This window comes from Dermacentor albipictus, chromosome 7 (genome assembly GCF_038994185.2).
Source record: "Dermacentor albipictus isolate Rhodes 1998 colony chromosome 7, USDA_Dalb.pri_finalv2, whole genome shotgun sequence".
Taxonomy (NCBI): Eukaryota; Metazoa; Arthropoda; class Arachnida; order Ixodida; family Ixodidae; genus Dermacentor; species Dermacentor albipictus.
The window spans coordinates 12,268,491-12,340,579 of record NC_091827.1 but is presented as its reverse complement, the minus strand read 5'-3'; the positions used below and the strand labels follow the sequence as shown (position 1 = coordinate 12,340,579).

The 72,089-nt window shown below is 46.1% G+C and overlaps 2 protein-coding genes and 2 long non-coding RNA genes across 6 annotated transcripts in view; 3 read left to right on the top strand and 1 right to left on the bottom strand.

Annotated features, from left to right (window-relative positions):
- Positions 1–8,855, top strand: part of LOC135904463 (kunitz-type serine protease inhibitor A-like) — a 15,200-nt gene extending 6,345 nt beyond the window's left edge. Inside the window, exons 2-4 of one of the 2 annotated variants that reach the window (XM_065435278.1) lie at positions 3,657–3,701; positions 5,099–5,338; positions 8,474–8,855. In XM_065435278.1, the coding sequence (XP_065291350.1) occupies positions 3,657–3,701; positions 5,099–5,338; positions 8,474–8,655 (467 nt within the window). In that variant the 3' untranslated portion in view covers positions 8,656–8,855. The remainder of the gene's footprint in view (positions 1–3,656; positions 3,702–5,098; positions 5,339–8,473) is intronic. The other variant, XM_065435279.1, reaches the window with a different exon arrangement.
- A 3,959-nt stretch (positions 8,856–12,814) lies between these two features.
- Positions 12,815–16,775, top strand: LOC135904462 (uncharacterized). Its single transcript, XR_010565123.1, has 2 exons — positions 12,815–13,331; positions 16,663–16,775. It is a non-coding gene; the product is annotated as an uncharacterized lncRNA (long non-coding RNA).
- Positions 16,776–27,487: 10,712 nt separating this feature from the next.
- LOC135904421 (uncharacterized) lies at positions 27,488–34,200 on the top strand. The gene is made up of 3 exons (XR_010565114.1): positions 27,488–27,772; positions 32,895–32,979; positions 34,060–34,200. It is a non-coding gene; the product is annotated as an uncharacterized lncRNA (long non-coding RNA).
- A 672-nt stretch (positions 34,201–34,872) lies between these two features.
- On the bottom strand, positions 34,873–70,760 carry LOC135904420 (mucin-5AC-like). Of its 2 annotated transcripts, XM_065435218.2 has the most exons (12): positions 70,400–70,760; positions 62,842–64,016; positions 59,158–59,377; positions 52,552–52,682; positions 51,554–51,753; positions 49,560–49,656; positions 44,240–44,400; positions 43,433–43,751; positions 40,341–40,556; positions 38,207–38,329; positions 36,329–36,535; positions 34,873–35,278 (listed from the first exon to the last, which is right to left on the bottom strand). In XM_065435218.2, the coding sequence occupies exons 1-12, from the start codon at positions 70,647–70,649 to the stop codon at positions 35,087–35,089; spliced, it is 3,291 nt and encodes a 1,096-aa protein (XP_065291290.1). In that variant the 5' UTR covers positions 70,650–70,760; the 3' UTR covers positions 34,873–35,086. The 2 variants fall into 2 exon arrangements, with proteins under 2 accessions (XP_065291290.1, XP_065291291.1); XM_065435219.1 differs by lacking the exon at positions 62,842–64,016 and having other exon boundaries at positions 70,400–70,480.
- Positions 70,761–72,089: the final 1,329 nt, after the last annotated feature.

Genomic DNA, 72,089 nt, shown 5'->3' with positions numbered 1-72,089 from the left:
GCGTGCGAAATTCCGTCGCCGTAGCACAATAGGTAGTGCAACGCGCGCATAATGCGGATGTTGTGAGTTCGGCTCTCACCGTCAGCAATTTCTTTTTTCCCTCCATGTCCCTTTTGTATATTATTTTAGCACTTCCGATAAAAACTACAAATAAGTTCTCCTATGCTTTCCTTTTCTTCATTATATGTTGGTTTCGTATGGTCCTGATCAACTAATATGTGCAAGTGGTCTTACGAAAACGGTGTCCTCACAAAACCGGGCCCCTCGTTTCCTCTTCTCTTCGTCCAACACATGACAACCGGCTATTTTTTTGCGTCTGGCCTGCCAATCCGTCTTTGTTGCAGTCTGTTCATGTAGCAGTTTTGCATTTTACGTTGCAATCAGCAATGTTTTCCTTGTCCTTGTCCAATATTGTGTCTAGGGCACACAAATACCTCATTAGTTTTTCCCTAACTTCTGATATTTTTTAACTGTTTATTTTTAGTTTTTGTAAAGTTGTAAAGTTCTAAACAAGCCATTCCTGGAAAGCTTGTTTGCCACCGGGCTCTAAAGGTGTCAAGTGGCTATTCGTGCAGTTCTTTTCATGATGGCTGCAGTGATGTTGTGTTTAAAGGGATCTTAATTGTGCGTGATATTTGACTGTCCATACAGTGCGAGCGTGTTTTCGATTGTACTGAAACAAATATTCCTGATGTAAATAAGTGCGTTCGCGTTTGTCTTTCCGATATTCGATAATTACTATTCATACTCAATTCATATTCGAAAAAGTAGATGTTTGATCGCCTACTTCTATTATTTACATAATGGATTATGACAGCTTAAATCTTTCATTACCTTAAGATGGGAAGGTTAGAAATACAGCGCAATTCATAAGTACACAAGCAACCTAGTCTTCCTAGCATAAAAGTGCACTTAGTCTACACATAAATGATCCCTAAATTTCTTGTGCGTCTCGACTTTCGTGGTAGCAGAACTAAATTCTGCGGAACGCGCTTGGTCGCATGTTGTTAACTCGGCGATGACGATCACCTAAGCTTTGCACAAGCCACAGTTACACATTTTCGCCCTTGATCTACCTGGAAGCCGCCGTGAAGTACTGATTGGTCTGAAAGCCGTGAGAAAATGAGGCAATTTGGTCAGTCGCGCGTGAACAAGCTCAGCCCTTCGGATATTTACGGCTTTTTCACGCAGTCGATGTCTTATTCACCTGCTCTGTTCTAAATCTGAACACAAAATTTATTCTGTTCGGCTTTGATAAATTAGCTCTCTGACGGGCTTGCGCACGTCTATCAATATAATGGATTTATTGACACCAACGTAGCCCGCAGCACTTAAACTCATCCTAATAGGTTTTGCAAATAATAAAGAGACATACATTTTATGAATACAATGTGAAGGCTATCAATGTGAAGGCAACCGTTGGTTCATCATGGCCAACATCATTGCCGCGGAGCCTATACATATTACCGGACACTTCCATGTAGCTTTTGAATATTAGTGCACGTTCGAGAAAGCAATTCTAACACGATAGCGTTAAGGGCCGCGTGTCACAGAAAATCCGGCGCCGGCGTCAGCGTCGGCGTCCTGCGTCTGACGTCGTTTCGGCAAAAAGATTTGCGAATCACCCATACCCAGACCCTCCCTGTGATGGAAGGAAGTTACTGAATTAGTTGTATTTCTCAAGCCAAAATATGTAGAAAAAACTTAAAGTAAGACTTACACAGAACCTACAGACATGACAGCGTCGGATTGTGATTTTAATATACGAGAAAACATAATTCTGTAACGCAAAAATTCAAACCCCTTTCCCAGCGTTTCTACCATCCATAGACCTGCCACAGCGTCCGCCATTTGTGCGCGCCGCCGCGTGAATATCTCGAAGTCCACGTAGCGGAGCACTGGTTTCCTTGAAACACTTCCAGATAGCGTTCGCCTCCACCACACAGCGGCCCACGCTAGAGGCCGAGTTTCTACCAGAAAGCCGATCTTCGTGCATATCGTTCGCCGCGAGCGTTTCCCGGTAAACATTGCGGTCACATACGCTGCACTTGCCGGGAAGCGTGCGAAGCAGTCAGGGATCTTTGAATGCTATCACATTCCACTCTTAAAGGCGAAGCTTAAGCGTCCTCCAAATTTTTGAAGCAACCTCTGTGCCTTTTAAGCCGTTAAAACATTGCCAATTGTGCATGCAAATCACTAAAAAAGGTCGCTGATTGCTAAAACATTTTGGCGTAAACGTACGAAAAAGTAACTAAATCTAGCGAAAAAATCGCTAAAATGGTATCACTGATTAAATACCGGTAAATTATAAGAAGCAAATCTCTTTTGTTATCAAAGATGCTTAGGTTATACAACACCAAGACACACGGGATAATGCGAGGCATGGTAGAATATTTTTATTTTGGATAGCCCAGCGACAGCTTTCTCAGCAATACAGGCTTGCAAGGCACGTCCCGCAGGCGTCCCGCACCTCAAAGTACGGCAACCCTTAACTGCTTAGTGCGGCCTACAAGTGGCCAACTTTGCCCCCAGTTCTGAGAGTCTCGGGGCAATTGCCCCACTTGGCTCCCGTAGATAAGCCTATGACAGTGACGCGTTGTTTCTACAAACGTTGACACCCTCCAGGACAAGTATGTCTAGCACTCGTGAAAAGCTAATATTTTTCATGCCACGTTTGTGACATTGTTGCGCGAAATCTCTTAGGTTACAGCGGTTGTCGATGAGGGGGACGTATGTTTGGGTAATGTGAAAAACAAACAGCATCTGAAACGGTGACCTTGCCCTGTAAAAGGGCACTGTGAACGACAAAGTAAGATTGTCGGTAATAAAATTAGTTTATGGCGCAGATGACTCCGGCTTCCAATTTTCCTATTCAAATGCATGTAAAACGCACAAATGCTCTCACTTGACAACTGATGAACTGAAACGTATAAAATTTGTTGCATCTGCGAAAGACAGATGGGTTCTAGCAACTGTAGAAAGAAGGTATTAGTTTATATCTTCAAATTTTTTTTCACACATTGCTAAGTTCTGCATTAAAAATTGAAGTAAAGATATTTGCATATTTGTTCCTTTGCATTCAATACAGATATTCTGGTTAAGTAAATTTCATTTTAGAGGAACTAACATGGACAAAGTGATCTATAAAATTAAACTTTACGTGAAATATTTACAATGCTCACAAGGTAACTGCAAATGCCCTGCGCACAAGTTAGCGTTGTCTTTCAAAGTGATGTTTGATGCATCGACTATGTCCGCTTTCGATGTCTCAATAGGTCCACTTCACAGAATTGTGACATTTTTTTTTCTTCTATGGATAGTGTCATCAAGTAGTTGCTTCAGTTACATTGTTTAGTTTCATTTCGTGATCTTAAGATATTTGACCGAAGACATAATCAGCTTAAATCAAAATATCACGTGCAGTGAGTTTATTCTAACTTCTACATGTAAATACAGGAAACCTCACCAATAGTGGGGCAGCATTTACCGAGAAAAACAATTTCACAGTTTCTATGTATTAAGAATTGAGGTGTTGAGCTTAAGCTTTCTCTAATACTTAATGGCCGCTCAATTCTTGATGAAATCTACTTGTAAGCCATTAGGGCTTACAGGCCTATATCTAACATACCTCACTCTAAATACAATGATTCCCACAGGCACACACTTCTTGGCCGGAATACTGGTGTTATTAGCATGTACCGGTAAGTGGAATGCATGAAGCATGCTCATATTTTCGCACTCTTAAGTATTCAAATGCATGACGTTCATGATCACTTATTTCTTTGCCTCTAATGTTCAAGAAAAAGGGAGGCAAAAACTCCCTCTCGAGAATGCCTAAGAAAGGATCAAAGTGTTTTTCCACAGTTCGTTCCAGGGTATATATACTATGGTTCATTCATTCATCAACCATTTTTCCCAGGTGCGTTCATTAAGGCCCCAATTCAACAATATTTCATGGCGTAACACTTACAGGTTTCTAAAGACGCCGTAGGGGCAAGCTGTGGAATTATTTGATTTTTATTTTTATTTTTGCCTGAATTTGTTGAATGCGAATTGTCACAGAGCACGGGTGGTGCCGGGTACATCCGCTTTGCAATATCGCTGTGCACAGTCACCGTGAAAAGCTTATTGTCCGCGGGGTCCGCGAAAACATTAAAAACCTTGGAACGACGTGAACTTACGCAAGGGCTACCGCGAACCACAGCTAATGATACAAGTGAATAGTTGAAGCTGTTGGTCAAGCGGTGTAAACGATGAAAAGTACGAGAGTTGAAAAGGCACCGATATGCGTCGTTCGGCGTCCTTGGGCGCATTAAGGAGGACACCGTAAATAAGGAAGCGTAATTAATGAAAAAGGTCAACTTCCGTAATTCTATGGTGGTGTATTGTATTAAGTGCCACACACAGTTTAATCCGAGTGATGCCTTCCTGAGCACTGCACGCAGGCGTGACAAAACGTCTACGTGCAGTACAAAAAGCCAGAGAATGGGAAAGGGAAGCGGTTTTGTACCGGTTGCCTGGTGCAGAACAATTGAATAACAAATAAGCTCGTACACTCCCTAAACTAAACACGGTAATAATGTCCAAAGGGGTCACCATGGCGGTGCTGTATGAATGGTTCCTCCTTGCCCTGATTGGCGGCTTCCCGGTATATTGGCCCTCCCGGGATAACCAAGGCTGCGCCATCGCCTTAGCTGTACACATGAACACGGATGGTGTCTCAGTTAGGAAAGGAGCCGGTCCCGTGTCATAGCAAAACAAATTCACATTTAGACCACAAGTAACCAAATAAACAGATCATCTGGTACCCGCAATCTTGTGCACTCTTGAATTTTGTGACGTGTGCCCAAGACTACTTAAGAACGTTCTGCTGAGCTGCAGCTTCCAGTTGTGAACAAGGGATCCGTATGGATCTCGAAAAGTCATTTTTCTTTTACTATTGTCAGTCACCCATTTCTTTTCTAACAGTGGTCTAGCCCGACCAGCAGATATTCCGCCAAGCTTTCGGCAAAGGCAAAGTCTGTATATGACGCTATTGCTAATGCGCGTTAGTTTGCGATGTTTAACTGCCGCATTCTTTTCACTTCATTTCCAACAGCCACGACAAGAGCTCAAGGAGGGATAGACAACACGGCCGATGTTTCAGTCAATACCACTGCTGCGAGTAACCAAACAAACTGCTTCGTGGCGCCGGAGGTTGGCCCCTGCAATGGAAGGCTCTTCCGGTACTACTTTCACTGGGGAGTGGGGCAGTGTTTTCGGTACGAGTACAGCGGATGTGGAGGCACCGGAAACAACTTCAAAAGCCGACAAAAGTGCATGAGGACCTGCTGGCCATGTGAGTCTTCCATTACCTTTTCCGGGAGCAGGGGGTGTGCTCTACAGGAAGGAGTGGAGGGTGTCTCAGCTATGTACATGCTATATTTCCGATTTTAACCGTGAATGCACTTCGTCTTGCGGAATAGCTCTGCCCCACGCTAGTTATTTGTTAGCTTACCGGAATTTTAGGTATGTGCTCACGATGCACATTTAAGTTTCGTTTGTGCTATTTTTATTTGCGATCTTTCGTATATTGAGGAAAGTAACCTTGGGTTCGATTCCGAGGTCACGTTGTTATTTTTTTTCAACACCAAGCATTACTTGTGGAAAGCACGTGCCGCTTTTCTGTGTAAATTTAAGCTGGCTCTCAAGTGGATGGGAATATTCTCCTTTCATTAAAGGTTCACCAACCTTGCGGATTTCCAGCAGACTGATGCGCCATTTCTGAATTGTACAACTTAAAGCATGGTCTAACCTCCTTAGAACTCTACTTCAATTTTCAAATGCATCAGAGCAATCTTAATGTCAGCGAAATATTATTTCCTCACATACACATGAACGCACACTTCTGTTGCCACAGATAGCATATTACGCAGTTAAACGACACTCGCGTTTTGCAGGTCACAGTTTTCAGCGATGACGTGTCTGAATCATACAAATATCTCGTGAGATGTTACCGCATCCAACCCTTAAGAGGTTCGCCTTTCAGAGATAATTGCTGCATTAATTGTTTTCACAAGTGACGGCTTTTCCTTTTGTATGTGATACCACACGATACCGCATCGCTTGAAGCGTGGTATAAAAGGAGGACGTCCGCTTTTATTTTCCTTCGCGCAATATCGTCCCAAATAAACTGGAAAATCCTCATTTGATTACTCATACGTACAGCAAGCAACGAAACTTCTCGACTAAGTCATGAAGGCGTACGGAAGGTGAATCCATTAAAAAGGCACTAAAACCACCATAGGATTGCTTCAAATCGGAAAGCGTTTTCTTTCGGAGTTCTGTTTTCATTATTTGGCGCACAGCGTCGACCAATCGCAAAAAAAAACTCGAGGCTAACGTTCACCCTTTTGAAAATTGCACGCTGCGATGGTTGGGGTCGGGCATGAAATAGATAGTAGCTGGCCAATGTCGTCATCAAACTTATCCACGCTGAGGACGTTGTTGAAGGGAGAGACTTGTTCCCATCGAGAACGAGGAATGGGGGATTTATTTACAGTATTTACATGAGAACGTTACAGTTCATCAGTCTAACATGACTGAAAGAGGAACGCACCCCGAAGAGCTGACAACGGCTGCTTATAAACACTCTGTCCTCCCTAGATCCCTAGGTGAGTGGAAAAGGCCGTTTGACCAAACGGAGCGTTCAAAGTCATCGTCGTCGACCCGCCTTTGAGGGGGAGGGTTTACACAATCACTTCCGCACAGGTTTCACTGAACACACCGAGGTGAGAGGGTTTCTTAGACAGGGGTCTTGACCCGAGCAGGCGCCTCTTGATCCAAGAACTGACCCAGTAATGAGTGGCCGCCGCGTCTGTCCATTGACCGACGACTTGTGGTGCCCGTGAGACAGCAGCTGAAAAACATATCTTTCCAGGAATTCCCCCGCTCTAAGCAACCCGTGGCGGCCACGGCGAATCCACTAACAATACTTGGTCCACTCACCGCGTGTAGTCATAGCGGCGCCGAGGGGGTATTGATGCGGCACATCGTCGTCCCTACAAAACGAGTCCTCGTAGCAGGTGGGGAAGAGTTCCAAGGTCGCTTCTGGAAAGCTCGCAGCTGCGGCTGGCTGGGTAAATTTTGTAGGTCGGTACCCTTGCAGGCCATTCATAACAACGCGAACATCAGCGCACACACGTCAGTGTTATGTCAGGCATTTACGAAGTATTTTTTGTATGCTTGGGCCGTTTCTATGCGCTCAATGTTCCCAAGGTATTGTGGGTTGAGCAGTTCGTTCATGTGAAATACAACGTCCTTCTTCATCAACAAAATTACAATTAGTGCGGCGCGTCTACTGTTTATATTCGTCTTCTGGGCAAGCTGATGTAGTAATTTCAATCAAGGTGCCGTCGACAACTGTCTTGTTTTTGCGTCCTCTACTATATCACTAGGCCTACACGGGACAAGATTACGCATCTCTTTTTCCCAGATATGCACTCTACGAATTCGGGTTAGCTTCGTGTACCCTTTTAGTGCCTCCTATGTCATTTGGTATAGCGCGATAATGAAAACTGTAAGTTCCAATAAAGGTGAACATCTGGTAATGGGAACAATGACAAAGGTGCATGTGATAAATGAATAAAACGCTGGAAGAGTGCATCGATCTAAAGCAACACATCCCACAGAATAGCTGCACTCCTTACGTCGTGATATCACGCGTAAAGGCCGATTGTCCATGTACGTTTAATTGGTGATACGGGAGTCGCTTGCCGCGTGCGTCTTTCTCCCTAACCGCCATGTTTAACAACCCTATTGATGTCGATAAGCAACCTCAATATCACGTTCCACCAGCTTTTCTGTCACCTGGCCGGTGCTCTCTCCAAACTAAGAATCCAGCATCAGCCATGAAGCACCGGTACTCATTGCAAGAGGCACGTATAACACTGGTGCAGAAAAGGGGAATTTTCCAGCCGAAAGTAGTTCAGCAGGTGCTTGGAGTAACGGCTAGCAAAGTCACACAGGAAAGAGACAACTGGATAATAACTTGCGCTTCTGCGGAAAAGCAACAAAATTATACCTTGTACCGTAAACAAAATATTTTTCTGAAGGAATTTTATACCTTACGTGCGGAAAAGCGTGCTATTCCGGGCATCTTTCTCCAATCAATATTGCACTAGTGAGATTATGACATGCTACAATACCGGTAATCAATAATTCGATTATTATACCTGACGCAGGTTAGTTGTACCGGAAATCGCAACCACACAACCTATCATTGACCATTGTCAAACGTCGAAGCGCTAGCTTTCTTCGATGGTCAGTGAGAATTTATTCTTTTCAAATTTCTTTTCTTGAGACGTCGTGGGTGCGAGGGTGCTAAGGGGGTAATTTTCCATGCTCAGCTGCTGCCTTACAATGATAAGTGATTGAGCTTACTGAACTGTGGTCGGTGGACGATAAGTTATTCTCGATATTTCATTCTTTCCAGTGAACTATCAGATGTACTGCCGTACAGGCGTGGACCAGGGCCCATGCCAGTCGTGGTCGGTGCGGTACTACTACAGCACCGAGAAGAACCACTGCTTCCCCTTCTACTACTCGGGCTGCGGGGGAAACTTGAACAACTTCCGCTCCGAACAGGAGTGCCGGGCCATCTGCATCGCCGAGTGAAAGTGCCAAGCGCGGTGTGCGGGCAGTCGCGAACACTTGTCGAGTGTTTGGCTGCCCCGTCTACGAAAAAAGGAACCCCCAATAATCCTCAGCACTCGCCCTTGCGGCCTGCAGGAGTTTTGTTTTCCAAACACGCAGGGCGAGCGCACATTTGCTCCTGTGCGCTGATGGTGAACACAATAAAATGAGGACAACGGGAATATCCAGATGGCGCTGCACAAGCGGGCAGTCTAGTGTTCCTGTATATGCTCCCGCAGGGAGCAGAGTTGCGCATAGGTCCGCCGTCGTGATCCAGCTCTGCAGCGAAGCCCCTCCTCGCGCGCGCAGGAGCCAAATGCCGCGCGGTGTTCCGCCTTTTTCTCTAGTCGTCGCGAGCTACAAGCGCCAATTGTTCGCAGGCGCTTAGCAAAGGGCACTTCTTAATACAGGCTACGCTCGAATGAGTCATTCGTGCAGTCGGAGGGGGTGGGCTTCCAACCAACCGAAACTTTGTATGTACCAATGTAAACACGCATGTACAAACACACACATGAACGTACAAATAGGGGGTAGGACCGCCTTCGATTCCCCAAAATAAAATACTCCCGTGGCGCGAACAGCTCCAAAGTTCGCTCGCAAACGCGCAATACGTTGCCACAAAAGGCGGTGCAATGATTTTCAGCATGCATATGAAGTTGTCTTATCAGTGTCAGAAAGCAAGAAGTGTTTTAAAGAGTGTTTAAAACTTCACACACGTAAGCTGGACACATAGCGCATTTTGGCTGCCGAAACCAGCCGAATAATGACCGTCGCCAAGAGAGCTATCGTGCCTGCAGTTATGTCAGTGACCGTTAACAGAGCGTAATTTATCACTGACCATCGTTCACAACAGCTGCACGTTTTCGATACATGCGGTGCAGACACAGATTTAAGCGCATTTCAAATGTTCACATGCGCACATTTTAAGCAAAGTTTACTGTTACGATTCATTCATACCGCAGACTAATGAGCTATATAGTAGCAGCAAATCAGCAAGTAGAAAAAGATTCAAGATACAAGAGCTTCTAGATCAAATTTATTTCATACAAGGGAATACATGAACGGCTGCTGGCAGCAGGCCAAGTGTGCTGGTTCTTGGAACCTTGGGGGCCGAATTCAAGGAAAATGGAAAAGCAACAAGCTATTAAGAGTAACAACAGGTTATTTTTATTGCACTAATCACATCAAGATGGCAAACTTGCAGAGTAATTATTCACACAGTGCAGACTGTAATCTGACAACACATTTTTGGCATCGTACTGGCACAATACAAGCGCCAGTATGATGTGTTTCGTATCACTTCACCAAGGTCCTTCACTTTATATCGTCGAATAGCGTGCCTGAAATCCGCAGGTGCTCCTCTCAACGCACGATCAACGGTCCGCTGATTGCAATGGCGATGGCACTGACGGAAACGACGAGTTCGCATGAGTCGGCGATGCACCCGTAAAGTTGGCTTCGCAGCGGCGCGGATCATTTGACGTCATTTTTCGCGCTCGGCCAATAGCTGTGCGAGCGGCGCCGGAAAGGGTATGCGCAACTCTGCTCCCTGCGGGAGCATATACAGGAACACTAGGGCAGTCCTGAGGACGCGCGGCTTGCGCCATACTTACATGTGACTGACCCGCACTCGGTTCCATCAAGAATATTTTGAGATATTTTTCTCGTTCGCCGACGTTCTGACGTCATTCGTGAGTCAAATAAACTTAGGGAAAAACCTCTTCTTAAACATGGTTAAAACTCCAACTGCACGCCTCGCGGTTGTCGTGAAGGTCACTCCAATGTAACATGTGCGAAAGAAGACAACGCACAATACCTATTGTCGCAGGTCGCATATAGTATCTGCAGTAAGAGACATCTCTCGAAACAGAAATAACGCTCTCCTGTGTTTTACGTACTAGAACAGCTGCAGAAACGGCGCCTAAAAGCTTGAGAAAGGTGGCTCTAAAACGTAGGCGACAGTGTTTTAACAGACTATATTGTACCAGTAAGCCCGGATTCACAATTCTGCTGTTCATCCAAGTAAGCGACACGAGAAACTAACTGATAGCTTTAAAACGTTCTTACAGAAAGCCAGCTTCAAATATTATTTGGGAGAACGAAGGTCAACGCCAGTCGCTCTCTACTGCAAAAAGGAAAGCAATAACACAAGGGTTATCCTCACTCTACCAGGTGGTGAGGTTACACAAGAACTGTTCACGCAAATCGCTGTGACGCAATACCTAATTTCAGGGTAAGAAAAGGCGTACGCAATCAGGACTGATTTCGTACGCCTAGGCAGTATATTGCACCTCGAGATTTTCGTTACTACAGTTGCTATTGCATACAACACCACCTTCAGATACGCCGAAAGGTTTTAATGAAGCGCAAGCCCCCCCCCTCCCTCCTCTCTCCTAAGCAGTGATCGTTCTTTTTACAATTCTAACAGACAGACGATATCGTTTGTGCTGACACCTATTAGAGCCAACGCGCTGTGATAAGATGCCGCAGATTTTAATCGCACCCAGGTGTGATCTAGCGGCAAGTTGTCCGCGTGCATGGGTACGTGGTCATGGAGACGGATAAATAACGCGGAAAAGGACATATAATACGTAGAAGAAAGACGGACGGGACAAGTGCTGTACGTCCATTTCTTTTCCAAGTCCACGTCTTTCTTTTGGATGTTAATTCCTCACCATGCATGTTTGGTCACTGAAGTACAAGACTGCAACTTGTGGGACAAAGTGGCACAAACACCAGTGACTACAGCAAAGTGAAATACGCAAGACGAGAGGCTAAGCAATCTAAGTGCACAATATTCTGACGTAGAAGCGACAGAGGAGACGCTGTTCGATAATTTCCTGGCGATTCAGCTCCTCATTATGCATCTGCTTGAGTCGCATAGTCCCTCCGCTTCACAGGGGCACATGCAGCCTACGTACTGTTCACGCAATGAGCTTTTTCGTTTGGAAGACATGCCACCAAATTGAGGGTGTTTGCCGCAGCAAGTTTTCTCTCTCATCTCTTGGTGTTTGCAGAGAGCAACAACTTATGTTCTCTGTGAAGTGTAACTGAAGAATCTACAGGAAATGAGTCAAAAGAACGCAGTTGGCACCCGACATCGGCCGAACTTCACATCCGTGTTTTCTTTTTTCTTTTTAGTTGAAATGTTTATGTGTGCGCATACAAAGGCATCTTATACGCAGGAAAATAAGTAATTCGTCTAGCTTAACCCAACTATGCCCAACATGTCACTTTAACACGCTTAGTTTGGTATATAAACATGGTCACTGAAGTGCGAACAGCACGAAGCCCATAACAAGGTTTCCTTTATATCCTGCAGTGACGCGTCAGTTCTGTATACTTCGCGATAATCTATTCCCTAACAATTACCTGCAATAATAATGATATCACTCAAATAACGTTTCATTTTCTTTTTGTACGAAGGAACTGCCCATGACAAAAAATAAAGCTAAATAAGCTGTTCAAATGTTCTTTCGTGTAGAATGGTGTACGGGCTTTGTGCGGTTACCAAGTGGTTACCGTTATAGATGGGGCGCTCGCGATTTAGCCAAACATTGGAGGCGAGAGTGTTGTATATTTTACAAGCATGATACCCTTGCATTAGAAGCGAACCACCGTCAGAATTATGACAGGAGACGTCGAATTAATGTCCAAACTTATGCCATAACTAGCCGCAGTGGAGTCAACAGTGGTTGCGGGACTCTTTTGCTAGTGATCACAAGATTTTGGATTGAATTTCCCGCAGGGGATGGCGCATGCCAATGGAAGCGAATGAGAAAAAGGGTCGTGTTCTGTACTACGTGCGCACGTTCAAGAATCCCAAACGGTCAAAATTAATCCGCGGTCCCACGCCACAGCGTCACTTATTTGGTTGTTTTGGAAAATTAAGCCGGAAAGGTTAATATAACTTGCACGAAACATTCAAGCATATTCTAAATTCTGCTTATTACGCTTCTATATGGCAGCTACAGTCATCGTGAGCAATCCTTCCTTAAAAGCAAACTGCTAGGTCTCTTGTTATTCGCGCCTGCAAAAAGATGTTGCCTCATTGTCTTCTTCATAGGAGAGCTTTTACAGGCACTTTCTCAAGCGAGATGAGTGCGCCGCGTTTGAGAAAAGGACATCACGATTGTTGTTTATCTGTTATCCTCAGAAAGAATTGCTACAAAAGAGAGTTCCAACCAGCTGGACCAATTTAAATGGACATCCGTCTGCACTAGAATGGTTTACACCTCATTTCATCTGTGAAGTTATGTTTCTATCTCCTTCATTCTATAACTCCCGACAGTCTACAGAAGTAAAGTATTCAAGGAGAAAACGATCAAGAAAAACAGGCGAGGAACTCCAGTGTTGATATATGATCACTAACAAAGGCAAGCAATATGGTCACGTCATTTGTAACAGCGTTTGCTTAGCGCTAAGATAAATGTGCGGCTGCTGTAATCTGTGGAAAACTGATGCTGTCCAGGCAACTAGTTCTTGCATACATCCTGCGGATGGGCTTATGGTGCACGGTTCTCTCGACAAAAGATGTTCGCCAGGCACCATGGGATAGCAAGCTTGCAAAATATTTCAGTTCGCTCTTTGTGCGTGTTTCAGAAAGAAAGCAGTCTGATATAATGAAGAGGAATTACATGATTTATTGCCAGCACTACGTGAGTACTTTCGCTTTCTCGTGACATCATGTTTCCACAATCATGTGAGTTACGAACCATCTCACGTCTTAGTAATAATGCGAATGATACAAGTCAAGTAGGTTGACGACGTAAGGTAATCGTAGAAACAGGAACTGAAATGACCTGCCCTCACCACAGTCCTATAGTAGGGGACAAGATTGCGAAGCGCGCCCACCGAGAAGACGTTGAATTTCGCCGTCCTTAGTGCGCACGAACCAGAAACTAAGCGATTCACGATATGGTTCTTTAGCGCTGAAATTTAGATGGAAATACTCAAATAAAAGTTGGATATATGTTCACGGAGAAATTCAGCATTTTCTCTCTGGCTTAGGTCCACAAACATTTGTCCCCATTTTCACATGAGTCAGAATTTTTTCTCTGCTCGTCACAAACAGACCCATGTCAAAACAGTACATCTCTACTGTGCTCTGATTAGAGATCTAAATACTTCAGGTTAGTCTTCTTCAACCCGCGCTACTAGAACCAACCGCCCTACCCATTTTTGCCATCGTAACTCTTTTCTGATTTTACTGTGAGGAAGAGCCATCTCACTCATCAATTTCAGCTAAAGTCATGATCTTATCCATTCTGTGAATGTAGTGACAACGAACTTCATCTTACTGCAGACGTAAATTGCAGCTCTCTCATTCCAGCCAGTGGACTCTTAAATATTCTACTCACTGGCCAAAATTATATAGATTTCATACGGCATTTCTGCCGAAAGCAAGCCGATGCTACTACCATACTTATAGTAGACCGCATTGCTCATGTGCCATTAGAAAAGCCTCTAAAACAGCGAGTCCCCAGGTGTTTTTGGTTTACGAGCACAAAGTAACCACAAAAATGCGCATTCTTTGAAACTGTAGATCAAACACTGCTGCCCGTAGCATCGTCCACTTGCGAGAAAGAATTGAAGCTATTCACTTCAACTCTGCGAGAAATACAGACGTAGACCATGCATTGTAGCAATTCTTTTGCCGTCCTACCATTGTGCATCTGTTCCTTCCGTTATCGAAGCTCAATTTCCTTTTCGATGTTTCAAGGCACGTGCAAATCACAGAATATTTTTGCAAACAGAAAACTCGGGTACACGTTTTTTCCTTATTTATTAGCTTTTTTAATACAAAGGAGCGTGCTAGCTTTTGTCAAACGCAATGAAAAGATAGCATCTTAATCTGTGATGGGTCTTGGAGTAAAGAACGAAATCGCGGCACGCTGTCGACATACGTGCAGGACGCTTAAGCCTTAAAAAGTATATGCTCAAATACAAGGAGTTTCCATACAATGCGAAGTCCCCAGAAATAAAGTGGAAACATAATGCACCGGCACAGGGCACAAAAATAGATACGAATAAATGCAGGCGCGCCTAAGAACTCAGTTATATTGAAGGCTGAAGACCTTTGCTGAACAGCCGAGCAAGCACAGTCATCCGCGATGCATGAACAAGGCCTCCATGAAGAAGGGCTTAATGGCCTTTCCCTGTGTATTCTCAGCTCTGTATCAGTATAACAAGGTGAATTTCCCATCGTTGAAGGAATCTTGTAGGTCCCCTATAGCATGCACCACTCTTCAAATTCCTGAGCTGCACTATACTAGACGGCAGTCGTTGCTCGTTATAGAAATCAAAATGCATATTCAAAAACTAGTTAACATTTTGCCTGATTATTTAGAGGAATATATTGCAATTTACAAACTGCAGCACGCGATTAAGGGAGTCGCATCTGTTTTAAACGATTTATAAGATGATGACACCAAATTCGCGATGTGTGTTCCCAAAAAGTGGAACAAATTGCATTGCTGTTCTACTTAGCTTTCCGGCTTCAATGCATACAAAAACATTTTGTAACAAAAGAAAGAACAACACTGCGTTTCTACGGCAAATTTCACGGCGTATATCTCAAAATGTCATCACAATTCAATCCAAGGATATGCCTTGCAATCTCGTCAGCAACAATTAGTGAATTAATCAAACATGATTTTATCCTTGACGAACCCAACTTTATTTCCTGGTTTCCGAACATTGACGCGCTGTCCCAAATATTCATTCTGATTTGCTCAATGGAAGCCGGCAAATCCTCTGACATAGAAATGTTCTTTCCTTTCACACTAAGATAATTCTTTAGCGCGCTTACTTTTTCCCTGCGGTCATATGCCATAGTCTCTTTTCCATAAAAAATATCCGAAGAACAAGGCGTTAAAACATGCACAGGAACGAGAACTAAAAAGCTGGAATTTTTTTTTTTGCTACTCGGAAAATAATCGGGAGATGACTCATGACCAAGCAGCAAAAGTACTGAAACAATCACGACTGAAGAAATGTGAACAAGTTGATATCATTGTTCTTTCCACCTTCGCACTATAAACACAGCGTCCTTGATTTCTTCGCTTTGTAAAAAGCAGTTTTCATCTATGTAAATGCCAAATCATGTGAGCAGGTATAATATTCAATAGCTGAGTTGCCTACGCTTTTATGTTGGGGAGAGGGAAGCTGGGCCTTAGCGACCGGATAGTCGATCACGTTACGCCTCAATGAGAAAAAAAAAGTGTCGTACTCCAGAAGAATGACGTCGCTCTTTTTGTTTGAACTTATGCACCGGCTCTCCTTCCAACAAGCGATTAGGCTCATCGTAAGCTTACGCTGACAATACGTACGCTTGTGCCTGTCTCGCTTCTGCGATTACTTGTCCAATTCCTGAAGTACGGATGTGTGTGCTTTCGCCCCCTCAAATAAAAGTAAAATAACACAAATTGTGTTTAGCGGCTGCGTAGTGTCGTGTTTTCATACTGCATACTCGCGCTACATGTTCTCAGTGTGCTACAAACACTGACGGCATCACAAGTCAATTTATACTGTTTCATCCGCCGAAGTGAAATTCAGTGACTAGGTTATTCTGTTGCTGAACCCCCCATCACGTGGTCGGTTCAATTCCCGGTCGCTTAATTCTGATGACAACTCAATGAAAAATTGTTGGTTAGATTTGGGTGCACATAAAGAAATCCCAGATGATCAGCCCTAACCCTCAACCCATTATAACCAGCTGCGCATTTTATTAACATTAAACGCCACAATCATTGTTAGCGTGATCCATTTCGTCATTAGCAAACATCCATTCCTAAAGCTATCAGCCATCTGCCGAAGGTACTATCGACAGATGTGGTAAGCACAACACAACCGGTGGAAGGCAAAGAACAAACACCTTATTTATTTCGATGCGTTGTCGTCCACATGACCCTTTTAGTACATAACAAGTGATTTCGAAGAAGTCAGTTGAAAAGCTGTTCACGAGCCTCATAATTTGCTCCTTTCCAGCGTTGCTACAAAGGTGGCAACGAGTGTCCAGACCGGTGCAAGTGCCCGACCTGGTGGCAGCAAGTACTCGGAGAACGAAATGCCTGCATCCTCAACAAATAAACAAAAGAAAACGAATCTTCTGCATGGTGGTATTGCAGTACAGTGTGCTTGTATTGATTTTTAGATGCGCCCACATCTACTTCTCGTCTGGTTTCCCGGGAACAGACTCTGATCTCGTAAACCTCTTGATCGGGCAATATCTTAATAAAGAACGGGACCCGGGTGCATATATAGAGTACGGAGGAGACGAAAACACATTAGACGAAGATATCGCCGAGGCCGAAGTACGCGCCGCTCTCAGCTGCTACGCACGACATCATCTGCCGGTAAATATAAGATCACCAACAAAATGCTCAGGAATCTAGATGACCCTATCATAACAATGATCACCAAGCTTTTTAATCAGCATTGGAAACCGTGTACTCCCGCTAGAGTGGAAGCACGCTAGCATGGTCTTGATTCCTAAACCGGGCAAGTTACTCAGTCTAGGGAACCTCAGACCCATATCCCTTACCTCTTGTCTTGGTAGGGCTATGGAGCATGTGGTTCTCAATAGGCTGGTTGACTATGCCGAAACCAACCAGCCCTTCCCAGAGACGATTGGCTTTCAACCCAAACTGTGCACCCAAGACATACTGTGGCAAGTACAAAATGATATCCTTAACCCAGAGCCTATACGCGCAACTCGAACAGTGTTAGCATTACACATAGACAAAGCGTTTGACAATGTCTCACGTGGCGCCAATCTAGCAAACGTATCCAACAGGAACGTAGGTAAGAGAACATACACCTATATTACCACATTCCTCAAGGGGCGTACTGCCATCGTAAACATAGGCGATATTGAAAGCAAAACCACAGAACTCGGCACTAGAAATACACCACAGGGAGCAGTACTTTCTCCTTTCCTCTTTAATACCACCATGAGTGGCTTATCCCGACAGCTCAAAGAGATTCCTCATATCAGGCACGCCATCTACGCTGATGACGTAACGATCTGGACGTGCACTGGGTCGGATGGAGAAATTTCAGAATCACTGCAGGCAGCGGCTGACGCAGTGCAGAAACACGCTCGCAACCATGGCCTCAGCTGTTCGCCAAAAAAAAACAGAATTGCTTATAGTCCGGAACAAAAATCCCGCAAATCCGGCTGCCAGTATGCCCGCACACATTCAGGTGCATGTAGTGGACAACCGGTCCCACCCGTTTCTAAAATCAGAGTGTTGGGATTGTGTATCCAGCAAAACGCGCACAACGAAGAAGCCGTAGCACGACTCCAAACTACAGCTGGGCAATTACAGAACATTCTCAGGAGGGTCTCCAACCGACGGCATGGAATTAAGGAGAAAGATGCCTGCAGACTAATCGAGGCTTTCTTTCTGAGCCGAGTGGCGTACGTTTGCCCTTACTTGAATCTCAGGAAGAGGGACTTGGAATGGATTAACGGTCTAATCCGAACGTTATTCAAACAGGGTCTTCGTACCAAACTCGGCTACTACGAAGGCACTCTTGAGTCTAGGGGTGCATAACAGCGTTGAGTAAATCATAGAGGCCCACAAATGGGCTCAAACAGTTCGATTATCCGGCATACACGTGGGACAGCAGAACCTGGACACCCTGGGGTATCGCCCAGCCTTAGACATTCCGCAACGACAGCGGATGCCTAACACTGTCAGGACCAAAATCATTATCCCCCCGCTTCCGAAAAACATGAGCACTGAAAACAGCGGTAGACGCAAAGCTAGGGCGGCGGCACTCTGGCAATGCTACAAAAACCAACCCGCCATATACGTGGATGCTGCTCGCACCAGGGATGGTCGACACACCATAGCCATCACTACTGGCGACGGACACACAATCAGCTGTGCGACGGTAAACACATCTTTCATTGTGGAGGCGAAAGAGGCCCCATCGCCATGGGCGCCTCCATCCCGGGCACCAAGATTATTATATCCGACTCGAAAACAGCGATTCGTAACTACACCTCAGGTTTCATTTCCCCTCGAGCATTCAGAATCATCAACAAAAACCTCAATCAATTGAAGTTAGTGTGGGTACTGTAAAGAACGGCGGGTTGCACAACAAGATTGTCACCTTGCCACCCGATTACGACAAGGGGTGCAAGACGCGCACCTCCCGCTCTCCGCCGCTGCAGCTGCAAGGCGAACAAAGAAGCGACCTTTGCACTGGAATCCGCCGCCTTCCTCCAGCCCGCTTCGACATTGTGACAAGACGAGTTTGGTGTGTGGACAATGATTCCAGAGTTCCTCAACGCGGCGCTGATCCGACACGCCTGAAGAAGCTACCGCGGGAAAGTCTTATTTTTGCGCTCTCACGGTTCCGCATGTTGCAAAACAACGAGCGTCCCTCGAGCGGCGTCGATTTTCCGGAACGGCACCACCTTCAACGCGGTCGCTTGGGCTTCGGAATGTGTGTGCCTTTGTGTCTGTAAACTGGTCTTCAGAGCAGCTGCGAGTTGGTGATGTGTAAACGAACAGCCGCCGCGTCGTGGACGGGCGGATCGAGTGTATAAAAACTGTGGTTGTGCGATTGTTGGACGCACTTCTCTTGAGCAGTCATGTTAGACTGAGTCACTTCTCTCATGCAGTCATGTTGGACTGTTACTCTTTTTCTCATGCAGTCATGTTAGACTGAGTTAATTTCTGTAAATAAACCCCTTTTCCCCGTTCTCGATGAGAAGCAGTTCTTCACTTCATCAGCGATCTCAGCGTAAATAAGTTGGACGACGGCATGGGCCAGCTACCTTCGAATTCATGCCGTACTCCAATCTTGGCAAAGGACCACGGACGAAGGGATTGAGCCCCCAGTCCTGACAACTGGTGGCAGCGGTGGGATGGACTTTGCGACATGGTGCTGTATCTGCGGTGAGTGCTTGGTTTTTGCTTTGACTCTCTAGGCTTCATTTTGTGGTTGTTCTGTTTAGAACAGTAGGGAAGCTAGATTGTTGTGTGTTAGCTAGGTTGTGTTTTCCTAGCTAGATTTAGAGAGCAGAATCAAGGCAGTAAAGCAGCAGTCATGGAGTTAAGGACACTGCTGAGAGACGAGTTGTTGATTGTTGGTGAGGAACTGGGCCTAGATGTACGCAAGGAAATGCTCAAATCGGAATTATTGGAGCTAATTTCCAATCAGGCCAGTGAGCAAGATATTGAAATGGGATTGGAACTTCTCAAAAAGAGAGAGAAACGGGAAAAAGAAAGAGAAGAACGGGACAGAGAAAACCGCGAGTTTCAGTTAAGGAAAATGCAACTTGAAATTGAAAGCAAACGTTTGGAGTTGCCTCAAGGAAGTGAAGGCGCTCTGGGTCGATCAAGTGAGGCAGAATCATACCGCATGGACAGGCTATTAAAGCCATTTGAGGTCGGGACCGACATAGGCTTGTTCCTAAGCAATTTTGAAAGGACTTGCGAGAAGATGAACTTCGGCCCGAGTACATGGCCACAGCGGTTGCTGTCTATGTTGCCGTGTGAGGCGGCGGAAGTAATCGCCAGACTAAGTGTGCAGGATGCATATGATTATGCGAAAGTTAAGGCTAGTCTCCTGAAGAAATACCGCCTTTCAGCCGAAGCTTTTCGGCAAAGGTTTAGGAGCACAGGCAAGAAAGATAGCGAGGGCTATCCGGAGTTTGCGTATAGCTTAAAGGCCAACCTAGTCGAGTGGCTTAAAAGCGCGGAAGCGTACGACAGCAGAGACATGATCATTGAATGCATGTGTCTAGAGCAGTTTTACAAAACCATCCCCCAAGCTGTGAAACTGTGGGTGCAAGACAGAGGTAATGTAAACACTGTGGAAAGGGCGGCTGAATTAGCCGAAGAGTACGCAACCCGTAGAAAATTGAACGCCGAGGAGGGAAACTGGGACGGTCGAAATGGACCGCGGAAACCATTTCCGTTCAAAAAGGGTGCGCAAACTAGACGATCGAAGCCTGTAGACATGGCGGAAAAGCCCGCAGAAAAGAGCGAGGAGAAACTTAACGGAGAAACCGCACAAGAACAGAAAAGAAAGTTCGGATCTTTTAGACCAATTCGCTGTTACAAATGCCACAAGCTGGGACATATAGCTGTAAACTGCGAGAAGTCTAGCGTAGTTTTTTCCTACGTGGAGGAAAAAGATGAGAATATGGAACTCTTAAGTCCATATCTCCACGACCTGCAAGTTAATGGAAAACCATGCCGAGTGCTAAGAGACAGTGCCGCCACGCTGGACATTGTCCATCCGTCTTACGTGATGGTAGAGGACTTCACCGGAGAAGTAGCATGGATAAAACAGGTTGTAGAAGAAAACAGCGTGTGTCTGCCCATGGCCAAAGTCAAGATCAGTGGACCATTCGGGGAGCTAGAGACTGAGGCTGCAGTTTCCAAATTTTTGTCACTGCAGTATCCCTACATCTTTTCGAATCGTTCGAATCAGTTACTGCGTGACAGAGGGCTCAAACTGGGAGAGGGCATAGTACAGGCATTGACCCGAGGCCAAGCTCGTAAGATCGCGGCGCTTTCGGCTGAAAATGCTCAAGCTCCTCCAGCGGAAGCAGAAAAAGGGATAACTTCGATACCCGAATCCGAGCTAGGCCCGAGGGACAAAAGAACAGTTGAGGAGAGCCTGCCAGTCGACCAGCTCAATGAGAGCGTAGCACTAGAGTGTCAGAGTTCTAGCCTGCAGGAAGAGCATGCAGACGCGCTCCCAAGCGAGACAGGGTCGTTATTATCACCGGCCTCAAAGAACTTTGATCAACTCTTACGCGTGGATAGAGAGTCACTGGCAGCTGAGCAAAAGAATGATGAGAGCTTAGCTAAATTACGGGACACAGCTAAAGAAGGCATTGCTAGGCGCAACGTAACGATACATGAGAAAGGAGGATTGTTGTATCGGCATTACAGAGATCGAAAGGGTAGGATTTTAGATCAGTTAGTCATACCTACTAAGTATAGGGAGGACCTTTTGAGTCTTTGTCATGGAAATGGGTGGTCCGGCCACCTAGGCATAAACAAATCAAAGGAAAGATTGCTTATGGAATACTACTGGCCTGGCTGTTTCAAAGATGTAGAAAACTTTGTAAGATCATGCGACGCCTGCCAGCGTTCTGGTAAACCAGGAGAGACTTGGAAAGCTCCACTGAAGGTAGTGCCCTTAATAACAGAGCCTTTCAGACGGCTTGTAATAGACACGGTAGGGCCTCTTCCAAAAACAAAATCAGGCTACAGGTACTTGTTTACCATGCTGTGTCCGGCTACCAAGTTTCCAGAAGCAATCCCTTTGAAAGAGCTCAGCTCCACCGAAGTAGTAGACGCGCTTTTGACAGTGTTTGCACGAGTTGGGTTTCCAGCCGAAATTCAGGCAGATCAAGGGTCAGTATTCACGAGCGCACTGACTTCCACATTCTTGCAAAAGTGCGGGGTAAAGTTAATTCACAGTTCTGTCTATCACCCTCAGTCAAACAGTGTAGAGAGGTGGCATTCGGTGCTTAAGCGAGTTTTGCGTGCGCTCTGTTACGAGCACAAGGAGGAATGGGAGAACTGTCTGCCGGCAACTTTGTTTGCTTTGCGAACGGTTCCACATGAAGCGACAGGGTTCTCTCCAGCAGAACTAGTGTATGGGAGGACACTCCGTTCTCCACTGAGAATGTTAAGAGAGATGTGGGAGGAAAGGGGGGAGAGTCCAACCGTGGTTGAATACGTGCTAAATTTACTGGAACGGCTAAGCGCAACCCAAGAACTAGTCGGAAAGAACATGGCGCTAGCTCAAAAGAACGCCAAATTCTATTACGACAGGAATGCGAGGCTTCGTACGTTTAACGCCGGAGACCAGGTAATGATCCTCAAACCTTCAAGAAAGAACAAGCTTGAAGTTCACTGGGACGGGCCCGTTAAAGTGTTGCACAAACTTTCAGAAACTAACTATGCTTTGAGAATGCCCGGTCGCAGGAAGGAAGTGAGGATATATCACTGTAATTTGATGAAGCCGTATGTAGAGCGGAGCGGAGTCGTTAACTATACTGTCAAAGAGCCGGATGGCATTGGTACCAAGTTTAAGGAGGATAGGGCAACCTCCAACTCTGAAATCGGCCTAGAAGAAGTAGTAGAACACTCGGTAAGCTCGCATGCTCTAAGACCCGAGCAGCTAGATGAGCTAAAAGGGGTGTTAGGGGAATATCTCGACAGATTCAGCGATCGGCCGGGTAGAACCGAACTGATAACGCATGAAATTGAGCTGACCTCTGCCGAACCAGTAAGATCAAAACCTTACAGGGTGTCTCCAAGACAGAGAGAGATTATGGAGGCAGAGATACAGCGCATGCTAGAGTTGGGAGTTATTGAGCCCGCTGAGAGTGACTACACGTCACCGCTAATACTCGTAGAAACCCCTAACAAGGACCCTCGTCCGTGTGTTGACTACAGGAAGTTAAATGCGATCACTAGGGATCAGCTGTACCCGATACCCAACATTGAGGAACGAATTGAAAGAGTTAGCGCTGCTAAATACATTTCAACTATAGATCTCGTGCGGGGGTACTGGCAAGTTCCCCTTTCCGAAAGTGCCAGCCGCTATGCCGCATTCATCTCGCCTGTAGGCACTTTTCGCCCTCTCGCACTCAGCTTCGGGCTGAAGAACGCGCCGTTTAGCTTCTCTAAGTTAATGGATATTGTCCTAAAGGACTTGCAGGAGTTCGCCTTACCTTATCTTGATGATGTGGCCATTTTTTCGGACAGCTGGGAACAACACGTATCGCACCTCAAACAGGTGTTCTCACGGTTGAGGGAAGCCGGCTTAACGATGAAAGCGGAAAAGTGTAGGTTTGGTTGTTCGCAGGTTACTTATCTGGGCCATGTTGTTGGTCAGGGCATGAGACGGCCGGCTGAGCTGAAAATAGCTACGATTGGAGATTTTTCTCAGCCGCGCACGAAAACGGACGTTCGTTCATTTTTGGGACTTGTGGGGTACTATCAACGGTACATTCCGAATTACTCACAATTGGCAAGTCCATTAACAGACGCCCTCCGAAAGGGAGCACCGAGTAACGTACACTGGGATAAGGACAAAGAGAACGCTTTTCAAAGTTTGAAAACGCTATTGGTTTCTCGCCCTGTGCTTCGCGCGCCAGACTACACAAAGGAATTCATAGTTCAATGCGACGCAAGCGACAGAGGTATGGGCGTGGTACTTAGTCAAGTCGGCGACGATAACGAGGAGCATCCTATCCTCTACGCCAGCCGTAAACTAAATGTAAGAGAGGAAGCCTACAGCGCTTCAGAGAAGGAATGCGCTTGTTTGGTTTGGGCCGCCCAGAAGTTGTCGTGTTACTTGTACGGAGCGAAGTTCATCTTCGAGACCGACCACTGTCCTCTGACGTGGCTCAATCAAATGTCACACAAAAACGGCCGCTTGCTCCGATGGAGCCTCACTCTCCAAGAGTACAACTTCTCCGTTAGATATAAGAAGGGAAAGTTGCATAGCAATGCGGATGGTTTGAGCAGGCTAATTTGAATTCTGCGTTTGAGGGTCCCGCCTAAATTTTAGGGTTACTAGTGTTAATTTTATTAAGCGAAGAAGATCCCCTCTCATTTAGCAGGATTCCCTCCATGATTGCTGAATTTGTCAGCAGGAATTTGCTTCAGAAATTGGCATAGTGAAATGCAGCATTTTTTTTGTTTCTGCACTTATGTTGTTGTTGTTTTTTTTGAAGCCTAGCGAGTCTAAAGTGAGAGCCAATGCACGTCATCTCGGCGCAGAGCCGTGTTGTGGGGTTCATTTTGCAGTTGCCTGTCCTTGTTGGATGTTTTGGGGCGGTGACATCAAGGCACAAGTGGTCGCTGCGAGCCAAGACATCAATCCCCCCCCTGACCAGCAGCCGTTCTCTTCCTGCCTAGCGGTTGTCAGCGCTAGACAGTCGAGACTTTTGGGGCCATGGAGGCGCTGTAAAGAACGGCGGGTTGCACAACAAGATTGTCACCTTGCCACCCGATTACGACAAGGGGTGCAAGACGCGCACCTCCCGCTCTCCGCCGCTGCAGCTGCAAGGCGAACAAAGAAGCGACCTTTGCACTGGAATCCGCCGCCTTCCTCCAGCCCGCTTCGACATTGTGACAAGACGAGTTTGGTGTGTGGACAATGATTCCAGAGTTCCTCAACGCGGCGCTGATCCGACACGCCTGAAGAAGCTACCGCGGGAAAGTCTTATTTTTGCGCTCTCACGGTTCCGCATGTTGCAAAACAACGAGCGTCCCTCGAGCGGCGTCGATTTTCCGGAACGGCACCACCTTCAACGCGGTCGCTTGGGCTTCGGAATGTGTGTGCCTTTGTGTCTGTAAACTGGTCTTCAGAGCAGCTGCGAGTTGGTGATGTGTAAACGAACAGCCGCCGCGTCGTGGACGGGCGGATCGAGTGTATAAAAACTGTGGTTGTGCGATTGTTGGACGCACTTCTCTTGAGCAGTCATGTTAGACTGAGTCACTTCTCTCATGCAGTCATGTTGGACTGTTACTCTTTTTCTCATGCAGTCATGTTAGACTGAGTTAATTTCTGTAAATAAACCCCTTTTCCCCGTTCTCGATGAGAAGCAGTTCTTCACTTCATCAGCGATCTCAGCGTAAATAAGTTGGACGACGGCATGGGCCAGCTACCTTCGAATTCATGCCGTACTCCAATCTTGGCAAAGGACCACGGACGAAGGGATTGAGCCCCCAGTCCTGACAGTACCCGCTCATGCGGGCAACCCTGGCAATGAGGCCGCCCACCTAGCCGCCCGAGCAGCTAGTAACCGGGAGGTGAGCTTGCCTGACGGGGTTGACAGACATGAAGGTATCCACACCATTAAATGACCGTTTATTACCGCGTTTCCAAGCGAATACAGTGAAAGCTCGTTAATTCGAACTTCAATAATTCGAATTTATGGATAATTCGAACTGTACGATTTGGTCCGGCCAAGCTCCACAGAAGTCTATGTATAAAAAAGTCCGTTAATTCGAACGCGAGAAGGTTCCCTCACGGATAATTCGAACTACGCTCGCCTGGCACACGGCCAGAGAAACACGCCTACTGCCTACACACAAGGCTGTATTGCCTCCGAAACGGGGAGAACGGCGAGAGAAGGCAAAATCAGAAAAAAATCTAACTTGCGCGGGGTCAGCCAGAAGCCAGCGGCGGCTGCCGCCTCTACGTTCTACGTAACCTCCGAGACTTCTTGCCCGTTGCGAATCTCGGAGGCTTTACAAATCTTGTACAGCTGCTTATGTTGTGCGGAGATGGCACGGCCAGCGCCAAAACACAGCGAATCAAGTACGTCGCAGCTGCGCTTGCAATCAAGAACCAACGAATCAGGGCCTTCACCACCTTCACATGTTCAGCGTCTTTGTCTTGGCAGTCTTCATCGGTTGTGCACCTCTGTTTTCAGTTTAGGAGGTATCGGCCATAGCGATTCATTGTGATGGTGTTAAGCCTCGGCTAACGTTCGTTTCGGTGGACATCGGTGGTGGGGCACAGTCGGACCCAGAGCTTCGACTTGAAGATGGCGTGTGCCCGCAGCAAACGCCATCACTTTCTGACATGCCCTACTGCTTCCAAATCGCAGTGTACTGTTGCTTTCCTTCACTTTCGTTAGTTCGAACTTTCGTTAACTCGAACTCAAGAGGCTTCCCCTTGCGGTTCGAATTAACGAGCTTTTACTGTATATCCATCCCCGCACGAGACACTGACAAGAATACAGGCTACTAACCTCAGGAGAGTACAGACTAGATTTGTACTTAGTCCAAAAAGACTAGCTACAATGACCGGTGGTGAATATCCACCAAACTGCAAACATTCTAATTCTAACTGCCCCCTGGCGGACCAAGATCACATCTTTTGGGGATGACAAAAGAGCTCTCCCCCGAGAAAACTCTTTAGGCGAGCTCCTTCACACGAATAGTAGGAGATAAAGACGAAAACTTCCAACCTGCAAGACCAGATATGGTTGGCGGAATGGGCTGATAGCGTCGCGGCGAAGCAGACGCCACGCTAGCCCACACCGCTGGGAAAGAAAGCTCCCCTCAACCTTGACAACAAAAGTTTCTTCTCTCTCGTCTGGCCACGTCCGATGCCGCCAACTCGTGAAGAATGAACTAAAGTGAACTTCCTCACACCATCTAGGTCGGAAGCTCTCCCCATACGTATCGTCTTGCGCAGGATGAAGGTAACTGGATGCCTGCCACCTGAACGACCTGGAATCAAAGTGAACACCTTAAGCTCAATTTCACTCCACGTAGAAGACACACCTGAATCTCTGTAGCCCCGCTACCTGCGGCCACAGCCCCGACTGCCCTAAAATAGGAAAAAAACAAAAGTTGCCAGTTCGCACTTTAGCCTGTGTCGCCTTGTTTAATTTTTCAAGGCAGCGGTTACAAAACATTGCGGTAGATCATCCTTCGTGGTTTGAAAAAGGCAAGGTTGTAATCAAATGATATTACAGGCAAGATTTGCCCGGGTGACCCCCAACGTCTGCAGAAAATATTCCTTTTGCTGAATACATCTACAATTTGTCTTCTTCATGCTTACTTTTATCCTACTTTCGGCAAAAGCTGTGGATACGCATGCCTGCGAAATAAAGCCAGCTGGAAATCCACAGTTGCACTCAGTTCCAGCGTTCTGCCTAGCATTCTGCCTGTCTAAATCCACGCTGTAAAACCCGCCATTATAGTTTTACAACTTCGAGGAAATTAGCAATAAAAGCTGCACAATGCCAAAGCCTTGAAATAACAACATGTGCGCTTAGTCACGCCATCGCAATGCCGGTGAGCACAAAACGAGAAAGTAACACGAAAGCAGCGGTATCTACTAGTGCTCACTTTCACGTAGGATGTAGTAGTGACAAACGAAGGGAAAAAGCGAAGGGGAACAAAGATCACGAAAAAGAAGTTCACAGAAAGATTGTCTGCAAGCTTAAAATAACAAAAGTGACGACACTGACCAGTATGTTAGCACAACGTCATCAAGGGCACAAAGGATCACCGGCCACACACATGCTCGGAGGTTTTACTTGGACACTTGCGATACCGTTTCTCGCTGTGCTGGCCATGTGGTAAGCAGTAGACCGGTGAATTACGAAGTGTTGTCAAAATGTTTCGAGACTACCGCAGTTTTCAAGAAAGGTATTGGTATACCACCCGTCACAATAGTTAACTGGATATAGGTTCCAGGACGAATATGCATTTTTGTTTTCTTATGGCAGGTCGCTGCTAATTTTATAGACTAGTGTGTTGATAACAAAAACTACTACAGATATAAACTTACATATGACGCTATAGTTTCGGTTAACGTGAACTCGACGCTTTCGGGTCGAATTAAGAATTGGAGCTGGCCCAGCCTGAGCCGGCAACGCTTACGTCAAGTTTGCCTACGCTGGCGTCAGTTCATCCCTTGCAGGCGGGTTGATGAACTCTACTCGACGCTCGTTCGGCGCGACCCGCTAGCGTTTAGAAAATCCAGTCGATCATATTTGGAGTTAATAAGTCAACTATATCTTAATTATCATGATCATGTAAACGTCCATTGTGTACACAGGCTTCGAGGGAATTCCACTTCTTCGCAAGTGTCCTGTCAGGAAAGATGTCTGGTCAACTGTATGTAATCATACACATACGTTTGAAATAGTCCCATTGATTAGCTATAAAGTGCTCCCGATGTTCCTATTCCATGCACTTCGCGAATGTGCTCAGAAAGTCTTTGCGTTACCACCTCAGCACCTTCTGTGATTTACGCTCAAACTCAGTAGGGTTTTTCCGTTCTATAACGATCGAAGTCAGTAGAAGCTCAACATGACGGCCATATATACATATATATATATATATATATATATATATATATATATATATATATATATATATATATATATATATATATATACACGTATACCTGGCACATACCCGCGGCGACCATATAGGATGTGGCATATAGGACGTGGCTACATATTATATGATCACTGGCGTAGCCGGAAATTTCATTCGGGTGGCGGCTCCCGTTGCAGCTCGGCCTGCTCCTTATAGAACTTGTAGAGGGATCAAATACCTTAATAATAACTGCATTACCATTGCCCAAGACGCCGCAAACGGATTCTTGAATGCTACGCCAAGTCAAGTCAAGCGCTGTCAAGTACAATATGCATTTTTTCATAAAATAATGTACTCGTATGTCTCAAACTTTGGGCCTGAAATAACTGATATCAATGCTTCCATTTTTTCTGTCTATTTAATAAGTAAAGAAAATATCACACGAACTTTAGAACTATATCTGCAGTCTCAAACCAGCAATGCAGTGCATGCCGCTGATATGAAGAATGTAAAGGCCATGAAATGAACAATTTCAGGACAAATATTTTAATGAAACTTTGTCATTGTTTGCCTTGTTTACATTTTTGTACATATACAACGACCAGAGAAAATTTTCAATGACGCTGTTCTTTGTTACAATGTATTGCACAGGAACAGCTGTCACTGGTCGTGTATTGTGAGTAATTGCACCGAAATTATAGTCGCAACCGAGAGCCCATATAAAAAAGCAGAAGTTCAGCAAAATATATATATATACGAAGGCGAGTCAAACGAAAGTGGGTCAATGCGGCTATATGACAAACGGGGTACTTTATTTAAAAGTAGGCTCCATGAGCATTTAGACGTTTGTACAACTGACTTAGGAGTCGCGTGATTCCCGCGTCATAAAACTCCTTGGGTTGCTGCTTCAAAAAGACTGACTGTTTCACGTCATCGTCAAACACGAATCTGATTGCGTTGGGCTGTTTTTTCAAACGGTCCATAATGTTGAAGTCGCAAGGCGACAGGTCTGGGCTGTATGGCGGACGTTGCAGCGCTTCCCACTTGAATTTGCCAGTTTTGTGTTAACCACATCAGCGACGTGGGCACGAGCATTTTCGTGGAGCAAGATGATCCCATTCCTTGATTTTCCACGTTGTTTGTTCTTGATTGCGACGCGCAGCCGATCCCGCGTTCGACAGCATCGGAAACGATTGATAGTCTCTCCAGCGTTAGCAAATTCACTCACTAATGGGCCCCTGACGATCGAAAAAAGGAGTCAGCAACACCTTCCCGGCGGAAATAACGGCCTTAGTTTTGTGGGGTGGTGAATTCTAATGCTTCTACTGTGAGCTTTGCCGTCGTGTTTCAGGCTCCTAGTAGCGGCACCGTGATTCTTCCCCGGCCACAATTGCAGACAAGAAGTCGTCACCCTCATTGTGATACCAGATCAGATGAGTCAAGGCAGCGCCGAACCTCTCCGTCTTATGGCGGTGGTTCAAAATTTTGGGCATTCATTGCGCACACAAGAGTCCATAACCGAGAGGTTCATGAATTACGGTGTGACCCGAACCGCGACTGATGTCCAGACAGCTTGCCAGTTAATCGATGATTATTCTCCGTTATTGTCTAATCAGCTCATCAGGCTTTGCAATTGTGTTGGGGGTGATTGCACGGTGGCTTTGACGCGGTCTTGGATCTTCTTTGCAACTTTCACGTCCTTCTTTTAACCGTTTTCTCCAACGCTTCACAGTGGCCAATGAAACGCAACGTGCAACGTACATGGCAGCCATATGGGAAACACCTTTGGGAAACACCTTTTTGGAAACACCTTTTGGGAAACACCTTCAGCTGTCAGAAAACTCACGAGACCTCGCTGTTCAACTTTGAGTGTGTCCGTTATGTCAGGTAACCATGTTCAACCCATTGTATGAGAGCATTAATTCAATTCAATTCAGTTTATTTGGACATACATAGGTGGTACAGGATGGCCACGAGGCGCGGCAAAAAGAGGCAACAGTGCCTCCTGACAGGGCCGTCACCTTTATCCTGTGAGGATAAAGAACCGTTATCCTCACATCTGCATGCCCCTTTTGTAATTGAAAGATACCTGTTTGCTACGCACATGTCTCGCCGATAATGAACCGAACCATCACTGCGCAAGGTGGGTTGGCTCACTTTTATTTGACTCCCCCTCGTACATTAGAAATGCGAAGATACAATGGAATATGCAATGCGAAGATACAGCTTGATAAAGGGCAAAAAAGTGCCACTAAAAGAAAGTTCACTGCACGTATACACAAAACCTCATAACAAGATATTTATATATACGCATAAGTCTCCAATAAATCTACGTATTTAAGAAAATAGCCACTGTACATTATGCATCAAACAAGGCAAATAAACATGTTGCACAACCACAGATTCACAGGTCACAGCCCTCCTCCCCCCCCCCCCCACTCTGCCAGGCGAAAATCCACTCAGCCAGAGAAAAACAAATGTGCATTGAAGTGCGCGCGCGCACGGTGGTCGGGGCAACACGAGAAAAACGCATGCGCTCTGGTTGGCTCTGCAGCCCGTGGGTAGGGTAGCGAGAACAAAAAAACATTGAGAAGGCTCAATGTGTCCTCGCGAATTAAAGTCAGAGTAGAAAAATAAATTAGCACCTTTCCTGACTTTAGTGTCTTGACATGGATGGCTTGGCGCACGTGAAAAAAATTTCTGATATTATTTTCTGCGACATGACGGTACAAATTAGTCGCAACGCTTCGTCTCATCGGACCTCGCTGCGTGCTTTGTCAACTTGTCTGACAGTGTGTTGATTTGGCTTGTCTTGTTGTATAGTCCGATGTAGAGCTTTAGTAAAGTCAATGCACCTTTGGCATCAAATGTTTATAGCAAAATTCAACCCGCAAGGTTCCGGAACTGAAAATCTAAAGCACGGCTTTGAAAATGTCAATGCACCTTTCGCATTAAAAGTTTATGAGAACTTTATACCCATAAAGTTTCATAATTGAAATCCGTGCGTTCCGTAGATTCCGTAGCCCGCTCGCCAACAAAACACCCTTGAAACATTGTGCTGGGATGGGGCTCCTTGCGCTATGCGACTCCCGGTGCATGGGCGTTGCCACGAAATTCAGCCCGATTTGGCTATGCTCGCGCTGAAATGTCTTTTCAAACGTGAAAGGGACATTCTAGACAAAATCCAGAATGACTTTTGGCACCGAGGGTTGTTTTGGTTGGCGGCGCATAACAGCACGAAAACATTTCGGGAAGGGGTTGAAGCCCCATAAGACCCCCCCCCCTCCTGGCTATGCCCCTGATATATATATATATATATATATATATATATATATATATATATATATATATATATATATATATATATGAGTAGACCGGAAACTGCGGATTGGCACAATGCGCGGACGAGTTTCGAAACAAAGACGCCGTGCTACAATTAGTGCGCAGATAGTTTCTGAAGACAACTCCACTCGACACTATGTAGGGATTACCTTACTGACGAAAGGGCAATGCCATCATCGACCAGAGCAAACGATGCTCTCCAGATCTTTCTCGAGCTAAATTTTTCACCACTACACCTCCTGAACTACTGCTGGAATAGAAATACTTTTGACAAGCAAAGAGTGCCTTTAATTGCTGAGAAGTGTTATTCAAATTCTGTATGTGTCTAGAATGGCAAGTTCCTGAACATGTGGCAGAGAGACCATGGTAAATATTTCAAAGAAGGTGCCAGCAACAGCATTGAGCTGGGACTTCTACGAAAAAAGGCAATTTTTATGGTTAATACGGAAACAATGTTTACAAAGTGAAGCATTTATAAAGCAAAGGGCACCTGCTAAGTTTTTTTTGTTTGAGTTCACCATCAGAATTTCGAGAAGTCCCATCTTTTTTTTGCAAGCCTGCTTAGCTTCAAGAACCTAGTTTGCCATCTGCGTTCAGCCTCCGTGATCGAGTCCGCCTCTGAGATCTCTCTTACGGGCAGCGATCACCATTCAAAATCGTGACTGTACGCCCTTCAGAGACACGTTTCCTCACGGTAGCTCAGGAGAGCGTCATCCTAAATAGATTATAAGTAAAAGGGCGCAGTGACTCGCCCTAATACATTAGGTTATAACAAAATATTGCAACTGTTATGTCGTGGGTTACACCACACCTATATTTTGCATCTGCAGAGCTCACTTTCTAAACAACGTAAGACATCGTCAAACTGCGAAACATAAAAATGGCACATTTTTCATTAGAAACATATGCAGCAACAAACACAATAAAATTTGGTTACCCAATACTATAAAATTCAGTGACTTCCCTTTCATGCACGTGATATCGACGCCTTAATGAGAATGTGAAAAAAAGCTTTCAAATTTTTTTTTTCAGTGCTCAGGGTGCAGCAGGAGGAAGTTACTACGGTTTCATCCATTACACAGCGGAGCCCATCACCCAAGAATATTGCAAACAATTTGTGAGCAAATTGTTTCCGGTTTATACCATCGTATATTGAGGGGTTCATATTTCACCCCATATAGGGGCCTCATGAGCGGTATTGTTTTAAAAGAAGACGGCTGCGAAATAACCCAATGTATACATACACTGGAGAACGTTTCGGAAATGCCCGAGTATGATTGGTGTTTGTAGGGTAACCAGTGAATTGATCTAGATAAAACTCAAATTGAATTTCAGGCCACGTAGTTTTACAAAGATTGAACTCAATCATTCGCTTACACATTTTACCAAACATTACGGGGTTTTACGTACCAAAACCATTTTCTGATTAGACATTTTATTCATTTTATTTAGAGGCACAACAAGAAACCATTGACGTGACTTAATAAATAGGCCGTAAGTATAGGCGACATAAACTGTCCTACGACATGGTTTTCAAGCACCACCAAATGTATTTGTACCGTTTCAGCCACACGCTTGAGGTGGAATTAGTTTTTTTTCTGCTGTAAAACACAGCAGCCTTGTAAGCGAACAGTGCGCAGTGCTCGGTAGTGCCATACACTACACTAAAGACGGCGAAATTTGTTTCATCACCTACTTCTATCATCGCTGCTGGAGGATAGTATATACCTGGTAAAACAACTTCGATAGTCGTTTGCACAATATGGATAAAACTGGCAAAACTAACATGCTATGACTGCCTTTCGCGACAATTCTGGTAAAAAAAACGGTAAACCATTCATTGTGTACCTGCAATAACAAGCCACGTCGGCAAAAATGCAGGAAATACTGAAATCGACGTGCTTTAAGCATCTAGGCAGTCATTTCTCAAGAAAAATCAATAGTCAAGTATAACAGTACTGCTACGAAGGGTTCACCAGTTTCCAGCGTTCTGCGAATACATGTGGTTTAATCGGCGCCAGCAGCCACAATGTGGCATGTCCTATACATGAGACGCTCAACAAAAGAAACCACTACAGCCCACAGACATTTACACGTGCTTTTACGTTCACCTAGCCATAAAATATAGCTCGCTCTAATATCTCGGCTTATGCAGCTATTCAATATGTACTCAGACATCTTTTCTTCTCATTCACAGGTCTGCGAAAATACTGTATGTCCTGGCTATTGTGCGTGTCCCAGAGGTTTGAACAGAATTTTTACCTTTGGCCTTCTACACTGTCAACTACCCTGAAGTCTTGTTGGCATATGAAATAATGTAAATGGCAGTGATGGTCCAGTTTGTCTTTACCTCTGTGTCGTCAGCTGTCAAGTGCTCTGGAGCAGGCTGTTTTTGGCAATAATCATTTCACGTTCAAATTCACATGCCTTAAAATTTTGTTTCGTGCGTGCCGTGGTAAGAAGCTTGACAGCGGCAAAATACTAGCTGGTGGTATTCGCTGTCTACTGTAAACCTGCCGGCAGTTATTGCACTGCTGAAAATATGCTTCCCATTCAGCACGAACCTCGTTGCGGTCGAGCTCTCATAAAACATCGAAGGGGAATTCTTTCGGTCCAAATGGGCGAATACATAAGAGCGACATGTAATTGCTCTGTAGCCAGTCTCCATACACGTACCAACTGCACGTGTTAAAGTGTGAAAAAGGCCGTTGTTTTGAATGCACGGGAACCTGGGAATGAAAACAAGCATTAAACCAGTTCGAAAAAAGGTCGCGTTTCCATTTTTGTTTAGAAGATACGCGCATGCGTGCTATCAGAATTATTCGCGTAGTCCTATTTGCGTTCCGTACAAGCATTAACCGTTCGTGGCTTACACTCGCTGCACTGATTTCCGTTAATAGACTGAAACAACAAGGCTACTCAAAATAAACGAAGGCAAGGAAAATATATCGCCTAGAAATATTTTTCCCCTGTGAGACTCATCACCAATGTAAACATTTAAACATTTCCATAAAACCGAAAATGCCTGTATTAATCAAGCGAAGCAGATATAATCAAATGAATAAACACATAAATGAAAAAAAGGATCGCTGAAGCGATGTAGATCGTGTCAAACGCCGAGCGCAACCACGAGTGCAAGTGTGCTGCAAAGCCGCCCTGGTGTCACAAGCTTGGAGGGCCATGCCGCGATATAACATTCGGTAACTGCTATGCTACAATTACGATTACAGTCCCGTCTCAGCGATGGCAGCCACCAGGGGTGAACCGGTCGTAGTCGGCGCTCCGGCATAAGCGCAGTTGCCGCCGAAGTCGTCCAAAAACAAGTCGTACACGGCAACCGTCGTGTCTCCCATCTTGCTGGCGTACGAGTTGCGCATGCGCGCAGCCAGTTCCTCGGGACCCGCGTACAAGGCGAGCTGAACAACAGCGAAGGAATGAAGACACGTCTCAGAGGGCAGGCTGACAAGGAAACGGTTCATGCACACGAAGTCGCTTGCGTCCCCTGAACGCTTTTTACAGAGGATATTGATAGCGAAGCCTAATGTTTTAGACATCGAGCTTCCTGCTAAAGTTACGAGAGTTGACTCTGGCGCTACGTGGAAGGCTGTCATGGAAATGAATGCTACTACATTTAGTCTTCGTGCTTGTGGCTTCAGATGTTCTTGCGTCATCACTTAGAGAACTTTATCTGCCTCCGCTGGCTTAAGTTAGTGAGCAATTATACTTTACTAACGGCCTACATCTAAAAAGACTGTGCGCTTTGGCAAGAACACTGTAAATTCCCCTTTTATGGCGGAATATTTCGTTGAAAATGATCAACGTGCAAAGTCAAAAACTCGCTTGAATCCAGAAAAACGAAGTTTTCGTATCTTTGACAAAGCGTTCTCATTTCTGGTAACTCTTGGAGCTAATAAGTAGGGAGCTTTAGAAAGACCCGTTTTCCCGTCTGTCTGCGAATGTTAAACATTATTTACGGCGCTGCGAACAAACACCATTGGCGAAGATGGAGGAAGAATACAAAAAACGTGGCGCAAATTTATAGGAATGTTTAGTTTAAACCAAATGTCATGGTCGAAGTAAACACGCGGACATCTAGCATTCCTGTCGTGACGGTCCAGATAGGCCGCGCGCTAAATGGCGATATATTAGAAATTGATAGCTCAGCGAGCAAGGCAGTCCAGCGTTCGCCGCGGGCCAACATAGACGCCACTGGGCAAGTTATATCGCGCATGCGCAGTGACATCTATGCTGACCCGCTGGCTCGCTGAGCTCTAACTTTCTAATAGCACGTGAGCAGCTTACAACTTAGCGTGGCTATTTTTCGCAACCCCTGTTTAAAAGGCCAATTAAAGAGACCCGTCATCATCCGCCTTAGAAATCTGAATCCTTCGAATATTCCGCAAACTGACTTCGTCTTCTTGCGGACAGACTACAACGCACTCGGGGTTGCCGAGGCCCCTTCTCACCTCGGTTCCGCCCGTGCTCTGCTGCCGGATGGCGTAGGCGCACTCGCTGTCGCCGTCGAAGACACCCTTGGGCATGCGGCACACGTGGTCGTAGCTGGTCTTGTTCGCCTGCACCGTGGGGCCGTCGAAGACGCTGGACGGCGTGCCGGCATCCAGCAGCCGTGGGGAGCTCAGGGGCAGAGTGGCCCGGAACACGTCGGCGCCCAGCTGCGCGAGCCACACGCGCACAAGCCGTTGCACAGCGTGTTTCAGCACCCGCCACGGGGCTGCCGCAATGGATTTGGTTTTACGCTGCCAGACCAAAAATAGGCCGCGAGATCAAATCCCGGCCGCGGCGGCCGCATTTCGAGTGGGCGAAATGCAGAAACATCCGTGTATCGCGCATTTGGTGCACGTTAAAGAACCCCACGTGGTCAAAATTTACCTGGAGTACCCCGCTATGGCATCCCTCATAATCGCATCGTGGTTCCCGCAGGTAAAAGCAAAAAAATTGTTTTTAACATGTGTCAGCCTGGAATAATTAGGTGTTGGGACAACACAAAGCGTTTCATCTGCAAAACCGGCCCTTAGGCCAATATCTATAATTATTTGAAGAAAAAGTCATAATTGAAACATGAGTTTTCGGTATACGAACGTCTAATTATCATTTACAATAACAACGCAGCCACAACATAACCGTGCATTCGATTCCAATGAAAGGCTTCGTAATTCTATGAAAAGGTACTTTCTTAACTGAGCACAGTTATTAGAGAGCTTTAGCGTGCCCAGTATATCGGTAAACGCAAGCGGACTGGGCGTTTTACCGGATGAGCGGAGGTTAAAACAGGAATGGCCTGCATGGTGCAGCTACCTGGGCACGAAGAGCTCAACCAGACAATAATAAAGCTAATATTGCAATAAACATGTGGATTCCTCGCCGCTTCCTGTGCAAATTTTCGGGAGCGGCGTAATCGTTGTTGCTGTCTAAAATTTACACCAGCAGCAAAGTTAAATACATTTGGTTACTGCAATGTTAGCTCTGTGTTTGTCAGATTGAGCTCTGCCGACCCAAGTGGCTGCACCGTGCAAGTCTTTCACGTTTGCACCTCCAGTCATCCGGTATAACGCCAAGTTATCTCGCGTTTACCGGAATACCGAACATGGTCAAACTCTCTATTGGTTACTTGGCTTGCTAACCATTTCCTTTCCTAACACTACCGTATTAGACATAATATCACAGACCTGAACTATTAAGTATGCAAGCGTTATGCAAGCGTGAATATACAATAAAAACTACGCAAGTTTTGCAAATCGCGGGTGCTAGACTGTTCTAAGGGTGTTATATCGACATTAAGTCGAACATTAACTTTCTTAGTCAACACGGATTTTCCCGACAGGTAAAAGCTGACGCAGTGCCCTTCGATTGTAGAAAGTAGAGACAATCAGTCTGTATTCATTGCTCAGTCAATGGCTTAAGTAACTGTTATATTTATTCCCTTTAGAACTAGCGGGTGGGGGTTGGGCGTATTACGTAAGAGCACAGTGAACATATCCATTTCGTCTGCTCCTGAAAGGGTTATACACAAGTTATTCAAATTTCATTATGTATCCCGTTCGGGAAAGCAATCATCGTTCACACATGTCCAGTGGTTCCAAAATGAAAGAAATCCGCACGTCGTTTTTTGCATACTCATTTTCTACAACCTACGTCTTGTTCATAATAGCTGTTCCTGTAAATCCTCTGTTACGACATTATTTGTGAAGATAATGTGCAATTAAATTTCAGAAATCTTTCCTATCTGATGCGCACCCTGGCGCGCTCGTTTACGCACCAATGCTGTCAGCTACATATTCAATGGATGGGGAAGTGATCGCGCTATGGTGGGTCTGGCTACTTACGGCAATGGAGTAGACGACCTTCGCTGCCATGAACGGGCTGCCCGTCTCCTTCAAGACGTGGTCCCGAATGGCGAAGTACGAAGCCACCGCGAACTCTCGCCTACCAGAGCAGTCCAGCACTCCCTGAAGAGTAGTGGCAAAACAAGACGTGCGGGCACGAGGATAAATGGCTCCGCATTTTTAGACCCAAACTAGAGCACCCCCAAAAATTGCAAATCCAACGCACATTTTGGAACTAGTGTGAACGGAAACCAAACTGAAGCAAATAAGTTGGATGTTCTTCAAGTTCATCCGATGCGTAAAATTGCTTATATTCATATGCTATTAAGCTATGTGTAATATATTGCAATGTAGTGTTCAGGCACTACAACTTCAACAGATTATGCCAAAACGCGAACACCAAATCAGGTGGATGCACAGGGTCAGACTTTGGTGCATGCGATCTGAAGAGGATGAAGGTGGTCCGTGGTGGTTGTCAGAGGATTCATGTCGACGTTCTTGAGCAAAAGCACGAATGTTCCGTTCACCAGCCCGAATACAAGATCGAGGCCGGAATACAAAAAAGGAAGAAGGCTAAATTAATTTGCCGTGCATTTGGCGCGTTAAGGAAGCCCGTGTTGCGTGAAAAATCCTAATGCCTTGCCGATGCAGTTTCTCTCGTCCACTGTGTCATTTAGGAATGTTACTAAACCTCAAATCTAAATTTTGTTATTGTATCAGCATTCAGCTATCCATGCATCCAATTCGCGTATACCAGACACGTACACATAGCCAGCCCTCGGCGAGATAGACTTTCCCGAGAAGCACTCAATTTCTCGCCAATCCTTTTGTTGCAGGTACGACTCCCACTTCAAGGGGCAAATCAAATTAAATCGCCTCCTCACGACCCACGCAATAAGCCGCGCTTTGTAAGCCTGGGGTGTACGATGTGCGACATTCGCTTTGACAGAAAATGGTCGGTGTTCGCCAGGTCCCCAGGGCAAATATCCGCAAGCTTAAGCAATGCGACCACAGCAAGGCTGTTAAAGCTTGTAAACCTAAACTTAAACCTTGGCTTGTAAACCTATACCTGTTCCTTTGAGAACTCATCTGATATTTTCTCACATGACGCTGTACCGCGGCAGAACAAAAGGGCGCTGTAAACGAACAAGCCCATCATATTATCATGCTCACTGCGCAGTTTCTCGTCTAATTGCCAATACTAAGAAGCACAGGTTTCGGTAAGGAAACGTAGTGCAATTCACTATTAAGTGAAACTCATTAGCGTGGAGCACGTGCAAATTTTTTCATGTCTCAAGTATAAAATCCCAACAGACGACTTGTAGCTGATGGTGCTGGTTCCTTCCTTACACACCTGTGCAAGGCGTTCGCATTGATTTAGCCGGAACTTACAGCAAAAGCGTCATCACAGCGTGCACTGCATGTTAGAGCGTCCTCTTGAGCAATGAAACACAATGTGCCCCTCTGACCCCGCATGTAGACTCAGTGAGGAGAGTTTTCCACTTTCACCTGTTTCGGAGTTGCACTGAGCAAGTCTTGTTCCTAATAACGAGGTAATCGTGCTCACGCGTGGTCGTTCTTTACCTCCAAAGCATTTTCCGGAGTAAATGAATTCGCATAAAAGAAATGGCTGTGGCTTAGCTAAGGTTAAGCCCAGGATGCGAAGCATACTATTTTAGTTGTTGAACCACTGTTTAGCCTGGTGAACTGCTGTTGCTTGGCTATATTTGGTTCGGCTAGACGAAGAAACAACTCATGCAGGCGAGCGCACGAGCTGAGACCCGGGTATGTAGCTGCGCGGCCGCAAGCGAGCGCACAAGTTGAGCCTCCGCTTTTGCAGCTGTTATGACGTCATATGGTAGCTACGCGGCCGCGCGCGGCGCAGCAAAAAAGAGCGTGGTTGTGCGGCTAGTATGCTTCGCATAAAAATTATGCAGAAGCCATCGACGAAGGATTGCCAATGTAAGCGAATAGCCCGAATGAACGAGCAAACGAACGAAAGAATGAATGTTTTCCTCGACGTGTCCGACTATCGACCAACCCCGAAAACGGAAGAAAGCGCCAGTGAAAGCTTTTCGCTTGCAAAGCATTCGCATTGTATTCAGTTCTGAAACAGCAATTTTAAGCAGTGTACCTTTCGACGAAGCGTGTGCGTCGTGACGATGACATAGTCCATGTAGCGCGTCAGGCTGATGAGCCAGAACTTGCGCACCAGCTCCAGCACTGGCGGCACCGTGAGGATCAGGCTCATGTTCCTCATGTACAACGCCTCGACAAAGGCGCGGAAATAGGCTGGTGTGAACTCCTGGTCGCAGGCGCCACCTGGACGGTCCCAGTGGATATTCACGCCCTGTAGGGGACACCCAAACAATAGGCGCAAAAGATAATCAAATCAGGGTTTCTAGTATTCACTGTTTCTTTCATTATAAGCACACACGCAAAATGTTCCGGCAGCACGACGGTCACACTTTTTCTGCCTCCAGGGCACACAGGCGATATCTCATCTCACTGAATGTTATGCCTCTTGGCTCGCATAGGCATCCAAGTGCAAACATGAGATTTGTGCGAGCTACTTCCTCCAGAACGCAGTACGTACTAGATGGCACTTAATCAAGGACTCGGCAAATACCTTTGGAAGATATGTTCGCAAACTGCAGTAAAGACGGCCACTCACGGTCCTGGTACGATGCCGTCCTAAGCGAAGAGCTGAAGAACGCGGCAAAGTGCAACACCAGTGGGATTTCTTGAACTCGCTCTCCAATGGAGTAGGCTCCTATGAAAAGGACCTTTCACCTAATGTTTCCAAACCGTAGAAACTGCACTAGGCGATCTGTTTTACGCGAGGGCACCAAATTTTTGATGCGAGAGGATTACTTGACTCATTGTGCGACGCTGTAGTCATTACGAAGCCGTGGAAGAAAAACGGCACACAAATTACGTCATCCTCATCTAACTTAGTGGCCACGGTGACAATTTCATCATCTCCCCCCCCCCTCCCGCCACCATCAACCCAACTGCTACCGCTCCGTAGCCGAACGCGCCAATCACTGCGCCACCCTTGCAGTGCGCCGCCGTTGCAACAGGCGACCGTGATGAATATCTTCGAATATGTGCACGCGGTCGGGCTCTGCCGGGCGGGCGATTCACTAAATGACAGAGAGAACGGATGCGGAGCAAGCACGGCGAGCTGAAGCCGCTTGCTCTATCTCTGGTGTTGTCGCGGAGCCGCAGACGCCGTCGCCGAAACTTATGGACGACGACAACGACAAATAAGATGACACGCGCTTCTTGTACCCATCGGACGACGACTACGACATCCCCTCTGCGTATGAGGTGGAGTTCGCCAACGAACCCCATGGAAAAATACAGTATGAGCACCATCGTGCTGCTCGGCAAATACTGTCATCGCTCGGCATTTAGGTGTCGTCATGCTGAAAAGTGCTGTCACCGAAAAAGAAGCTTATCGCAATGTGCATGAAACAGTACTTTAATGAGAACTTCGCAATTAAAACAGCTGAGAGATCGCAATATGGCCGGTTTGTCGTCTTCCGTTGTTGCAACCTCCTAAACAGCAACGTTACAGTTGGAAACATAACGTAGCAGCACTAGATTCGGCAACACTTCGCTGCAACACTAAACTCAGCGACATAACTAAGCGGTACAGTGAGCGACAAGTAGTGCACTCGCACTTACACATGGTCAGAATTGCTTAGGTGCCCCCAGTTTTCTCATTCAACTCATTCTTTACCTACCACTCCGCTTTTTTTTTCTCTTTTTGAAAGCACAAGTTATGGGTATGAAAACATACGGTAACAACAGACTCCAGCATCAGCTGAGGCGTCGCTGGATGTTTGGCGAACTTGCATAGAAGGTCTAAATTCTGGCTTTTTGTGCTTCCGGGCAAAATGGCAAGGCTCGCACTTTTGCTTTTGGCCAGGAAGGACGAACATTGGAGCCTATAACGTAAAACTGTTCCAAACTGTTCTTATTCCAATCTCTTGACGTCAAACTTACCTAACCACCGACGCAAACATCGGCGGCGACCCTCAGCGTTCTGAACAACCCAATCAGACCCCCTTCTCGTCTCCAGGAGATCACATTTGATTGCTTTCAAAACGAATAACATTGCCTACATTAAGCGGTTTTTCTTATCTAATTAGCCGACAAGAGGCGAGGAGCACGCTCAAGTGGTCAGGAATTCGATGGGGTGAGCCAGCGCAGTGAAAGTAGACAAACGGATGAGGAGGGTAGTGCCGGCGTCTGCGATGGGTCCGGTTCCCCTTACTAGATTGTGATGGCTGGTCAAAAACCGCGCCGGCGTGCAACTTAAGGTTAAGAATGCCGCTGAAGCGGTTCCTCAGAAATGACGAGTAACCAGGGCGATGTCGGGTACGTGCCCGGTCTCGATAACGTTATGCTGCAACTCAAAAAGCTTTATTATACGCAAATAAATCCATGCTCCTACGGCAGGTGCGAGTAGCCAGTGCCTGAACGATCGGCGGGTCGCCATCATCTATTCCTTTCGGAAAGGGTCAGTCTCTGGCTATTCAGAGAAAAATTCCGTTTTTGTTTTTCGGCATAATAATGTACTTTTAACGCCTACACCTCATTTTGACGCGGTGAGTATACGCGGTCTTGTGACGTTGCGTGACAGACAAGCGAAGTGGACACAGCCCAAAACTTTCTGACCAATAGCAGAGGGTTAATGGCGAAAACTCGTCGAATCAGATAATTATTTTTCTTTTGCTTGGTCTATTCATGCATAATCAGTGCGTACACGTCTTATAAAATCCATGGGGAGCTACCACAGTTTTCAGGACGTTGCGTGATAGACAGGCGAAGTGTGGGCGGCCCGGAAATTTCTTACCCAAGCGTCGTAGTCTGATTGCAGAATTGGAAAAGAAAAGTTTGGAATAGCTTTATTTTCTTGCTCTAGAAAAATCAGTTGTACTTTATGACAAGAAAAAGATCAGGCATACCGATCTTCTCGGGATGTTAATTATGAATAATGCAATAGCTTTGCGATATTCATCGCTAATGCATTAATCCGATAAACTCATACAAAGTGCAATTATTAGAAGCGAAAGAAAGCTTGAAGACACCAGCGCAAAGATCAGAAATGCCTGTGAATGCACCATCATTCCTGAGAAACTCCCAGAATTTTACCAGGTAATTTTAGTTGGGAACTCCACGTAACCACCAATACAGAGCAGAGGATTCACTCACGTCGAAATAATTACTGGTGCTGTGCAGCTCCATGACGACGCGGTCGCGGAGTTCGTGTTTCGCCAGCGCCTCCACAAAGTTTGGCGAATCGTCGGGCACCCCGCCCAGAGTGAGGTGAAGTCGGAGCTGCTCGCCGCGATGTGTGCGCGTCTGTCTCAGCCGCGCGAGATCCCCGAAGAACTCCTTGTCAATATGGCCACGCTTGCAGTTGATTTTAAAAGGGTTTGCAGCGTTCACGTACAGAGCGTAGAAAATCACCTCCGAGCAGTACGTTGTGGGCAGCAGCTCCACAATGTACGGACGCCTTGGAGAGAAGTACCTGCGCAGGAAACATTGGACACACTCGCTAGCCCTGCTTAAGAGGATGGTCCAAGATAGTCGTTTCGCGCCCAGGACTCGCTTTAAAAGTTTTGCAACAACCCTCCATTTTCGGGAACACGCGTACCTCCACGCGCTCCTTTGCAAGAAGTGGTCATTATTGTTACAATCTCACTTCCATGTCGACAAGTTCGTCGGAAGGAAACATGAACCTATGCGAACCCAAGCACACACAAGCAAGTGGTAATGGAGTTGTCTATTGCACGTGGCTCCACTTCGTGCAATTCGAAAGTATCAAGAGCAAATCACACCGACTTGCCGATGAGGATGATAGGCACGCCATGCATTGTGTATTTTGCCGTCGCGCCGTTTCAAAGAACGTAGAGAAAAATTAAGGCTACCTGAAGCACATCTTCGACAGCTTGGTAAAGTTTCACAATGAGCAAATGTAGCGGGGATCGGCACCATTTCAGGCGAACGTGCACAAACCTGGTGTCGATGACGCAGAGCAGCTTCCGGTACTGCGTTCTGCTGCTTTCTTTGTACGGAACATAGGAGGTGTCCACTACCGATACAGCTGGTAGTGGATCCGGGTATGCAATTTTTTCGCAAGTCGTGACCCGGCCGGCGAGGTCATCGTACAGTTCTTCCTGCAATTCGTGGAAATACATGAACAAATGATTCTCTATAACGGTATAAGTTAACCCTAATAAAACCATGCCGTATAACGTCCCCGCGCATTAACCGGCATACTAGTGACACCATTCTAGCGAGTGACTACGGGTTAAAATACACTACCTTGAGTTCTTTAACCCAGATCCAAGACAACGTGTGCGAGTGTTCATTGTACTGCGTCCCTATCAGAGTTCCGCTACCGCAAGCGAGAATGGAAAACCACGACTACGCGCTCCACATTACAATGCGGGACTCCCTCCGACAAAGAGGCACGCAAGACACGAACGGACGTGTGTAAGCTACGCCGAGTTTAAATCAGTTAAAAAGGTATGCAAACAAGCCTAATAGCGATACGGGAGTAGTTCGTGCGCAGTTGCACAGTTGCGCATGCGTCCCACTTCAATAGAATTGAATTTTCGCTCCATGTTGTACACGTACGGCTGAGATAGACATTGGGCGCAATAACTTAAAACTATTCCAACTTTTCTATTCCAATTCTGCAATCAGCCCTCCACGACCACCCTTTGGACCACACTCACTTCGCCTGTCTGTCACGCGACGTCACGAAAACCACGATAGCTCCTCATGTGATATGACGCGTACGCACTAGTTATGCATGGTTGGACCGAACAAAAGAAAAATAGCTATTTCTCATTCGACTTCTTTTCACCATTAGAACTCGGCTATTGGTCAAAAGTTTTCTGGCTGCACACACTTCACCGGCCTGTCACGCGACGTCACAAGACCGCGAAAACTCCCCGCGTCAAAGTGACGTTTACGCGTTAAAGACGCATTAATGTGCCGAACACAACTGAATTTTCTTCTCAATAGCCGCAGGCTGCCCCATTCCAAAAGGAATAAGAAATGGCTGCCGCCGATCGCTCAGTCATTGACTACTGGCACCTGCCGGAGAGCATGGGTTTATTTGCGAATAATAAATTTTTTGCGCGGCCGTGTAACGTTTTCGAGCGCTTTCGACACTTTTGCGATTTCGTTCTGCGAACTCTTCTTTGCTGAGGATCCGTTTTAGCATCATTCTTGAGCTTCCATTGCATGCCGCCGCGATTTTCGACTGGCCACCGCAAGCTAAGTTGGGGAAAGGGGACGAATCGCAGACACCGGCACCACCCTCTTCATCCGGTTATCGATTTTCAGTGCAGTGGCTCGGCCCCATCGAATCCCTCTCCACTTTAGCGTGCTCCTCGCCTCTTGTCAGCGAATTAGATAAGACAACCAAGTTAGTGTTGGCAATGTTATTCGTTTTTCAAGCAAACAAAAGCGACCTCCTATGAACAAGGAGAGCGTTTGATTGGTGAGTTCAGACAACCCTGCGGGTCCCCACCCGATGCTTGCGTCGGCGGTTGCGAAAATTTGACGTCAGGAGACCGGAATCAAAACATATTGGAATAGTCATTCACTCAGTCATTTGTTCGTTCATTTATTCATTCTTCGACATTTTGACTGCCTCTCATTCATTCACTCGCTCACTCATTCATTCATTCATTCACTCGCTCATTCATTCATTCATTCATTCATTCATTCATTCATTCATTCATTCATTCATTCATTCATTCATTCAATCATTCATGCATTCCTTGAAATCATCGTTAAATACCAATCCAGAACAAAGAATGGTCTTTACTAAATGTTAATCTGTGGATGGCGAACAGTCAAACATTTCAATATGAGCTGTGCACACTTGGTGAGGACAATCTCTTCTAAGACCACTTCAAGACCAAATGACCTTGTCGTGCGTCATGCCAATCCAACTTTTACCGGCAAGTTTCAGATCTAATCATTCAGACGAATACTCTAACACCTACAACTGTGTATGCCGTTCCACATGATGTCTTAAAACCGCCTACCATATCGCATGTCCGATAAACAGATAACTATACCAACTTATGGGAGTTCCCTCCGTTAATCTTGTCTCATGCGCTATTACTAGATTTAGCTATAAGAAGTACAAACGAGCCTACGCTAGCACTGTTTTGTAAAATATTACCCACCCCATGCGATTGCTGATCCAACTTGCAGTCAGGTCACCAGCGAAAACATATTACATATAGTCATGCGACAATAACTGGCCCACATATTTACCACGGTGTGCGGTCATTTACAGGGCCCTCTGGTGAGCTCAGGAACATCTACAGATGAATGAAAATAGTTTAGAGGGAATACTGCACCAATAACCAAGTCATATGTTGAAGCAAGATGGCGAGCTTGGACAAGTGGGTTAGGATTCATTGAACCACAGTGTCGTCGTTTATCTTTCAGCTTGTCCTTGTTTTTTGCGGTTTCAAAAGTTCCCATGAATTAACATGTCGCTACTGGCAGCAGCATACCGCCATCATTGCATGCTACCATTTTACCATTCTACAACCATTACCGCTATTCCTTGCATTCCATCATTCTGTAATCATTTCATTCTGTCGGTACTAACCCCACAGGTAGCCATTGGCACGTTAACAATTAAAGGCTTGATATATGTTTAAGAAAGTGCAACGAGCGATAGAACGAAAAAAATATGCTAGGTGTAACGTTCAGAGGAACGTAGTCGTGTGGATAGGAGAACAAGAAGAGGAAGCCGACTTTCTACTAGAATATCGGCTTCCTCATTAGGACTGGCATTAGGACTAAAAGGTGGAGGTGGCCAACGTAGTGCAGATAACAAATTTTGCATTACTGCTAACGAAAAGATGCCTTGGAGAATGGAAGCGTTGTTGAGGACGGCAAAGAACTAGATGGCGTAATTAAGACATTTGCAGACATACAACAATCTCAGGTGTCGTAAGGGGGGTTAATTGCTGATCGTTGCTGGGAGAGGTCTTAGTCTTGGTAGTGCTATAAAAAGAGGATGAAGATGATGATTATGATTATAGTGTAGCCACTCACACTAACCGGCAGACTTGCCTTCATCGACATAAAGAGTAGCCGGTAGTCAATAGCACGCTGTTTACGGGAATTAGTGTAAGTGAACAAAGTAACATAAAGAGCGTGAAGTACTACACACGGACCGTGTTATTACGAAACGGGATATAACGAAGTAAATTAAATTCCCCTTGAAGTAGCCATAGAGATCCACGTACTTATAACCTCATCTCAACGAAGTGAAATTGTCCTGCCAATGGATATAACGAACTAGATTCCGTCGAAAACAATAATACCCGACCATTTCGCGCCGAGTACATCGCCTTCGGCGGGGTTCTGAACTCGTTGGTCACGGCAGTTCAACAAACATTGGAGGGCGCTTAAGCTTCGCCTTCAAGAGTGGAACGCGATAGCGTTATCGCAGCCCGTTCGCACCGCCCCCTCATTCGATCGGCATGCTCTTGAGCCACACATTCCATATACAACACTTCTAAGTCCACAACACAACTTTTTTCTAATTATTTGTTCCAGGAGCACCATGCAGACGCATGACTCCTTGCCAGCAGCACGGCACACATCGCAGGGGACGCTTTCCCACCAGACGCGCTATGGCGCAGCGATCACGTCAGATGCGTCCGGCATCGGACGCTGCACCTAGGAATCGCGCTGTGAGCGGAAAGAGGAGCCGCGTCGCCTAAACACAAGGGTTCCAGTGACGCACGCTGGCTGTTGGAAGGGGAGAGAGCGAGAAAACTTATTAAACTCAAGGGTATTGGGGCATCCTCGCACCGGTCCCCGCACGGCCCCAATGCGCTCAAACGAGAGCAAGGGGAAAAGCGGGCGAGTTGCATGCCACCTGTCGGGGCAGGGCCGTACATCGCGAAGAGGGGGGTCTTTTTTGTTCGTCGCAAGATGGCTCTCCGTGTGCGCCAAGCGCAGAAGAAATGTTGCGGTAACGTACTTCGCTACTCGTTTAACTTCGACTTCTGTAATTTGCATGCTCATAATTACCGATATACACCACAGAACAACTTTCTAGTGCACGTTTTTAAGGCAACACCGCATTCACTAGAGGCGCTTTTGTCCCGCTTGAACCATCGAACTCATGGCTGAGTGGCAGTGCCTCCGTCTCACACTCCGGGGACCCTGTTTCGATTCCCTCCCAGCCCACCTTGCAAGTTGTTTTTATTTGTGAATTGCCTTCCGGGATTTTTCGCTCACGGCCAACGCCGACAAAACCGGCTTTTCTGCGACACGAGCTCCTTAATGCTGTCACGTTAAAATTAAAATCGAGTAAGTCGTCGAGCCGGTCTTCCTAGCCGCGACGCCTAGCTGCGCACATGCGCACAAGCTGGAGCTCCCTATCTTACTTCGCTGCTGACATCTCCCTCTTGTGCGCGAATGGATGCGCGAGCCGCGCGGCGCTGCGCTGCTACGAGCGGCGGTGCTAAATGTTGTGCAATCACTTCTACTGCGCGGGTTGCGGCGCAGGCAGGCATCATCTGGGCGTGGCCTCCGAAATCGTGCCGGCGCAATCTCAGGGGTCACATGCAAGCCTGCGCTAGTCGCACTATGGTTGCGCACGGCGGTGAGAAAGATCCGTGCATTCAGTTCCCTATTTCTGTATAGCACGCAGCGCAGGAGGCCGCAGCTGGACCTGGCCTCAGATACCTCCTCGGCGCCGTCTCGGGGTTCACTCCGAGGCCGTGCGCTCACTTCTCCCTCTCGCAGCTGAGCGTGGCCTCCGAGATTGCAATGGCAGCAGAGCTATCTCGGAAGCTCCGAGCCGGACGAACCAAGCAGGCGCCGCGAAGTTCGCTTGCCATCTCTATCACACACCAAAGCGCTGTGTTGTGCGTCACATGCTGCTCGGGAGCGACGAGCCAAGTGGAAAACGGGCGCGAAAGGCCATCACAATGGAACAAAAGGCACTTATCTAAATGGCATCTCAAAACGTGCTAATTAGCGGTTTGCACATGCCGAAACTTCTTTTGTTGTTTTATTCAAACTTCATCGCATCAGTGCCCGTGAAACGGTTCCGCGGGCCGCAATGTCTTCGTCTGTGTTTACGATTATGAACACCTTTGGGCGTAAATTGCAGTAAATTGCAATTATGGATTTAACAAAGTAGTTTTGGCTCCCCCGCTTCTCTCTTTTTTTCGTTATAACAAGGTTCGAGTGTATACAAGTACTTTGCAAATAGCCCGGGTAGGCCGGCCAACATTAAATTAGGATAAATTCTATAGACAACCCGTCGACTCACTGTGGAGGGCAAAGCCCTTGTGGTGCTAGCAGTGGTAGCTTCCGTTGTCTCCATCGTCGACGAGGTGGGAATAGGGCTGGCGGCAACACTCGAAGGCCTGCGTTTTCGAAAGGATAAGTGCGATGCCGAAAAGGCCCCAGTGGCATATCACCACCGAAGGCACGAATATAACTATCGGCATTCATTATCTTTAATATTGCACACGCCGACGATTGAATCTATGTGCAAAGTCAGCCGGCACACTACCACACCTTTAGAAAAAAAATAACGTAGAATAACTGCTGCATTTGTGAGCTGAGTCACTTAAACTTGTGCCTTTTACAGAACAATGGTACAGCTCCATACAAAATTTAGCAGAGAAAACTTCAGAGCGCACGCATTATATTCGATCAAACGCTATGGTAGTTTTAAGCGACAGGGAGTTGATGGTGGGTCTACTTCAGCAATTAAGAAAGCACCCATCCTTCTAGAGCAAAGATTCTAAAGTTAAGAAATTACTTTTACATTGTCGAAAACGCGTCCACTCCGACCCCACATACCCAGTAAAAAAAAAAGCCGATCGAGATGAAACATTGCTCGTACGAGGTCTCTTCAATTGGGGTTTACATATTAAGTTTTGGGGCCAATTATGGGAAATAATTTAGTATGTATCCTGGCTAGTCGCAAATGACACCACGTTGCTAGCATCGAACGATTGCTGTAAGGAGACTTAAAGTGGTCGATCATTTATTTTTCTTCGAGTACTTGGAAGGTAGAAGCAAATAAATCACCGAGATAACGAGTGAACGAGGCATTCACAAGCAACTGTCGGTCTCGCTAGCTAGATCCGCTCCATGGGTCATCAAAAGGAGTAATTACATCGTTGGAAACTAAAGTTCGTTAGGAATAATACCTTCTGGTAATATGGGGAATGTTGTACTTCATCTGTGCAGAACTAGTCAAATCTGCGCACACATTATACCAGGCGCGATAAATTACCAAAACTCCGCAGCGCCACCTAGAACACCTTATAGGTGAGTGAGAACCTTAAGAAAATCTGCGTACGAAGAACACGGAATCAAACTAAACTTTCTGCAGAGGTATACGTGAAGCCCTTTACAAGGAATTCAAGATTGCTCCACTAAATCGATCCCTACCCAGCCACCTTCCTGTCTCTTTGTCTATGTCTACCTCTCGATTTTTTCCTGCTCTAAAGCTTGCTGGCGTTCTCCTAGCATAACCATGTACCAACTAGCCCAACAAGCCACTCTCATGAACTCATTTTCTTGTTCCTTGGGCTCTTTCCTACCCAGCCACCTTCCTGTCTCTTTGTCTATGTCTGCCTCTCGATTTTTTCCTACTCTAAAGTTTGCTGGCATTCTCCTAGCATAACCATGTACCAACTAGCCCAACAAGCCACTCTCATGAACTCATTTTCTTGTTCCTTGGGCTCTTTCCTACCCAGCCACCTTCCTGTCTCTTTGTCTATGTCTGCCTCTGGATTTTTTCCTACTCTAAAGTTTGCTGGCATTCTCATAGCATAACCATGTACCAACTAGCCCAACAAGCCACTCTCATGAACTCATTTTATTGTTCCTTGGGCTCTTTCCTACCCAGCCACCTTCCTGTCTCTTTGTCTATGTCTGCCTCTCGATTTTTTCCTACTCTAAAGTTTGCTGGCATTCTCCTAGCATAACCACTAAATCGAATATGGTAAATCCACAGCCTTAATCATAGCGGCGTGCAATCAGTGGCGGCGAAGCAGATTGCAGCGTGCGCCTTTGCCGTAAGAAGGCAAAGCTAACCAACCTGACGTAACGAGGCTCGATTGAAGGCTGCGAACATGACATGATCTCTCTTCGCAAACAAGTCTGGCGTAGGAGCTGAATTAAAACGAATAAACGCATTTCAGTTTTTTTTTCGTTTTGTTAGTGTCCTTCTGGAAAGGACAACCATTCTTTCTCGGTCTCTTTATGGTTCGAATACCACTTGCGAGGTCGGAAAGGCGGCCTTACGGAGTTGTTTTCGAGGTGGCAACTGTGGTGGTAAACTTCACTCCCGGCGTCGCGAAGTTCTGGGACAGGGTCTGTCCAAGGTGGAAGGTGAAGAACAGCAGACCACCTGCTGCGGAGATCAAGGAGAACAGCACGAAGCACCTGCCACACAGGCCAACAAAACTGAACTTGCGGCGCCTCCGGTGGGCTACCAGGTCACTCTGTGAAGAATAAAGGGAAGCAAACGACTTCTGCAGAATGGTGGAGACACGGCCTTATGAACCCAACAGACTGTGAATCAGAGGGAGATAAAGGAGAAATGTTGTCTTCCTAATTTCAAGCGTCGAATGCCCACCGGTGGGAGCCGAACCCGAAACCGCCTGGCGATTGACAGTACGCATCCACTGCCAAGCCCGTAACACAGGCCTAGCAACACCGACACGAATACGCTAGGAATGCCGCTGTAGCAAGGGGACTCGTATACATAGGGGCAGCAACTGCTTTTCCTAGCCACGTTTATATGCGCGTATGATAAAAACTAAACGAATTGGTACATCATATTTGCTGATAGCGCAATAAGCCTAACAACACAAAAGGAGAGGCACAGAGACGCACAGACCACATTATGTCTGAGTGTGTCTATCGTGTTCTGTGGATTATAGCGTTATCTGCCAGTATACGAGTAGCTCACTCTCACCCAGCTTCAATCGAGGAAGAGTAGAAGGAGAGTAAGCTTGCGCGTGGAGTAAGCTCTGCATATTTACAGTCTTGTCGAGAAAGAGGCCGTTGAGACAACTGCCACAACTGCTGAAACGCAGAGAACACGTCATGCAGAGGTTGTGGGTTCGTCTGCAAGCCACCCGCGTTCCGCAAGTACGCTCGAGGTAGAGCACTTGAACAGTTGCAAGAACAGTTGCAATGTTTACTGGATGCACGTCAATGTTCAATTTCCCTTGACTCAGTTCTGCCCAGTCGGTTTCGACTAGTGAATCGTCGACAGCGAGCGGAGTCGCGCGTACCCCTACGCTCTCCAGGCTAGGTTGCAGTCGGAGTCCGTATGTGTAATCCAGACTGTTGTCGATCTCGTTGTGCTGCGGAGCCCCCCTGCTGACGTTTCCTGCTGCCGAAGGTCCTGTGGCCGTCTGCCCTCCTGGGAAACCGGCAATACAGGCGCTTGCATGTAGCGAATTGTGTTTTTCTATTTGATCCTAATAAAATTTTATTCGACGAGATAAGGCGAATAAATGAGGAGAATCACGATTCGTAGCATCATATTTATATACATGCATAAAATAAACAGCACTAAAGCAGGTATTACGTATACTGATAAAAAAATAACTATATGAATCACTAAATTCTTCATGCAGGCAGGAGGTAGCTTTTGTTCTGTATTACACTGAGCATTAAAATACGTTTAAAAGGAAACTACCGGAACATAATAAAGCCGGAATAAATCGACAGAGCATTCGTTTCGAAGTCTTTCAACGTTTTTCTATTTCCTAATATGCGACTTGTAGAAAACTGGCATCCTACATTTAAGTCACCCGTGCCATAACGCGCGAGTTCATGTAGTCACCGCATAACCCCATTCTAAGCCACACTTTGTGAATCAGGATATGCTGACGTCACACGAGAGGTACCATAATAAAAAATGGGTGGCGTTACTACACTTAATTTTCGTCATCTTTTCACTCACACAAGCTTTATTTTTACCACGAATGATAAATTCGTTACTTAAATGATAAATTCGTTACTTAAGAAGCATAATGTTCCAATTTAGGACGACTTACTATTCTAATCATTTAATACACAAAACTGTAATAGTGTCTTGCAATAACTATTACCAATCTATTTTGTTTGACATGGATAGGAATATTCTTCTACGCACTGCCACCAACGCTAGACGACTGTCCTCTTATGTAGCATATCCTAATGAATGCGAGACCAGCTATTTCGCCTCCTGTTCGAAACTGGGACCGCAAAAATATGCAGTGAAACGGCTGATTGAACCTCCATGTCGTGAATTTTCGGCTATTAACGAGCATAACCCGTCTCGCTGCCAAGTGCTAGAAGCAACTCGTACAGCGTTACCCAACAACCACATAAAATGTGACTCTGTACGGCATGCTAGTCGGCAAAAGTTTGCTTCTTGCATTTTTTATTCTACGTGCGTTTCTTTACGCTCTTCAGTTTTGTAAATGCGCACCAATGGACTACACTGGAAGGGGCTAAATATAGAAGAGCAACTTGCTTCCTAAAATTACAGCAGCGTTGCAAACGCTATCAGTGTTTTTATTATTATTATTATTATTATTATTATTATTATTATTATTATTATTATTATTATTATTATTATTATTATTATTATTGATCACCACTTTCAAAGCACGGACACTGGACCTTGTTCTGACACTCAGATTTTACTCTCACAGCCCTTACTTCGCTGCCGACGTAATCGCGCTGACCTTGTATTTCTATTCAAACTTAAGTCACCTGTCCCGACTCCTCAGTTGTATCCTGTTTCGTATTCCGCGCAACATCCCCAGATAGCACTGACCTTTCCATGTTCCTGCCTGTCATCATCAACGCTCAAGCGGCCACAAAATACAGAGTCTTTATAACGCTTACTTTCATCATCTCAATATTTTTCGTAACTCGCTGTCGTCGTTCTTTTCTCAGCGTTGCGTTGATGTAAGACAGTTCCACAATTGTTCAGCTGCTCTTCACCTCCATTTCATTTGTATTTACTATGCGCTTTGTTGTATGTATACACAACAAAGCGCTTTTCTGTTTGTTTTTATATGCTCTTTGTTGTATGTATATTCTTATTTTCCAACTTCGTTTTATTTATTGTTTTACTTGTATTTCCCAGCAATTATATTTGTTTGTTATTTAATGTATGCATGCGCCAGTAGTCACACGTTAATGTTGCTCCTGGCCACAATAAATAAATGAACAATTGATTGATAGATAGATAGATAGATAGATAGATAGATAGATAGATAGATAGATAGATAGATAGATAGATAGATAGATAGATAGATAGATAGATAGATAGATAGATAGATAGATAGATAGATAGATAGATAGATAGATAGATAGATAGATAGATAGATAGATAGATAGATAGATAGATAGATAGATAGATAGATAGATAGATAGATAGATAGATAGATAGATAGATAGATAGATAGATAGATAGATAGATAGATAGATAGATAGATAGATAGATAGATAGATAGATAGATAGATAGATAGATAGATAGATAGATAGATAGATAGATAGATAGATAGATAGATAGATAGATAGATAGATAGATAGATAGATAGATAGATAGATAGATAGATAGATAGATAGATAGATAGATAGATAGATAGATAGATAGATAGATAGATAGATAGATAGATAGATAGATAGATAGATAGATAGATAGATAGATAGATAGATAGATAGATAGATAGATAGATAGATAGATAGATAGATAGATAGATAGATAGATAGATAGATAGATAGATAGATAGATAGATAGATAGATAGATAGATAGATAGATAGATAGATAGATAGATAGATAGATAGATAGATAGATAGATAGATAGATAGATAGATAGATAGATAGATAGATAGATAGATAGATAGATAGATAGATAGATAGATAGATAGATAGATAGATAGATAGATAGATAGATAGATAGATAGATAGATAGATAGATAGATAGATAGATAGATAGATTGATTGATTGATTGATTGATTGATTGATTGATTGATTGATTGATTGATTGATTGATTGATTGATTGATTGATTGATTGATTGATTGATTGATTGGATGCGCATGTAGGAAAAGACCTAGCTATCATGCAGACTTCCCCTTCTCGCTTAGTCACCCATCAACACTAATGGAATATAAATATAGGTTGAACCGCACCTATGCGCTGTTTTGACTATACGTAGATAAAGTTTACAATCTGTTACTGCGATAGAATTAAATGGCCCATGAGGCGGAAAACACGGCGTCTGCGTTGGCGTGACCGAAGTCGTCGAACCCACGACCTTTGGTGTTAATAAAGGCGAAGGTAATTGCACAGTTATTTAAGATAGAGTTAATTAGGGCGCTCGAAGCCACGCCCCTTGGTCCTAATTAAGGCTAAGTTGGTTAGGGTGCGTATAATTAAGAGAGTTAATTGAGCCACTCGGAATCAGGACCTTTGATGGGGGTGGAACCCACTACCTTTGCTGTCATTTAAGGCGAAGTTAATTAATTTGCACATTTTCCTGAGGTAGAGTTACCGTATTTTCGCGATTCCAAGCACCCCCCGATTCTAAGTACCCCCCCCCCCTCTATTTTCGTGAAAAAAAATTGGGAAAAAAGTTTGCTTGCGAATCTAAGCACCTACCTATTTGTTAGAAAGCGCGTGTAGCCAAGGCCGCCAAGCGCGCCTGCTCACTCTGTCATCGAGCCGGAGCCGTCGGAGTCCCGAGGTGGCACGGCATCCGCGGCGCGAGTACGCCGTACAGCCGGACTGTACAGATGTATGGCGAAAGCTACAGAAAGCGCCCCCATCAACCATCGCAAAGTGGATTTCGGATGATTGGAAGCGGGTCCAAGTGGACGTTGTGGTCAAATCATTTAAGAACTGCTCAATCACAAACCATTTCGATGGAACGGAAGACGACCTGCTGTGGGATACCGAGAGCGGTGGTTCAAGCGGTATGACGAACTCGAGTGGCAGTGATAGCAACTGAGCATCCGACACAAGCAATGGGTTCACTGTGTGCACTGATTTTTCTTTTGAATGTTTGCAAAATAAAATATTTCTCGCACCCATCTCGTCGTGATGTCGCAGCGAAAAGAGGTAGGGGGGGGTCATTCTAGATTTTTCGAATCTAAGCACCCCCCCTCACTTTGGGCATCGCGATCGTGAAAAAAAAGGGGGTGCTTAGAATTGAGTAAATACGGTAATTAAGGCACTCAAACCCACGACCTTTTGTGGGAGTTGCACCCACGACCTTCGGTGTTAATTAGGGCGAATGCAATTAAGGTAAAGTTATTTAAGCTAGAGGTAATTAAGCTGCCTTTAATTAGAGTATACTTATGCCACTCAAGGCCACGGCCTGGGGTGTTCGCTAAGGCGAAATTAGGATACTGTTAATTAGAGGTAAGACACTCGAACCCTCGACCTTTAGTGGGAGTCGAACTAATGACCTTGCTTTGTGCAAACCTTGTGACGAACACCGTTGGTCACGTCGCGGCGATTCGGCTGATGTGGCCACTCGAGTCACGTCACTCCGCCAGTGACGCCACTGGGCCTCGCGGCGCTTCTGCTGACGGGGCCGCTATGCTTTCGCATTCATCCACGTAGGCATACCCAAGCGCGCCTTCAATTTTCATGCATTCCTATAGTAAGGAATACTTTTTTCATGTAAACGTACATGTAAAAAACTACATGTGCAAGCATCCACACGAAGACGTAAATTTTGTGATTGATTGGAATACCGATGTTTCATTCCCAATTATCCTTGTCCTCTCACGGTATTTGAAGGTCACATTACGGGTATTTTTTGTCTTCTGCAAACAAACAACGGTCTCGATAAAATTATTTCCACTTTCTGACAAGTTTCGCCAGCATCTGACTTCATATCCGTATATCTTGCATAGTCGTTTCTGAGTTAATATAAAGAAGGACATAGAAGGCAATACGCACTAAAGTCATGATGTCGCAGGAAGATATTGCGCAGGAATTAATCACGGAAAATGATAACTTCCTGTGCCACAAGCGCACTTTCATGCTAAATTTGTGGATCATTTCATCTTTCATGTCCCAGAAACAATTCCTGACGTTCTGGCGCGTGAACGATGCATGATGAAATACATAGACCCTGTTCGTTTACCCAATCGTCAGGGCTGTGCTGCATACAGCTAAGGCATTTTTGAGATTTCTCAAACTAATCGATTAAAGTGTTTTTGCTGCATGCTTAGAGAACACTGTTAACCCTGTCCGGCATGCTGGTCCCCCAAGTTATCACCTTTCTGCGTATATATTCTATCCTTGAAGCGCGTAGACCCCGCGTATTGACTTTCAAACAACGCGTCATTGCAAATTTCCGCTGCCCAAGAGTGGTGGCGCCAATGTCTCTGGACTTAGCAACTCCTTCATAGTACACTAAGTTCACAAATACGAGTCAGTATCGCGTGTCAAGTGTTAACGACCAAGATGGCATCCATGGTGCCATACGAGCAAGTTCGTGTAGTGCTGGAAATGAAGTAGGTGTGGAAGATCAAGTGCTCCAATTAGAACAACTGCAATACGTTGAGTGCATGTTGGTCCCTTCAGGTAACAACCTCTCTAAGACTGGAATATTTTTTTTCTTTATACAGCATTCTCTTAACTGATGTTCACCTTTTGTCAATAAAACGTACTTTTACTGCGCAAATTCGTTTTTTTTTTGCACCCGACACTATTATTAAGCATGGGCCAAGTTTCCAAAAAACGTTCACCGATAATTACGATACTCGATCCTAATGCGAAATTTGAGGGCAGCTCTATTCGCGTTTTTAATTCGCGATATATTGGCTGGCGCGTTATTGCGCTATTCTATATTGCTATGCCCTATTCGCAGTCGACCGTTCGTGTGCTTATCTGCTCTTTCTGTGGCAAAATGTCAGGGGGTGCAGCTTTCTTAGTATAGCTCTCATGTTCGAAAAAGCCTGCGTGACTTTCGCCACACTTTCCTCCCAACGCGATGCACCGGCATAACAACACCCTATTCAGGCTATCGCCATCATACATGCCAAGCTGTGACAAAATTGGGGAAAATCCCACGAAGGGGAAAGGAAGGGGTCCCCCCTCCCCCCGCCTACGTTCGCGCTTTATTATTTAGAGGCAGCACACAAGCAGCAGTCAACTTGAAACAGCAGAGCTGAGAAACAACACACTGACTTAACCAGCCATGGTCGCTTAGTGGCTATGGTGTCGTGCTTTCTACGCACAAGGCAGCGGGATCGAATTCCGGCAACGGCGGCCGCATTTCGCTGGGGGCGAAACGCGAAAACACCCGTGTACTCAAAATTTAGGTGTGTGTTATAAAGAACCCCAGGGGTCCAACTTTGTGGAGTACCCCACTACGGAGTCCCTCATAATCAGATCGTGTTCTTGGCACGTAAAACGCCATAATTTAACGCACTGAATTTTTCAGCTATGAGGCTGCTCCTGATTTCGCCTGCTTCGGAAACTATACACTGGATTGGTTTGCGCGAAACAAGTATCCCCTTAGTACACGGCGTCTTGCACTTACTCAAGAAGGCTGCGCAAGCTAGTCCCACAAAATTTCCTTTCTGCACGCATTCTTCTTCAACCTTGCGGTGCCCCATACATGAAAAACATTGAAACTTTTTCTTCGCATGAAGAAATCCTTTTGCACAAAACATTACGCAATATTCGCAAAATCATAGAACGAGCTCATATTCGAGAACTTTACAAAATCTCGGGAGAGTTGGAAGGTATGCACCATTCGCCGATGTGAGGCTGCACTCAGGTGCCAACAATCTCACGCTACAAGCTGCTAATACAGACAAAATTTTACGGACGGCGAAAAAAACAAGTGTATGTAACAACGGTAGACTAACCTGCAGCCACGCCGACGGTGCTGCCAAGGAGCGCGCCAAAATCCTTCAGGTCCTCTGTGACGTGCGGCGCGCGCTTCATTTTCACGTTGGAGTGAGCTTGCGCGCGCTGATTGTCGCCCACAGCCGTAGGGTACCGCCACGGATGAGTCGACACAGGAGCCTCCTCGCTTGAGCTCAGACCACCGCTGCTGACTGGCGATCCGGACAGAGAGAAAGGTTGCTGGAATATTCCCATAGCAGCGTGAAAAATCAGGATCTTTTCGCCAGCTTCTACATATTCGAAACCACGAAATAGTACCTGGCGCAATCTTAAGACCATACCATAATGAAGCCAGCGAAAACATAGCGGTAACTGCTGTAGGGAAGAAAGACGTCACGCAAGGATCCACGTCATGGCCCCGGATGAACATGGCGGCGTGCAGCTCAAGCCTGTCCGAATTCAGGTCTAACGCACAGCAGTTTCTGCTCCGGAGGCCCGCTTCACCTGAATTGCGGCGGTTCTCTTACGACCTAGTCAACAACTCATGCCTGTCGCTAGGTTATTTCCGTTCGAAATCCGCCGCCGGACACCTACCGTAATACAAGTTGGCACAAGCGTCCCCAGCACAGGCGCACGGCTTTCATCACGGATGATCGCTTTGGAGAAATTTCCTATAAGTCCACTGCCCCCTTCATGGGATTAGCTTCGAACGAGAGCAGCCATCGGAGGTCATATCGCCATGCGTGCGGATGAAGCGGCACTATTGCCCAGGTTCACATCGGGTCATGCAGCTTTGAATTCGAACGCACGACCAGCCCAAGCACTCACGGAAGCATTGGGCTGCGCCACATGTCGGCCGATGGAAATCATCTCATAGCAACTCGTAGGCGACTCCCATAACAAAGCAAGCCATAGTCGGCTCGCAAAGTCTGAGGTTGGCGTTGCGTCAGGAGGCGAGGTTGGCGTTGCGTCAGGAGGCACACCTCACCACATGCGCTTCTCTGCTCGCAGCAGCTTGCACCTTGACACGGTCCAAATATTCGCATTCTCTCTCTCTCTCTCTCTCTCTCTCTCTCTCTCACTCTCTCTCTCTTATAGATAGATAGATAGATAGATAGATAGATAGATAGATAGATAGATAGATAGATAGATAGATAGATAGATAGATAGATAGATAGATAGATAGATAGATAGATAGATAGATAGATAGATAGATAGATAGATAGATAGATAGATAGATAGATAGATAGATAGATAGATAGATAGATAGATAGATAGATAGATAGATAGATAGATAGATAGATAGATAGATAGATAGATAGATAGATAGATAGATAGATAGATAGATAGATAGATAGATAGATAGATAGATAGATAGATAGATAGATAGATAGATAGATAGATAGATAGATAGATAGATAGATAGATAGATAGATAGATAGATAGATAGATAGATAGATAGATAGATAGATAGATAGATAGATAGATAGATAGATAGATAGATAGATAGATAGATAGATAGATAGATAGATAGATAGATAGATAGATAGATAGATAGATAGATAGATAGATAGATAGATAGATAGATAGATAGATAGATAGATAGATAGATAGATAGATAGATAGATAGATAGATAGATAGATAGATAGATAGATAGATAGATAGATAGATAGATAGATAGATAGATAGATAGATAGATAGATAGATAGATAGATAGATAGATAGATAGATAGATAGATAGATAGATAGATAGATAGATAGATAGATAGATAGATAGATAGATAGATAGATAGATAGATAGATAGATAGATAGATAGATAGATAGATAGATAGATAGATAGATAGATAGATAGATAGATAGATAGATCGCATGCAAGCGCATGAATGCATCAAAATGTTTATAGGCGCAGTACTTTGAGCTCAAGCTTTGACAAGATTCAAGCGCTCGATCTCTCTCGGATCAATGAACTGAGCTGCGTTGCTGCACCTGAGAACGTCAGGCGGATAGTTCTGCGGGCTTCCAAACAAGCAACCACTACTTGGGCAGCGCTTATTACATAGACTGAGAGATGCGCTGAACACATATGCCACACGCACAGCTTTCCAAAAACGTTCAAGGTCCCTGCAGTACGCAGAAGGTTCAGTTCCATCGGCCACGCCCTTAACTGTCCAAAGTTGGTTACCTCGTTGACAAGACACGACCATGGTAATCAAGATATGTGACAGTTGGTTCCCTGTTGACAGATGTTTTCAGTTCCCATTCCAAGGCTTCCCTTCTAGCTGGTGGCGCTGTTTCACTAGCCTTAACGCGTGTTGATACGCACTTCTCCCTTAAATAACCAGATCGACCTTCTGACACTGTGCCTAGACCTGCCTCGTCTCTTCGCGAGAACATTCACGTTAATTGCATCAAGCCCTATAGTGCACATTTCTCCAGGCGGCGCCACGAGTCCTTGAGGTTACGTAGTGGCAGGGTTGCTCGACGCACCCACCCGCTTCTGCGATCAGGGGAGAGGATTTTCCGAAGGAATCGGGTGCGGCAGGTAAGATAAAATTGTGCCCTCCACATCCGCCATTCTGTCGCACATGTGTCCCAGCTGTACCGACTCCGGCACACGCGAGTGAACAAATTGTTCCCTGTTTACCCTGCTTGCCATTGGGCGACAAGATTTCAGCTGAGCCCTGTGCGAAAGTGACATACAATGAAATCCAATAAGAAATTCGCACTACATTAGCTCAATGTATGAAGAGCGTAAAAAATGGAAAATGACATACTAAATGGGACATAGACGAGCACTGATGTTATATATTTTATGTGTAATGCGTTTGTATGAAAATCGGTCGAACACAAATATAGGTCGACCACTACGTGTTGAACTCGCCTAGCAATAAAGAAGAGTAAAATTCTAATATTGATCGACCCGTACCTTTATAGCAATACTAAAGACATGAGACATCTTTGCAGGCTGCTCTATCTCGCTAGTCCATGCAACAAACCGCATCCTTGTCCGAAATGCCAGAGAAGTCGTCTTCGGCACCTAAAACGACTTCATCCTCGAGTGCCGTCGAGTGATTTGGATACACAGTATTTCTTAAGGCCAATCTGAATAACCTCGCGACTGGCTTCATGGCGGGTGCGACGGAGGCGCCCCGCTAGCTCGGTATTTCCTAGCTTTGTTCAGGAACATAGGTCAAGATTATTTGGTTAGAAGTGTAGGTCGATAGGTAATTGTGGGTAACAAATTTGGGAAAGAAAGGTCAATCTATATTCGAACAAATACGGCAATCCAATGGAAAACCGCCATAGTTTTGCCCAGCAGAGCGCTTACGCTTCTTTTTCTCCTACGCAAACAAAACTCCTCTTTCCGCTAGACTGCTGATAGCTGCTGTGTTGTGCTTTTCGCTACCCTCTACACAGCGGAGTGCGTCAAAGGAAACACAGCAGTCGATAGCCTCCATGTATAGCCACACGAACAATAGTGGAAGCCTTGCGTCACGCAGTGGAGAAGGGCTTCAGTTGAGCACATATGGATCTAAGCACAAGAAGCGTGTACCGCCAAATGTCAAGTATGTGCTGTTAAGCGTTACGGTAACCAGAAAACTGCAAGAGCGAGTAATTCCCTAATCGCACTTCTCAAGTCTCATGCACTAACAAAAGAAAATGACCCATAATAAATTCTGGGTGTTGGTTGCGGCTTCTTACCGCCAACGATGTCCACCAGGTGCTCTTCGGTGCAGGTTCAGTCTTTTTCGAATCAAGCTTTTCAGCTCCAACGGCCTTCGCAACGGCACTCGGCGGTGCCTGTGCTTGTAGAGCCGGTGGCACCAGTGATACCGATGGCGTCGTTGGGGTCGGTGAAGCTAATAATGCCGGCGTTGCCAACGCTGACGTCGTTGACGATAGCGCCGGTGGCACCCCTTCGGCCGCAATGGTCTTTTCCGGTTCAGCCGACGACGTCACAGCACCAGTCACTTCCGGTGGCTCGGACGTTCCAGCCGGCATGGCAGCAGGTGCCGTAAGTGCGGTGGGCGACTTCACAGTTACCGATGGGCGCTTAACTTCGGTGGGTGGCTTGACATTTGCCGGAAGACGCCTCATCAACGGAAGATCTGGAGTTGTAGCAGTGTCTTCGCGAGGTGGCGAGGACGAATACGACTCTTCATCGTGGTTCCCGCTCGCTTTGCCGGCTGGTCCTTGACTGATGACGGATGATCGCCTTCGAGCATCGTCGAGCGCCCATGGAAAGCCGGCAGATGATAATTTTCGGGTACCTCTGCCCTCCAAGAGTGAGACGGCTGAAGGTTGTCTTCGTAAGCCAGCGGCCAAGGTAGCAGAGACTAGCGATTTTCTGCGCTGTTGTCCAAGCGCTTCAGGAGAAGCAACGCAAGATTGCCTGCGCTGTGGCGTAGGTGCTCCGGCGACACCACCTGAAGATTTTCTCGGCTGTTCGGGAGATTCCGGAGATGCAGCGACGGAATATCGCCTGCTTGCGTCCGTCATCCCCGAACCTGGCGGCTGTTTCGCAGTGACTTCTGGTCCGCTGGCCATCGGTTGTTCAGATGGGGCCCCAGCGGCAGTGCCAGGGTTCAGCGCAGGCTTGGCTGGTGCTGCCCAGGCGACCGTTGCGCCGCGACCTCCGCCGCCAGGGGGCGACGCCACCATCCCTTCCTCGTCGTCGTAGCCCGGTTTCTCGCCCCCTTTACGGCCGCTTCGCTGGTCTAGCGGTCGCTGCCAGACACTAGCGAGGTTCTGCTGCACAGGTCTGACGGCACGATCCATGGTTATACTCTCCGTGCTGTAGTCCAGTGAGCGCTTCGTGGCCGACCTGACAGAAGGTGTTCGGGGAGCGACGATGGCCATGGCGTCACCTGGCTTAGCTGCACATGCGAGGCAAATTGTGAAGCGACGACAATGTAACACTACATTATGCCTGAATCGGTATTTTACCACGATACGCAATTCGGTGTACATGAATGAGTTAGCATTATGAATTGCATACATATATATATATATATATATATATATATATATATATATATATATATATATATATATATATATATATATATATATATATATATATATATATATATATAGTACTCCGATATTATCGGTAGATAGATACCCGAGAGACGAGCCGCCACGAGAACAACGACGAAGTGGGTCTGTGCCCTGCGCGCGAGAAAATGTCGGCCTTGCGCTCTGGCTCCAGTTCAGTGTAAATAGCTTGTAAATAGCCTCTTCCGTCTGTATTTTTCTACACGTAACGTTCTGGTGGAGGTGAGCGATCCCCGTCGTCGCCACGGAACTCCGGAGTACATCGAGCTTGTCACCATGCCTCCGGGTGAGGAGACCACCTCTGCAACGGCTTCGGCTTGTCCGACTGCTCCCGTCGTCACGGTTGCCCAACATCGCGACCCTGGTGTGTTCTCTGGCCCGGAGGGACAGGACGTCGACGAAGGGTCAAGCTGTATGAACATGCCAGCGCTAATAACAGGTGGGACCCAACCATTATGCTCACCAATGTCATCTTTTTTCTCGGCGGCCCCCCACGCGTGTGGCACCAGACGCATGACGAAGAGATAACCAGATGGGACAATTTCAAAGAAAAGCTCAGGGAATTGTTCGGCGACCCCATTGGCCGCAAGGTTGCCGCGAGAAAGGCTCTTGCGTCTCGTGTTCAGACATCACATGTCACATGTCACACGTCTTAAAAGGCATCGCCGACGACGCTTTCAATTTGCTTGTTTTCGGCAACGTCTCGACAATCGACGCCATCATTAAAGAATGCCGTCGCCTTGAACAGACTAAGAGCGGTCGTATCACACACCACATCACGCGGCTACCCAACACTGCTGCTACGTCTACATGTGAGGATCGACCACGTCAGGCTACCACCTGTGACGACGTCACCCGTATTGTTTGCCGCGAGCTCGATGCCGCCTGTCCGCCAGCTTTTGCCGCGAAGCCTCCCGATCCGCCTGCAACCACGATTGCGATGGTTCAGGCCGTAGTCAGACAGGAATTTGAGAACATGGGTCTGAACTCCGTCTGTACAACGTCTCAACCCAATGTACCCAGTTCTCTACCGGCCGTCCTCGTCCCCGGCAGTCCTTTTCTGCCATATCTCACCGCAACCCGTCCGAATGGCATACCCCTGATGACAGGCCGAACTGCTTCCACTGCTGTCGCATCAGCCACGTCGCTCGTCACTGCCGCAACCGATGGCCACCACCTCCTCGGACATACGCCGCCACTTATTCCCGCACTTTTGGACCTTCTGTTCCCTATGCCACCCGCCATGAACCCACTGTTGCTGATGCCCCTGCTCCGAACTTTCGCTACAGCCGCTCGCCCTCACCTCGATGCCATCAGTCTCGTTCGCCCCAACCCCGCCGCTTCTCTTCGCCGCCTATCGCCTCCCGGACCCAGCCGGAAAACTAGGCACTGCAGCTTCTGGAAGTGAAGCTGCGTTGTCGACCATGCCCTCAAATCCTCTGCTCACATTAGCAACGAACCAAAACCTTCTTGACGTTGACGTTGACGGCTATCCTGTCACTGCAGTCATCGATACAGGCGCACATCTTTCTATTATGAGTGCTGCCTTCCGACGACGACTCAAAAAGCTCCTCACCCCAACGACGGCACGCGGCGTCCGCGTTGCGGATGGCGGTACTGTGCCTATTATCGGCACGTGTAAGGCACGAGTCAGCATTGCCGGCCGCCACACCCCTGTCCTCTTCACCGTGATTGCTCATTGCCTCTACGACCTAATTCTCGGCCTCGACTTTCACTCCGCGCATTCTGCCCTTATTGACTGCTCTGCCAGTACCCTTCGCCTTGAGTTGCCGATTCTGAATTCGCAATCTATATACAGAGTGCCGGCTATTTGCACTAGGTCAGCGTCAGTTGCACTTCGCTACTTGAAGAGGCAGTACTTGTGTCGACTGAGTTCCTGAACAACACGTTCCAATGTGGTGAACGTTGTGTTACTCAGGGATGCGGGACTTCAAAGTGCGATGTAATGCTAATGCATTTCTCCCGCGTTTGTTGCTCAATCGCTACTGACTCTTTTATAGACTAGGAATCCGCAACACATCGAAAATATTCTATGAGGACATGATCAAACAAGAATTCTTATAGGGACCCTGAAACGATTTTGACGATTTTTCACGAACGTACCGAGCCGTTAGGCTAGGTGCTCCTGTTCATTAGATGACGCATTTAGGCGCTCAGTGTAAACCATGCAATTTATTATAAGGTTGTAAAATGTGCACCGCTATCGATCGCCGCAGCGCCGCACCCCTGAGTTTTCAGCCGCCTCCTCGCAATTTATGTAGTCAGCCCAATTGACTTCAGTGGAGCGAGCTATTCGACTGACTACCAAAGTCGTGTTAACGATAATTTTTAAAACTTTAAGGTGAACACACGTTGCTCGTTATAGTTGGAATGATGGTTAATTTGCTTTTATAAAGAAGTAACAGAGATCGAATAAACAACGACCATTTATCACTACACTCAAGTACTTTCGGCACGCAGCAAGTGTCGTCTGCATGTTTAACAACGTTCTCCGGATGGACGCGAGCTGTGAAGGCAGTGATGGTCTTGCGCTTTCTTTTCGCGAGCACCATGGATCGCCCTTGCTGCACTGTGGGTTGCAAATCTAGCTATGGGCAACGTGGCAAGCTGGAACAGAGAGTCCCTTTGCAAGGCAGCATTCGAGCAGAGTGGCTGCAGCGCATCGGGGCTGTCGGTGTCCGATCAGTGCCAGCATCTACAAATTTTTCGGCCATCTCTTCACTCTGGAGGATTAGTACCTCAAAGGAGAGTTACAGCGGGTCAGGTATTCGGGTTAGCGCAAGTGCAAGCGGACTCGGCGTTTTGCCGGATGAGCGGGGCGCAAGCATGAGACGTGATCGTCCTCGACGGAGCAGTCACCTTGTGGCACAACGCTTAAACAGACAGAGCTAATATAGAAGTAACCCAGAGTATTCTATTTACTGGTCGTGTAAATTTTTGGCAGCAGTGTAATCGTGAAAACTTACTATTTAAATGCTTAAGCTGTTTTACACCTGGTTAGAGCAATATTGCCTCAGCGTTTGTCTGCTGAAACTCTGCGCCACTAGGTGGCTGCACCGTGCAGGCCAATGAGGCCGCACACTTATGTATGGGCTAAAGCTATTTCACCCCCGTGGTTTTAATAGGGAGGGATGTTACGCCTCTGCCCATTCGTCAAAACGCTCCGTGCGCCTGTGGTTACCGGTATACCGGCCACACTAGGCGCTGCGACAGAACTCTCGCAAAGCACGCTGCTTGGATAGGTTTCGCGGGCCATCGACGGCCAGGTAAAACTGGCGAGGTTGGCTCCAAGACAACCGGAAGTAGATGACGCAGAGCCATTGAAGGCGGAGCCTAGCCCCAATCACTCAAACGAGTTGAGGAGAAAAAGCTTGGCTAGAGAGGTCGGCAATTTGCAGTCTTCCACAGCTCTCCTAATATGAAGCGAATAACAGCGAGAACAACGGGACATGCAGACTGAGAAAGACGAAACGCTGTCTGAATCCTCATGTCCCGTTGTTTACGCTGTTATTCGTTTTTTTTTCTCATACATGTACCAACCGGCCCAAAGCCGCACTTTATATCTTAATATGAGACACCTCGATTTAAATTTTGGCGCTAATGTTTTACTGTAGGTGTAATCTACGCGCCTACAAAATTCGTCCAAACCGTTTCAGGGACCCTTCAAGCATGTCAGCGGCAACCGAACGTTAGGAAAGCACCAATAAATGCATGCACACGAAGTGCTTTAGAGAGCATACAGACATAATTTGTAATTATTCAAAACTACAAACATTACGCAGATAAGGGGACTCAGATTACCATCCGTATAACCAACGATCAGGAGAGAAACAGGTGTTTTTTTCGAGCTCAGCCGTGATGCGAATATGAGTCCTCCAATACCTTTGGCCATAGTCACTGGGCTAATGGGGTCGGCCCCCATGTCTCCTCCGGAGGTTTATAGAAAACCGTGCCATAAACTCTAGCACAACGCCAAACAATGCAATTGGTTCCAATGGCAGTTTCGCTAAACTATTTATTTTTACAGATCAGTCATGCCTGTAAAGAGCCAAATTTACTCGATGGTAAATTCCGCACTTTCGCCAGAAGGGTGACAGGTGGCTCCACAGCAGTACTTCGTTAATCACTTAGTTATTAGTTCAATCACTTAGTTCATTGTTTAGTTTTGTTCCTGAATTAGCTTATTAAGGTAATCAGCTGAATTAGTTTTGATGAAGTAGTTGTGCTACTCATACTACTTATTTCTTAGTTAGGCAGGCTTAGTTCTTACCTACAAAATTAGTTTAGTTATTTGCATATTTGTTCAGTTAGTTACCTTAGTTAGGCTAACTGTTAGTGAGTTTACTCAGTTGAGTTAGCTTTCTTTTTTGGTTTAGAAAGTTCAATTAGTTATGTAGTGAAGTTAGCTTCGGTATTTATTCACCTTGGTGGCTTAGCGGCTACGGGCTCTTTAACTTGCACCTAAATCTAAGACCATAGGTGTTTCCGCATTTCGTCCCCATCGATATGACGCCGCGGTGGCTGGGATTCGACCTCGCGACCTCGTGCTTAGCAGCCGAACACCATAGCCCCGAAGCAACCAGGACAGGTGGTTTTGGCACGTAAAGCCCAAGAATTCGAATTCAATTCCAGGTTCAGTATTAGTGAGTTTAGTTATTTAATTTGCAATAATTAGCGTAGATATATTTTCCTTGTTCATTAGTCCAGTTAGTTATTCGTTATATTTGCTCAAATAGGTTAGTTATAATTAGCTTTGTTAGGTTAGTTATTAACGAGCTTAATTGGTCAGTTAAGTTTACCTAGGGTAGTTTATTGTTATTAAATATTGTCTTTGCTAAGGTAATTAGTAAGCTCAGCCATGGAATTAGTGCCGTTATTTAGATTAACTTTGCGGACGCCTATGGCACACCTAAAGTAAAACATTAACGCGCCAACTTAAATGAAGCGTCTCATATTAGGAGAGTTACAGATGATTGCATGATACTTACTCTCCATCCTAGCCATTGTTTTTCACCTCAACTCGTTCGCCGAGTGATCGGGGCTAAGCTCCACCTTCAGAGGCTCAGCGCCATGATGTGACATCGAGCTTATCCAGCTAAACACAGAGCTGCAATACATTACTGTAACCAAGTGTACAACATCTTGAACATTTTGCAAGAACGTGTTCACGATTACGCTCCTACCGAGAACTTAGACCAGCAGAAGAATGTACTTACTGATGTATCAGCTTTCTTTTTGTCCGTGTTATATCTGTGCCACCGGGTTGCTGCACCACGCAGGCCTTTCACGTTTGCGCCTCCGCTCAACCGGTAAAACGCCCAGTCCGTTTGCGCTTGCCTTTCCCCTAATACCGGACACGCTAAAACTCTCTATTGTGGTAGTAATCCTCCGGAGTGAAGTGACGGCCGCAAAACGCACTGATACTGGCGCCGATCGGATACAGACAGCCACTGCCCTCACCTGTTCCATCGCAGGGGTGCAAGAAGCCGCAGCTTCACATGTCACCAGTCGCTAGGCTGGCAGCCCACAGCGCGTCAAGGGCGGTTCATGGTTCTTGAGAAAAGAAACCTCGAGACCAACACAAACCACGCCGCTTGCATGAACACGTAACACGTAGTAACACAAGCAGAGGACGCTTGCTGTGTGCCGGAAGTGCTTCGTGGTAGTGTTAAATTGAGTGTAGTAATATGCATACCGGCAGAAATAAGAATGACACCTTTGCAGCACCGCTGACGCACCATAAAAACTTACCACAAGAATCAATATCGATGTTTATTAAAGAGTGATTTTCCTGATGCCTTACATGTACCCTACTTGTGGAAGTACCTACAGGCAATCCACCAGCCTTGTTCAATCCCTATTGAAAGCAAGTGTCCAATGCGTTGATGACTATTATTGTTAATAGACGACTGCACCACCACTGTTGTAACTGTTCCAAAACAAACTCAGAAAGAAATATGCCTTTTTGGATTTACCATGTCCCCACATATCATTCATCTATCTTGCACGCAATTACTTTCCCCCTTTCACGTCATTAACGGCATGTTCCTATTCATCAGCTGGATATAACATTGCGGCCAGGAAACCAGAGTGCGAATGGTGAAGGCCCCATATGTAAGATTCATGACTATTATTGCTTGGGGAAAATTATAAGCCCCCAACTGAAGAAGGAAGCACTTACCGGTACCTTTGGCAGCATCTGTGACCCCGCGCTTAACGGCGGACACGGTGCCTTTCTCGGCGGTCGAGCCGGGCGGCACCTTCGGTTGTAGCAGATGCTCCACATCAGTGAGCAGGACCTTCGGCGAGGAATCCGTGTCATCACCCCTCACGCCGGCATGTTTGACGTTGATTTCAGACCCATCGCTGCTTTGGGACGACGAGTCGTCTGAACCGGTCGTCATTGGGCGCCTGGAAAACTCGGAAGACATGGCGACCTGGTCGATTGCTCAGCCTGCTTCTTCTCTGCGCTCGTGGCTTCGACGCGCGCTCTTCTCGAGGAGCACCCGCTGCTTCAGTGGATGATGATGATATTCGACGGGTAGCGCATACCTACAACGAGAGGATGGCCGAGAAGCGGGTGGAATAACAAGGAGGAAACATTCGCGATGGGTGTGGGGAGAAGGGAGGAAATGGCACAAATAGTTATTAATTTGTCGTGCATAATTTTCATAAGTGGTGTACACTGAGCATTCCTTTTCTCTAATGCTCTGCCAACCACATTCCGTTCAGAACGCTGTAGACAAGCAAGGCGTATCCGACAGGAAACTGCCGAGTTAGAGTTATTTGATTGATTGATTGATTGATTGATTGATTGATTGATTGATTGATTGATTGATTGATTGATTGATTGATTGATTGATTGATTGATTGATTGATTGATTGATTGATTGATTGATTGATTGATTGATTGATTGATTGATTGATTGATTGATTGATTGATTGATTGATTGATTGATTGATTGAAAACTTTATTGTTCCACCGAGCTGGGGTGCCCGCCTCTTAACCTACACGTAGGTAGGGTGGGAGGACGAAGCAGTCCCCGCACGTTGAGGATGGTGAGTCTTCACGGCCTCAACGGCCAGGCGGATTGCTCAACGCTGGTCGCCTTCAGCCTCGCTCTAGAGCAAGGCCTCCCAGGCTTCTCTACTGTCAATGTTTTCCTTGGCCCCTGGGGAGCCAGCACACTCCCATATTATATGGCCTAGCGTACCTGTTGGCTTACAAATATTGGAGAGGGCGTCGTTATAGTCCCTCGTCTGTGTAAAGTAGATCCAATGTGGTGATGTATAATTGTTTGCCTGGAGGCGTCGCCAAATGCGAGTGTCCTCCAGAGAGAGACCGATGCGGAGGCGGAAAGATTCTTCTTTCGGCTTTGTAGTGATCGACAATTTCCCTGTACGTGATCATGCTATCTTTGATCTCTGGAACTGGCTGCTCTAGAGTTGCCCGATGGTAGAGTGCTCGGGCGAGCTCGTAAGCGGCTTTGTTGCCTGGGACTTCTTCATGGGCCGGTACCCAAATAAAAGTTATGTCCCTCCTGGGAGGGTTTTTGAGTAGAATGTGGAGGGCTTCTTCCGAGATTCTCCCTTTGTTAAAATTTCGGATAGCTAATTTGTTATCGCATATTACTCCCGCTTTTGTACCCGCCCAAGCGAGCTGTACTGCAGCGAGCTGCAAGCGAGCTGCAAGCTCCTCAGCTGTACAGGCATCCCTCGCGCACGTGGAGCACGCTATCTTAACGCACCCGTACGTCGCCATCAACCACCGTCGATACTGCAGCCCCGTCTCTGCCGCAAGCGGCGTCCGCGTACGCTATGTTATGCGCCGGTGTGTTTTTAAGTTTATTTACTAGAGCCTCAGCCCTGTG

Coding starts and splice junctions, on each gene's coding strand:
- LOC135904420 (XM_065435218.2), bottom strand. CDS start 70,649: ATGTCTTCCGAGTTTTCCAGGCGCCCAATGACGACCGGTTCAGACGAC. Junction 43,752..44,239: donor CTCTGCGTCATCGACACCAG/GTTTGTGCACGT, acceptor TTTCCTGCGCAG/GTACTTCTCTCCAAGGCGTC. Junction 36,536..38,206: donor AGGTCGTCTACTCCATTGCC/GTAAGTAGCCAG, acceptor TGGCTCGCGCAG/CTGGGCGCCGACGTGTTCCG.